Source organism: Cornus florida, unplaced genomic scaffold, assembly GCF_030987335.1.
Source record: "Cornus florida cultivar Cherokee Brave unplaced genomic scaffold, ASM3098733v1 CherokeeBrave_3.0.0_Hap2_Chr01, whole genome shotgun sequence".
NCBI classification, from domain to species: Eukaryota; Viridiplantae; Streptophyta; class Magnoliopsida; order Cornales; family Cornaceae; genus Cornus; species Cornus florida.
The window spans coordinates 15,908,805-15,980,893 of record NW_026775571.1 but is presented as its reverse complement, the minus strand read 5'-3'; the positions used below and the strand labels follow the sequence as shown (position 1 = coordinate 15,980,893).

General features: G+C 34.9%; 2 protein-coding genes across 2 annotated transcripts; one reads left to right on the top strand and one right to left on the bottom strand.

Annotated features, from left to right (window-relative positions):
* Window positions 1-35,469: 35,469 nt before the first annotated feature.
* On the bottom strand, window positions 35,470-45,509 carry LOC132293181 (transcription initiation factor IIA subunit 2-like). Its single transcript, XM_059790543.1, has 4 exons — window positions 45,386-45,509; window positions 44,937-45,084; window positions 44,772-44,822; window positions 35,470-36,065 (listed from the first exon to the last, which is right to left on the bottom strand). The coding sequence occupies exons 2-4, from the start codon at window positions 45,063-45,065 to the stop codon at window positions 35,925-35,927; spliced, it is 321 nt and encodes a 106-aa protein (XP_059646526.1). The 5' UTR covers window positions 45,066-45,084; window positions 45,386-45,509; the 3' UTR covers window positions 35,470-35,924.
* A 25,623-nt stretch (window positions 45,510-71,132) lies between these two features.
* Window positions 71,133-71,741, top strand: LOC132269595 (protein FAR1-RELATED SEQUENCE 5-like). The gene has a single exon (XM_059770841.1). The coding sequence runs from the start codon at window positions 71,133-71,135 to the stop codon at window positions 71,739-71,741; it is 609 nt and encodes a 202-aa protein (XP_059626824.1).
* The last annotated feature ends 348 nt before the right edge of the window (window positions 71,742-72,089 follow it).

Genomic DNA, 72,089 nt, shown 5'->3' with positions numbered 1-72,089 from the left:
CCAGATTCAAAGTTCAGTGTACTTTGTTTCAAACATAATGAATCAGTTCACTTTAGAGTGCATAGTTTACAATGTTTTTCTATGCAAATAGTTGACGTATTTTATCAACTAAGGTTTCCTCGCTAAAAATCCTGGTGCAATCTCTCTAATCCTAACTTGCTTTACTTTTCAGTATTTATTTATATTTATGATTGTGGATGGTTAATTGATCAAATAATTTAATCAATCATAAATTGAGTAATTTTACCTAATAATCAGATCTAGGTCATTAAAGGAGTTAATCACAATTAAAATCAACTAATAACTTCCGCAACCCGCGTTAACACTGTTTTCACATTATACACATACGCATTTGTATTCATATTTTTACGTTTTTTGTTTTTTTAAAATAAAATTTTTAAAATGTGTTTTTAAAAAAATATCAAATTATACTCGTATGTTTTCGTACTCGAATTTTCCCCGTATTTTACTAAGTATGCTAATGAAGACTTTTGTGACATGAATTAAGAGGTTGAAACTAAACTTGGTGCGATTGGCGTAACAAATGTTGTTTTCAACCTTTACATTTTCTAGAGCAGGGTCAAATTGAACTAAACACAACTATCATGTTTTTGTAACATATTCCCTTAGATTATAAAACTCAGGCAATTAAGCCCTCAAACTATCAAATTAGCACATTGCACCCTGAACCAAAATACTGTTTAATTTAGCCTTTTTTAAATGAATACAATGACTATTATGCCTTCACTTCAATTCAAAATTTTCTTTTAATGCCATGTCTCTCTCATACCCACTACCACACCCAACAAAAATTCAAAGCTCTTGCTCATATATTCCAAAACATTACACAACTCCCCACTGTTCCAATTTTTCTTAACTGTAATAGTGATCAAAATTTGAAGGAAAAAAATTTATCAATAATCACCAAGTGTGTTATTAAATGAAGAATAAGGATTAAGGAGAGACACTTAAAGGCTATTTTTGAGGTTTGATGCTCTGTCAAATTGGCTACAAAACCTCTGAAACCTTATTTGTAACTGTACATACATCATGAGATATGCCTTGGCTTGTTCGTCATTGTAACAACAGACCATCAATAAAGAAACACAACCAAACCAACCATAGAAAAAGGAACACCACCACAAGTGAGAGAAAAAGAATGGGAAAATTTGGGATTGACCTTTCTTTGTGAACAGAAGTTGGCATTGGAGATTTTGTCACAAAATCTCATCTAAGTCATCACCAGAACCTCTGTTGCCAGTGTTTGGCCTCTAAAAATGATCCGTTCCAATGGAACCGGATGGGCAAGACATTGTCCTTAAAAGGAGCTCGTTTAAGAGAATGAATCATCCAAGCACCAACATGTCATACAAGAGAAACAACTCAATATTCGATTAAATAAAACAACAATTTAGTTGTTGCTGTTTGTTGGAAATAAACTTAATTCTAGAAATTTAGTAGCAATTAGTATTTTCAAGTATTTAGTATACATGATGCATGTATGCATTTCATGTTAGTGGGGTAATAAATGATCTTGATGAAGAAGGTTATGTAAAACTAAGAGATATGGGAATTAAGCCTCCTAAATACTATGTTAGTGGGAGTTATGTTACTAATGATTATGTTAGTGAGAGTAATGAGAGTTATTGACATTTAAATGTAATTGGTTACATATGTCTAGAATCCTATATAAACTCATGTAGTGGACCTATTTTATATATGAGTAGAGAATAAGATGAAATAATAGAAGTGGAATAAAATAAATTTTCAAGTATTCTTCCATATCCTCTTCTTTTTTTAAATATCGAGTGTTGTGTGTCTAACCCACATATTTCTGATAAGTGCTTAAATATTGCACATTTTAGTACCTAAGTTAGGGTATTTTAGTCCTTACATCTATCTTACTTTCATGTTTTAGTCGTAATTTATGTTTATGTGTTTTTCAGGGTAATAAAGTTCAAACGGGTTTAAATCGATCCATTATCGCAATTTTCAGAGTCAAGCAAAAACAATCGGAAAAAGCTTAGAAAATGGCAAAAAGAGACCGCAACCCATTGTTCATATAGTACGTTTATCCTTCAAAAGCGGTCAATTCTACCTTTTTCCGGGCCTTTGATGATGTTCCCAATGATCAAGAAGCAAACCGATTAGCCCCGGGCCAAAATGGAGTTAAACGGGGCTTAAAAGATATTTCTAGCACTGGGGGATTGATCCCCCACTATTGGCAGAAAGGTGCAAAAAAATACCCCTTGGGGATCGATCCCCAAAGCTAGGGGATCGATCCCCCAGCCCCTGGCAGTATTGCGGGATTTAGCTTTTACTTGGCTACGGATTTTATGGTTAGGGCTTATTTTGTGAACTATGTGCCTCCAATAATGTGGGTATTAAAGGAAAAACAAAGACCAATTGTAGGGGGAGTTTTTATGATTATTTTTATTTAGTTTTTTTCTTTTTTTCTTTTTTTTGGCTGGAAGATATAACGTTCTCTCTAGAGAAAAGGGAGGAGGCTAGGGTTTCAAAAAATTTTACAGGCTCTCTATCTACAATTGAAGGAAGAAGAAAAAGGAGCCAAAAGATGGAGATTGGGCTTGTTGACACCATGATCATCTCCTCCATAAGCTAGTTCTTCACTTAGGGCTTGGATGGGCCCTAAGTTCATGTAACCTAAACCTTTGTATTTCTTTTCTTGGGGAATATTTTAGTTGTAATTAAATGTATGGCCTTGTGATTTATTTATATATACATGCTTAATTTGACAAATTAGGGCTTGTATTGATTAATTCATCCATTGAAATCTCCAAGTTGATTGTATGTCTTTATATGATTAATTAGGGATTTTATTCTTCATTAGATGATTAAACATTAATTCTTTCACTAATTTTATATATAATTTGCATGTCTATGTGTGATTACTTTAGAATTATATTTTTACACTAAATACTTCTTGTAGTTGTGTTTAGTGATGGCCATAGCATGATACTTAGTTGATACAATTGTCAATTAATTTGATGGATAAAGGCTTAATCTTGATGGGTTGTTTTACAAATTAGCTTACTTGTCATTAGTTAATTTTAGTAAAGTAGGCAATTTAAGCTTGATTCTGTTAATCCATACTTCTAATTACAATTAGTATTATCCTCTTGATTAATGTGTGCTCTTATCGGATATATTTGTGAATGTGTATGGTGGGTTATGACGTAGTTTTGAATGGATTCTACACTTTAGTTTAGTTGTCATTAGGTAGATAATTCATTCTTGATGTTGATAATCTATGCTTACAATTGTGATTTGCGATGATAATCTGACCATATGGTTAATTGCATGAGCTTAGTGGTGAATCCTAACCCTAAGACTCTCTTCCTATCTCTTTAATTCTTAGTTTAATTTAGTTAAATTTATTTGCATTGTTATTTCCATTTCCATGTTTTTAATTGAACTCTAGCTTAATCACTTCACCAAACTCTTTTTCTCTCAACTCTCTCTCTCTCTTTCTCTTGTGCAATCTAATTAACTTTAAAGTCAAGTTTTATCTTAACACATGTTCAATCCCTTAGGAACGATCCCTTCTCACTTCATAGTTGTGTTGGGATTTAAATGCCCTGGCATAGCAAATTCCTATTTGCATTATAGTGACATATGTTCCTGACATATCTGAAATATTTATGATTTATACAATTGGTGAATTCAATGTATTATGTTTTAATTCATTATAAAATTGATAGTATCCATTTGATTACAAGAGATATTTATATGTATGTATGTGATGACAATCAATGCATGATATATAAATAGTAATCATAAATGGTTCATAGTCGGTAATTATGGATGGACTCATACTTAATTAAGACTTGAACTGGATCCACGTTAGGTTGAGATATATTGCGAGAGCCATCGTATGCAATTGCTCCCTATCACCGTCATGGCATTTGACTCTTAAGCATGAGAGAAGTATAGACTCTTTTATTAATTAATAATTACTTTGATTTGTTCGGCGGATTCTTCGGGATCCTTAGACACACACTTTGGGTAGTTATGTAATTAATAGTTAGAGTGTTATATTTTTTATATTTGCATCATTACTACTTGTAATTATTTTGTATTGATTATGATTGATCACAAATTAAATTCGAAGGCCTTCGTGTGGTTTTAGACAAAATGATTTATTATATATTTATTTATTTAAATTATTATTTTTGTCAAACAAATGCTTTATTGTGATCGAGTCAGAAATAATCAAAGGTACAAAAATAAATATATTAATTAAGTAGTCGGATTGATTGTTTTATTTATGTGATAACTAATTATGCATAGAGGGGTCAAAATGCAATATTGACTTAGAGGTTATTTATTATTTAATTGGAGTTCAATTAATTTCTTTTAGTGGAGTAGAAATTAATTTATGAATTAATTGAATTGGGTCCATGGACCGGGCCAATTATTAATTCATTGTAGCCAATAAAATAATAGGCCCAATGGATTCTCACTCATAGCCTAACTTGATATTGGAATCCTATTAGATTTGAGACATGTGAATTAGAGATTGAGAAGGATTTATTGTTTCCTTTTCTTTATCTTTATGTTGCTTATAAATATATATGGTCTATGTATATTTTAGGGGTGATTTTTGGAAGAAGGAAAAATGAATATATTTTCTCTCTCTAGAAAATTAGGGTTAGTGTTCTCATCTAATGGAGGCTCCCACAAGCCTAGTTTTCCAAGGTAATTCATGGAGGCTTATGAGTGGTTCTTAAAGGCAAAACAATTACCAAGAAGATGGAGATCTAAGGAGAAGACATCTTGCTAAGGGATCTACAATAAGTTAGAACATTCACTTTAGAGGAAAGATTTAAAGGTTTACTCAGAACTTTGATGTAAGTATTCAATCTGTTAATTGAATGATACATCATATTTTATTTTTGCATAAAACTTGTCTCTATGTGATGAATCAAGATCTGTAAATGAAAATCCCTCAAAAAGTTTTTAAAACTAGCATGTTTCCCAACAGTGGTATCAGAGTATGGTTTGATTCATTACTAGAGTTCATATTTTTATCAAAATTCATCATTTATGGATCCAATTTTGATATGCATATATTTATTTATTGATGTATGAATTAATATATTGATATATATTGATACATGATGATGTATGTATAATTGTGAATGGATGATGATGTGTGTTTGGGCCATGGATGAAGCTTATAGGTTTATTGAATGTAATTTTTTCTTTGGATGAATGTAATTAAGAATTTGATTTAGCCATTTGAAAGTTCAATGATATAAATTAATTTTTTCCATTGTATTTCAAAGTGTAAATATTTTTTTAAAGTCATGTAATATTCATCAAAGGATGTTATGAAGCTTCAAGAAGGTCCAAGAGGGTTAAATTAGGCTTCAAGAATTTTCTGGAATTTTTTAGAATTTTTCTGGAATTTTTTAGGGCCTAATTTAATTTCTAGGAATTTTTAAATAATTTTTCTGGAATTATTGGTGACTTTCCGGTGACCGAAGCTTCGCCGGCGGCAAAGGCAATGCCGGAAAGGAGGATGGTTGTTCTAACGCTTTGCGGTGCATCATCATATGGTGCAACCGCAATTTCTGCCATAGGATCAATCAAAAGGTGAGATATTATTCAATGCACCAGCATGTTCTGGTTGGTCAACGAGCGTGGCAGCGCGTGAGGCGCATGCCACGTGCCTAAACCTATCCCCAGCGCGTGCAAGTGCGTGTGGTTCAGCTACAGCTCCTCTAGGCGCGTGCCAGCGCGTGTGGGGTCCTCCGGGCGCGTTCCAAGCGTCGTTTTGCTTCTCTTAGCGTGTACCAGCTCCCTACAGGTGTTTACAAGTAGTTGGTGGACGCCCGATCAGCAAGAATAGTATTTAAATGTTAAAAGCTGATTCCATTGGCCATTTTATTTGTTTTATCTGTCATTTATTTATTTATGTGATGTATGAAATGCATAGAATAGATAATTGTTAATTATTATTCATGCATTTGATCCATGATATTTATTTAAATGACTTGATTTATATTAATTAAATTATGAAAATTAATTGGATTAGATTACTAATTATTTGAGGGCACATCATGGGAAACGAAAAAAAAAAAATTTTAATTATTTTTAAAAGTGTGCCTCAAATTAAATATTAGTGAATCATTTAAAAGTCCAAATATTTTATAAATTTAATTGGATTAAAATCAAAGTGTTTTGCATGCATTATATCATGTAAATGAATAAATAGAAAACCTTAATTATGTATGATTAAAAATTGAGTGGGAGAGGGGATTTTTATACATTGCCCCATGGCCTTTGTTATTAAAACCATTGTAATTAGATCTTCAAAAATAAGGCCCCACGCATGATTTGAAGAGTCTTAATATTACAAGAATGGTTGTCTCATGAAAATAAAAATATTAAATGTTCATTGTAATTAGATCTTTAAAAATAAGGCCCTACGCATGATTTAAAGAATTTATATTATAATGACAAGATATTTAATGTTTTATTTTTCATTAGAGCTTTACTAATGGTATACATTCAATCTAAAATCAATAGTGTTAGCTCCCCAACGAAGTGGTCTACACTAGGTGATTTTAGAAAGGCTAAACATAAATCGGGAATCATTTCATATGATAGACAAAGCATTGTCTTAAGAGATATGAAAATAATGGGATTTGCCCGCCAATAGCAATAATGAACTTCGCCAACCGAATAAGTTATGGGTGTATTGGTTGTTCGATTTTTCATGCAGTGGTTAAGGGACCCACATATTATTACTTTAATGGAAGTGCTCACCTAATAGCAAATGAATCCCAACAACAGTAATAATGAACTCCACCATTAGGATAAGTTATTGACGTATTGATTGTGTGATTTATTATGCTACAGAGTTGAGGGACCCGCATTAATTAAAAGGGATTGTTCACCAATAATGATAATAATCTTTTGAGATTTATTATATTATGTGGTTGACAAACTCATTTTACTTTTAAATATGCATGATAATATTAATAATTCACCTTGCATATTGTATAATTGCATTTATATTCAGATTATTTATGTCTAATCCATTTTATCTGCTTGCTTACATATTCAATGTTTTTGGATCTCATTTATATTGACTAGATAAGGAACTTAGATATTTTATTCACAACGTAATGGTACAAAATGTATTGAATACTCCTATACCTAATTTCTTTACTTTAAGATACTCAATGAGATGTTTTGGTGAGATTAGATGGAGTTTATGCCTTAGTACTGAGTCGGACTTGATTACCATTGAGACAGTCTAAGGAACTCTAGTAAGAAATGATTGTTTATTATTTAAAAATTAAACTGGAGATCAATAGGGCTGACTTGAATGGTAAGTTTCAAATTGACATGATTATTGCCTTGTTACCACATTCATTCGACTCTTTCAGAGTAGACTAAGTAAGGAATCAATTTGAGTTCACACTCGCTAATATTCTTATAGAATTGGTAACAGATAAAGGGATAATCAGAAATATAGGCATTCCTATCAATCTAATTTATTCTATACCATCTTCTTCTAGGCCTAAGTGGAAGGGCAAAGGAAAGGAGAAGGATGATAATAGGACTAGGCTAACACAAAACAGGGGTATCCAAAAGGTTAAAGGGAATAAGGCAGTGTATGTTGAAGGCAAAGGAAACTGTTTCTTTTGCCGCTAATTAAGACACTAAAGGACGAACCGTCTAAGTAATGGCATGGCATAGGAAAATATATTTAATCATTAAGCCATGTTATGTGGTTGTATCTATTAATTCCTGATGGATAGATTCTGGAGCCACTAAACATGTTTACAATTCGTTGCAAGGATTTCAGGAATCCAGAAGCCTCGATGATATAGATATATATTTGTCTTTTAACCTGATGCCAAGGTTGTAGCTAAGTCAGTGGGAGTATTACATCTGAAATTAGAGAGCATGAGGCTATGAGTATTAGAGAACTATCTTTATGCATAGATGTTAGACGCAATCTAATTCTTATTTCACTTTTGGTTTATAAAATCTGTGTTGTTATTTTCTAAAACTTGTTTTATAAAATTGAATAAATGTGTGATTGCTTCTGGTGCATTAAAAGATGGTTGATATACTATAACCACAATCTCTTAAAATTTGCAGGATGTAGAAACTAATGTTGCATTTTTTAGATTGAATGTTAAGAGAAAATTTGTTATTCCTGACTCATTGTATTTTTAGTGTCTATTTTTGGGTTGTAATCAGTAAAAATGAGATTCAAAGATTGGTCAAAGAAGGTTTATAACCTAGTGAGGCAGAGGAGCCTAAACCAACTTGTGAATCCTATATTGAATAATAGATAATCCTAAGGGCTTTAATCATCCAAATGAAACAGACATAAAGAACAATTGGAGTCGGTACACACAGACACGTGTGGTCTTATGAATATCCAAGCAAGATTACTCATGTTTTGGATAAATTTATCGGATGCGACACAAGTCTTAAATTTTTGGTATATTCCAAAAGTGTCAAGACTGATGTGGAGCACAGATTAGGTAAACTTATCAAAACATTTCGATCTGATCGTATATATGAGTATTTCTTGAGATAGTGCAAAGACTATATGGTCAATGAGGGTGTTGTGTACCAGAATTTTCGCAATTGACGCTAAATGAATTTAGGTGTCAAATAGGAATAACATAATTCCGCTTAACATGGTTAGATCTATAATTTGATATGTTTCATTATCTCTTTCATTTTAGAGTTTAGCATTAATGATATTGATGCGCATTATGAACTGCATTCCATCTTAGTCTGTCTCAAGGATACCGTTTGAGCTGTGTTTTTGACAAAATTTTAGTTTGAATCACATGCACATATGGGGTAGTCTTGCACATGTGCGCTTGATATGGACAAGTGAGTTGGAAGCAGATCATACGCGTGATAGATTTGATAGCTACTCTAAAGGCACTAGAATGGATTATTTTATGATCTCAATGATAAAAGTTGATTGTTTACACTCACTGTTTATCTATAGAACAATCATATTATGAATCACATACCTAGTAGCATAATGTTAGAGAATATGGTATGAATACCAGATGTACTACATATGAACACACTTATTATAGAGATTGAGAATAATATATGAATTCCCGATTGATGCGGCAGCATCATCTAATACACAGATTCTTGCATCGGTACATTATTTTAGTGGGAGGATTATCATCCAATCTGACAGAATCATGTTTTTAGGTGAGACCTTTATGGACATCCCTGTTAAACATGAGTTGGACCCAGTAAGCTACACGGAAGCGTGAACCGATATGGATATAGATCATTTTGGCAAGTTGCTATGAAATCAGAGTTGGAATCTATGTATTCTAATTAAATCTGGGATCTTATAGAACTTTCTAGTAGGGTGATACCTATGGAAGGCAAGTTAATCTACTAAAAGATACCAAAAGATTTCTTAGTAATTAAAACATGAGTGTATAAGGGAATGTCATTATTTTTCCTAATTCTATATATTGATGACATCCTACTCATTTAAAATGACGTAGAAGTTTTGTCATCAATAAAGAGGTAGTTGTTCAATTACTTTTAAATGGAGGATTTTCAAGATGTAAGCTATATTCCTAGGATCAAGTTTTTGCAAGATTGGGTTAAAAGGAAAATAGGCTTATCTTAATAATACTACATTGATAAAATTTTGACCAGGTTTGGTATGCAAAACTCAAAGAATGAGTTCTTGCTTGATTGACATGAATTGCTCTCTCCAGTAGGTAGTTTTACAAGACTGACAGAAGAGATTAAGCAAATGAGACTGGAACTTTATGCTTTGGCATATGTGAGTCTCATATATGCCATGGTCTATACTAAACATGACATCCGCTATATTGTAGGGATAATCAGAAGAAATCAGTCCAATCTTGGACTTGATAACTGGTCTGTTGTGAAAAATATCATTAAGTACCTTAGGAGAACCAATTATCTCATACTCATTTATGGATGTGATGATATGGTACTAGTCAGGTATGCTAGTTCTGATTTTCAATTAGAAGTAGATACTATGAGGTTCATGACTTAGTGTATGTTCACTCAATGGAAGGGAAATCAGTTGGTAGATTATTAAATAGATTTCAACTGCTGACTCAAACCTGAAGGTGGAGTACATTGCAGCCTTAAAGCCAGCAAAGGAAGCCTTTTGGTTTGATCTCACTGATTTAGAGGTTATGGAGTATACTAGACTACCTATCGAATTATATTGCGACAATAGTGCCGACATAGTCCAAACCAATGACCTAAGGTTCCATAGAGGAACAAGGTACATTGAAAGGAAGTATCATATCTTATATGATATTGTCTACCTATAAAATGTACTCATGGCTAAGACATTGTATTGGAACACAACTTTGTTGATCTATTTACAGAGGTGTCATCGATCAATAGTTTTGATCAACACCCGGATAACATTGGAGTTAGATGCAATTTGAATTCACTATGAGGGCAAGTGGGAGCTGTTGGGATTTATATGCCCTGGCATAGCAAATTCCTATTTGCATTATAGTGACATATGTTCCTGACATATCTGAAATATTTATGATTTATACAATTGGTGAATTCAATGTATTATATTTCAATTCATTATAAAATTGATAGTGTCCATTTGATTACAAGAGATATTTATATGTATGTATGTGATGACAATCAATGCATGATATATAAATAGTAATCATAAATGGTTCATAGTCGGTAATTATGGATGGACTCATAATTAATTAAAACTTGAATTGGATCCACGTTAGGTTAAGATATATTGCGAGAACCGTCGTATGCAATTGCTCCCTATCACCGTCATGGCATTTGACTCTTAAGCATGAGAGAAGTATAGACTCTTTTATTAATTAATAATTACTTTGATTTGTTCGGCGAATTCTTCGGAATCCTTAGACCGACACTTTGGATAGTTATGTAATTAATAGTTAGAGAGTTATATTTTTTATATTTGCATCATTACTACTTTTATTTATTGTGTATTGATTATGGTTGATCACAAAGTAAATTCAAAGGCCTTCGTGTGTTTTTAGACAAAATGATTTATTATATATTTATTTATTTAAATTATTATTTTTGTCAAACAAATGTTTTATTGTGATCGAGTCAGAAATAATTAAAGGTACCAAAATAAATATATTCATTAAGTAGTCGGATTGATGGCTTTATTTATCCGATAACTAATTATGCATAGAGGGGTCAAAGTGCAATATTAACTTAGAGGTTATTTATTATTTAATTGGAGTTCAATTAATTTCTTTTAGTGGAGTAGAAATTAATTTATGAATTAATTGAATTGGGTCCATGGACCGGGCCAATTATTAATTCATTGTAGCCAATAAAATAATAGGCCCAATGGATTCTCACTCATAGCCCAACTTGATATTGGAATCGTATTAGATTTGAAATATGTGAATTAGAGATTGAGAAGGATTTATTGTTTCCTTTTCTTTATCTTTATGTTGCCTATAAATATACATGGTCTATGTATATTTTAGGGGTGAATTTTGGAAGAAGGAAAAAGGAATATATTTTCTCTCTCTAGAAAATTAGGGTTAGTGTTCTCATCTAATGGAGGCTCCCACAAGCCTAATTTTCCAAGGTAATTCATCGAGGCTTATGAGTGATTCCTAAAAGCAAAACAATTACCAAGAAGATGGAGATCCAAGTAGGAGGCATCTTGCTAAGGGATTTACAATAAGTGAGAACATTCACTTTAGAGGAAAGATTTAAAGGTTTACTCAAACCTTTGATGTAAGTATTCAATCTGTTAATTGAATGATACATCATATTTTATTTTTACATAAAACTTGTCTCTATGTGATGAATCAAGATGTGTGAATGAAAATCCCTCGAAAAGTTTTTAAAACTAGCACGTTTCCCAACAACTTGACGGTATAAGTGTCTAGCGGTTTATAAATGTAAGCTATGATGCCCGCTTGATACCATTTCCAAAACCAAAGTGTTATGCATTATTTTGTGCACACGCTCGGGTCGCATCAATTTCCAACAAAGTGGTATCAGAGCAATAGCCAACACTGTTTTATATCTATAATGGCATAAAACAACCTAACATGATAATAGAAAGAGAAATTAGGTTAGAGCCAAAAAATTTAGAGGGGGCATAATTTTATAGTGTGATTTTTTTTTCTTCATAATTTTAGTTGGGGCATATTTAAAATTTTATCTAATATGTTTGGGTAAAAAAGTAAAAAGAAAAATTTCAATGGGGATATACGCCCCCCCCCCCCCCCCCAACTAAGCCCTTATACACTAAGTCTCATAAAGAATGAGTAGGAGATAGCAAATTCAAAAGCAGGAGTCCAAAAGCGGCAAAATTTAAGTCACACATAGTTGAAATGAGAGCAAGAGTACGCGCATTAGAGCTAGAGGACATTCGACACATGAGAGCGGCACATGTTGAGAAGGTTTGTGTGACTTAGAAAACCACCCAAATTTTGCTTCACTGTGCTTACGACTTCATCAAAAAGTCTGGCTATGCCTACATCTCAAGCATCGGAGAGGAGGGTCATAGACTCATGGGGAGGACGGGGCTCAAGGGCGGATCCAGCCTTTCTAAATAGGGTGGACTAATTTTGGACTGGGCTAACTTTGGACGGGGCTATATGGTATAAAAAATAAAAAATAAAAATTTGGGGTGGGCTGAAGCCCAGCTTCGCCCACCCTTGGATCTGCCCTTGACGGGGATGGGATGAGTCCCGTGCTTGGGGTGGAGGAGAAAGGATGGGGTTAGAAAGGACAATATGTCAAGAGGAAGAACCCATATTTCATTTGTTATTATCATTATTTTCAATTATATTTTAACGGCTAAAATAAATGTCCATTTGGTTCAAAGATTGTCCAAAATATCTTTCTTTTTATTTATTTATTTTTTCCCTGAATTTTATGGGACAAGAAGATTGGCATTGCTGATAAATGAAATGTCAACAAGTAATTTTGGACTTTTAATATTACAAATATATAGAGACACACAAGTATATATTATTTTTTATGTATAGCATACATGCTACATAAAACCCATATAACAATTGAACCAAAAAAAAAAAAAAAAAAAAAAAAAAAAAAAAAAAAAAAAAAAAACGCCAACCTAAAAACTAAAATTTAACGAATTAATCAAATCTATTTTTTTTATTGAAATAAAAATATATATATAATACAAAAGGAAGCATATAAAAATTAAAAATTCTCTACTCTTTGTAATTAAAGATTTTCTGAGTTTATATTTTCTTCCAGTTTTTTGAGTTTATATTTTTATATTATTATTGTTGTTGTAATATTCATATTCATAGGTATTGTTTTGTGACCAAGTTTTATTTATTTTTATTTGTTTTTTTAAATTTAATTGCAATTTGGATATATTGAATATTATTCTAATATTATTTTCTAATCAAGTTTTATTTATTTATTTGTTTGTCTAGATATAATTGAAATTTGGATATATTAAATTTCATGTATTGTTTTATTGTTTTACAATTTGGATATATTTAATTTCCTCTAATTTCATTCACGTATTGTTTTCTGATTAAGTTTTATTTAATAATATGAATGAAGAATAAAATCTTCATTATTTATCAAAAAAGAACACTAATGAAGTCCAGTGGAAGGAATGACTCTAACATTGTTATTCATCTTGTTAATGTTTTTAGATCAGGTTTTATTTATTTTGTTTATTCAATTGCAATTTGGATATTGATATTCTTTTCTGATATTTTTTATTTTTTATTTAATTTTTGAGTTTCTCCTCTCTTTTTGATATTTGATTATGGCTGAATCTTATTTTATTTTATTTTATACTCTCTCTATCTTTTTTTCTAATTTAAGGGGAAAAAAAAAAAAAAAAAAAAAAAAAAAAACCTTCTTAGGACTGAAAGTCCCTCAATATGATGGCTAGAATAATCCCTCTAGACGGATTGCAAAAAGGAAATTTATCCATGAAAACCATCTTGGCTTCATTGGACTTTTGGAAACCAAAATTAGAGCTCACAATGAGCCCTTTGTTCACAGTGTCCTCTTCCCTCACTAGAACCTTATCACCAATATTGACCACTCTCCACATGGTAGTATTTGGATCCTTTGGAACCCAAATGTCTACACTTTCACCTATACCAAGCTGAGTGATCAGTTCATTCATTGCCATGTAACCCCCTTACAACCCAATGTCAGCCCCTTTTTATCACATTTATCTATGGTGCTAACACCCCTGAAGAAAGGAAACCCCTATAGGAGGCCAACACTGAGCTCTTCACTATTATCTCCACCAACCCTTGGATTCTTCTTGGTGACTTTAATGCCACCAGATGGACGGGGGAGGCTCATGGTGGTTTTGACTAATGGACCCCTATTATGAATGATCTTAATGACTGCCTTTTGGATTCATGCCTTAATGACCTTAGACACTCAGGCCACTTCCATACTCGGTCAAATAAATCCCATGGACATGCTACCATTGCTAAGAAATTGGATAGAGTTGTTAACACCACTTGGCTCTCCACTTTCCCTAGTTCTGACTACACTTTCCAACCCCCGTATGCTCGGATCACTCTCCAATGATCATTAATTTTGGTTTTTCATCTCATGTAAGGAAATGTCATTTTAGGCTCTTCAATTTTTGGTGTGATCACCCTAACTTTATGGACCTAAGTGACAGTACTTGGATTCTTCCTATTACAGGTGTCCCTATGTACAGGGTTATCACAAAGCTGAAATCATCAAAGCTGCATTAAAAAAGCTCAACCACAATGCCTTCAGTGACATATCTAGCAGGGTCAACCAAGCAAAGGCTAAGCTCATACAATGCCAGAACAGCCTTGACAATGATCCTAGCAGTGTACTACTGAGAAATGAGGAGAAATGTCTTATTGAAGAACAGCTCCTTCAACAAAAAACAAAGGTCAACTGGCTTGCTCTTGGGGACCAAAACACAAGCTTCTTCCATAAAAGCATCCAAAACAGGCTTAACAAGAAAAGGATCACCAATGTCACCATGTAGAATGGAAGTACCTTTATTAAACCTGAGGACATTAAGCAATGCTTCTTGTTGGTAGCAATCCTCATTGTTACCCAGGTAAATCCTTACTCTCTCATTTCATTAATAAATCCATCAGTGATGATTTTTTTACTAACCTCTGTTCCATTCCTACTGATGATGAGATCAAAAGATGTTTTTCTTCATTAAATCAAGCAAATCTCCCGGACTTGATGGTTTTAACTCATATTTCTTCAAAAGAACTTGGTCCATTGTTAGAGAGGAGGTTACATGTGCCATCAAGCAATTTTTTCAATCAGGTTGTATCCTTAAGAAAATCAATGCTACCTACCTTGCCCTTATACCCAAAATTCCAAACCCCTCATCTCCATCAAATTATAGGCCCATTTCATGCTGTAATGTCCTTTACAAATGTATTTCCAAGCTCCTTGCTGATAAACTCAAACCCATTCTGCAAGTTGATTTGCATAAAGCTTTTGACTCTCTCCACTGGCAGTTCCTTTTTGATGCACTGGAACTTCTGTACTTTCCCCCTATTTTTATCTCCTGGGTCAAAACCTGTATTACCACTGCTTCTTTCTCAGTTTTGGTCAATGGAAAGCTGTGTGGGTTCATTAAAAGCATCAAAGGCCTCAGACAGGGGGATCCTCTATCCCCCTATCTTTTTGTTATTGCTATGGATGTCTTCTCTTGTATTACAAACAAAATCACATCAACAAATCTCTTGTGTAAATACCATTGGAGGTGCAATGCTACATAAATTTCCTATCTATCCTTTGCAGATGATATCCTAATGTTCTGCAATGGTAACCTTGACTCTGCACAGGTACTCAAATCTACCATCTCTACCTTCACATCCTTCTCTGGTCTAACCCCTAACCTAAACAAAAGTTAAATTTTCCTCAGTGGTGTTTCCCCCTCCACATCGTCTAACATTTGCAACCTTTTCCACTTTCCCCTATGCTCATTACCAGTCAAATATCTTGGAATCCCTCTTATCTCTTCTAGATTGACAGCAAATGACTGACAATCCTTGGTGAACAGCATGCTCTCTAAGGTTACAAATTGGACAGCAAGGGCTCTTTCTTTTGCCAACAGGCTTCAGCTAATCTAAGCAACCCTATATAGTATGCACATCTATTGGACCAACCTCCTAATTCTACCAGCAAAGGTATGTGATCAAATCAACTAAATTCTACAAAAGTTCCTCTGGAATGGCCCTGCCATGAACGAGTTCAGAGCTAAAGTTTAATGGGAGAATATTTACACTCCAAAAAAAGCAGGAGGCCTTGGCATCTATGAAATTAAGCAATGGAAAAATGCCTCCATCCTTAGGCACCTATGGATTCTATGCTCAAATGATTCAACCAGCATTTGGAAGGAATGGACCATGAAGTACCTAATCAAGCACAAGAATATTTGGGATATAAGTATCCCCAATGATTGCTCATGATTTTAGAGAAAGTTAATGCAGAACAGGCATTTGGCACAACCTTTCATCAAGCACAGAATTAACAATGGCAACTCAACAATGGTTTACTTTGATAATTGGCTTCCATGTGGACCACTCTACCAGGTAATTCCTAACTTTAATCTTAGGGTTGGATTATCAACAAATAATGAAAGTTTCTTCAATACTCTCAAACAACCAATGGACATGGCCTAGACACCTATTAAACCTAATTACCCCCCACTTTAACCTCTCCACCTTACCACTCCCAAACCTTCTTTCATCAGACCTCATACAATGGACACCTTCACCATCCAAGCCTTACTCCCTCAAACACACTCTCAAAACCATAATCCAACATATCCCAAATGTCTTCTAGCACAAACTTGTTTGGTTTAAACATGCTATCCCCAAGCACTCTTTCTGTCTTTGGCTGGCAATTCAAAAAAAATTGCTTACACAAGACAAACCATCAACCCTCTACACTATGCAACCAAATGTGTGTCTTGTATGCCTCCAAGCTGCGGAAGATCATGATCATCCCTTCTATAAATGCCCCTACTCAAAGATCATTTGGAATGGTATTCAAGATAAATGCGGTTTTTACATAAATCCAAACTCATGGAAGGATTTTCTCATCTGGGCATCCTCAAATTGGAAAAAAAATTTAAATTCAGTAGGATCATGACTTGGAAGCTGGTATTTTCTCATCTGGGCATCCTCCATGGAAGACCTTGAGCATGGTGATCAACACGGTGAGGCTTAAGCTGTTCTCAATTAAAAAATATGATTGCCCTTATGCTGAAACTATTACAAATGACTGGAACCTTCCATCTTCCTTCTATGAAGCATCCCACTCCAACCCCTTCTGGTCCTTCCCAATGACAACCAACCCACCAAATTCCCAGCCGCAGCCTCCCATTGACACCATTACCGCCACCGGAACCACCTCCTCCCCAACCACTCATCATCCACCATGAATAGTTTGAAGCTTGTGTATTGTTGATAATCATGCCTTGTCTCTGATACAATTAGACACTGGGTAGGGTTCATTATGCTCTCAAGGGCATGTTTGGATAATCTGTTTGTTTCGTTAACTTCTTGTTTTCTTCTGTTGCTGTTTTTTTTTTTTTTAATATATTATTATTACCCTTTTGGGCTTCTTTGGATCACTTTTGTTGTAGCCTTAAGGCTTTGGTCCTATCATGTAAGGCTTGGGGGTATGCCCTATATGTATCTGTAAATCTTTTTCATTTATGTTATTATTCTTATTTACCGAAAAAAAAAAAAAAAAAAAACATTATTGTAGCCACCATGGGTGACAAAAAAGAAAAAGAAAAAGAAAAAAAGTTCATGGTTATTTGATAATGTTTTCCGATCAAGTTTCATTTATTGAATTTTATTTTAGCTTGTAAGACAAGTAAGTTTGATTGATTTTTCTGACTTATGTTGAAGTACATAGATTGATCAGGAAAAAAAAAGTACACAAATTGAATATTATTACAAAAAATAAAATAAAAAATCCATAGTTATTCCATGCATGTCAAGTTTGCTATAATAATTAGTATAAAATAGGGGTGATAAATGGGTGGGTTGGGCCGGGTTTAGGCTGGGTTAAAAATGGGCGGGTTGAACATGGGTCAAGACTCATATTCAAACCATACAGAATGGATTGAAAATGGACGGGTCAAAAATGTATATGGTCAACTCGTTATAACCCGTAGACCCATTAATTATTATTTTAAACTATTTTTTATTTTTTTTTAATGATTATTTTTTTATTATTATTTAATTTTTATTTTTTTGAAAGGTTTTAAAATTTTATTTAATAACAAATAAAAAAACAATCTCTAACTAAGCAATATTTATCAACTAGTTTTTTTTTCTTCCATAATTAGTGTTTGTATAAAAAGATAAAAATATTTACAGGCGCACAGAAGGCATACCCTCAAAAAACGATTGAAAAGATCAATTCAAAAAAATAATAATAATAATAATAAATAAATAAATAAATAAATTTGCTAACTAAGAAGGTCATGGATAGCAACATTGTAGATATTAAGGACTTCAAGTAAAATTTGTCTTGTAGCTTCTTGAGGGTACCTAGATAATTGACCATGTAGCCTTCTATTTCATTCTTGCCAAATGCTCCACAAAGTAGCCACAAAAATTGTATAAATCATCTTGCTGGTCTATTGAGAGAACCAGTTCAACAAATCTTCTAATGTTAAAAATGAAGAAATATCAAAACTCCATCCCATAGTGTCCACAAGCCACTTCCAGAAATTATTTGCAAAGGAACACCCAACAAAAGATGATTCCTGGTATTACTCTACTGTAGACAAAGAGAACACCTTGAAGCTCACTGCACTTTCCTCCTTTGAAGATTTTCCATTGTAGGTAGTCTATCTTGAAACAGAAAAACACCAAAAACAGACTGTTGCCCAAGTATAGACTCTAGGGCGGTGAATAGAGTCTTTGGCAAACAATGGCCAATTTTCGGATATGCAAATTCTATTAAACCCTTCTAACAATTATGCAATTATCAAGATATAAACATGAACAATTAATAGCATAAATGTAAAGGAGATAAGGGAAGAGAGATTGCAAACATTCACACGGCGATTTTAGCGAGGTTCGGAAACTCCTACTCCTCGGCTCAAGACCCCTCTTGAGACTTCCCAATCCACTAAGGCTTCTCCTTACGGGTGAAGAGCAAACATTTACATGAAGCAACACTTTACTTCACCTTGCTAAGAGACAACCTCTCTTAGTCTTCTTTTGGGTGACACCAACCCTTACAAATTGAAGCTAGCTTGCTTCTTCTTTCTTAAGCCACACCAGCTCTTACAAATTGAAGATCAAATTTTTTGCATACAAGTATATCTCTCAAAAATTGATATGCAAATCAAAGCTTACAACTTTCAGCTCACTCTAGAGTATATATGAATATATTGAAGCTCAATACTCTATGAATGATATGGGATGAGAGAGTATGATATAAAATTAAGAACAAACGCTCTTTGGATGCTATATAATGTTTGTCAATGGTAGCAACACTTAATCCAGAAGTCCCCTTGCTCTATTTATAGAATTTCAGCATCTAATTCAAAAATAGAGCTGTTGTACACTCGGTTCAAGGCAAAATAGCCGTTCAGATTCGAATCTGGGCAGGTTCGGTCGACCGAAATGAAACACCCTTGTGTTTCGGTCGTCCGAAATGACTTAAGGTTTGATATCATCCTCTCAGTATCTCTGTTTCAGTAGACCGAAGTGAAACCCTCACTTGTTTTGGTTGACCGAAATGATTTATGGATTTGAACATCACTCTCAGTACTTTTACTTCAGTAGACCGAAGTGAAACCCTTCTCTATTTTGGTAGACCGAAATGGTTCAGGTTGGCCATGATTCCTTATTTCGGTAGACCGAAATAAAATGGTCCTGAATTTCGATAGACCGAAATAGACCTACTACCTCATGAATTGTTCTAAGTTAACAAGTGAGACAGTGCACTACAGGACATCTGCACAGACCTTATTTCCATTGAAAACATTTAAAGTAAATTTCTTTTACTTTAATTTATATGTCCATTTACTTTAAGTTTACAATGTAAATAAGGAAGTACCCCCATTTGGATTAAATAAAAAAATACTAGAAAATTAAAATCCAACTAAATTAAAATGTAGAAATTCAGTTTTAGTACAAATTTGGATTTCCGACAGTTTTGGTAAAAATGAATCCGCATGTAGACCAATGTAGACTTGGTCAAAAATTCTGATAAAATCAGTTTAGGCTAGTTTAAGTATAAGGAGTTATTACCGGAAAAAATTATTTTGAAATAATCATTATTTCAAAAATCCATTTTTCACACTTAGCCAAAAACACAGTTTTTCATAACGCGCATTTTGGGGTCCTCATGTCCGTTACCAACTCATGGTAATGAAGGCTTATAATGCCTTAATTGTTGACCAATATGAATTATATGATTGATGTGCATGGTCTTAGCATTTCTAGCGCAAGTGACGAGTTCTTTCAAAGCTTATGTAAGCTTGAACTAACTCATTCTTTAGCAATGACTTCATGTACAATTATATATGAATGAAGTGCATAGTCTATTGCTAATGGATATAGGAATATATGAATGATGATATGATATGCATGGTCCTATAGAGATGAGCTTCAAATGGATTCATAAATACTTTGACATTGAATCCTAAACACTCACCATCCTATCTACCATTTTCTTCAAGCTTTGTCCATGATCTTTAGGCTTTTAGGTAGACTCGCTTTCTTCCTTTCTTTGAGTTGTTTTCTTGCTCGTTATAGTCTAAGCTATCTTTGGATGGAATTTGCATTTGGTTCTTTGCAACTTCATGTCTTCTTTGTATCCATTGCTTTCTTTGATGTGATCTTGAATAATGGAATACTTGGAATGATCTTTCGTGCTTCATTGAGGTCATCCTTTGAATTTGAATAATCTATAACATTCAATGTAAACATTAGTCCTTAAACACCATTAATGGTTTGTTATCATCAAAACCTCTAGATTGTCCTTGGATGGAATCCTTAAGGTCAATAATCTCCCCCTTTTTGATGATGACAAAACATTGATGTATTCATAAGCAAGTGGAGTAGCATTTGAAAAATGCTCCCCCTATCAAAGTGCATTCAGTGAATATAATGTTATAAAATTGCATGCTTGTACATTCTTCAAGAATTTTAGACATAAACATGCATTTAAGATCATTTTACTTTTCAAGAGATTTCTACAAATCTCCCCCTATCAACATGCTTTCATTAAAAGATATATATCATTCATTTGACATGTAAGCACAATGAGATAATGATATATATATAACATCAAGCATTTGATTCACATCACACATATTTCTCCCCCTCTGTCATCTCAAAAAGGTGGGAGGCCTAGACAACTTCATTTAACATTTATCATTAAGCATAGTGAAGTGATGGCATTAAGAAATGGCAATATAGTGGTAATGACTATAATATGCTTTGGAGTGGAACATATAAGCAATTATATCATAGGATACCAATTTCTTTGATAGCATGAGTTCAATAGATCATAAAGGTTCATGGCATAAACAAAAGTATATATAAGGCATAAACCAAATGATAAAATATAGACTCAATTAGGCAAAAGTATACAAAAGTATACATAGTGAAGAATAACAAGAAAAATGAAGCATGGATTAAAATGAGCCAAAAGGCAAAAACCTTTGTAGAGGAAAATCTAAGTTAAGTGAGTTTCAATCCTAATGTATTTTTCCCATTTGATAATTTCAAGAATGAGGAAAAATTTCATCAAAATTATGAAAGCTTATGAGTGTGAGTATGAGGATCAACAAGTCATTTTCTAGCATGCTTGATAATTTCCAAGATAATTCAATTAAGCATAACAAGTCATGCAATGAACATTTATAAGAGAATATTAATAATCTCCCCCTATGAGTGTGCTTCCATTTATATCATATATCAAGTATTGGAGATATGCTAGATAATGTAATAAAACAAAGATATATGAAATGAGCCATTGATGCCAAGGATCTTCTTTTAATAAACATATGATTGAATGATCAAAATCACATGTGGCATGTAAAGCATAAGGCATATGCAAGTAATGCCACTACTCAAGTTATGTGCAATAAATTTCCAATTATGCAAAAGCATATTTTCTTGGACATGTATGATTAGAAATAATTGGCTACATAATTGTCCATGTGAATGAGCTCAATATTTCTCTTTGCACATATTTCTTTAAGGAATGAAGTCAAGAGATCTCATGAAGTGTATAGAATGAGGCATTGAAACTAAAATATCTTCTTTAAGAGATGTGGTGAGAGGTTGGCTACATGACTCTTCATGTGGATGAACTTAATAGCTCTTTTAGACACATTCTTTAAGGAATTGATCAAGAAATATCATATAAAGTTCTAGAATGCTAGAAATGGATATATAAAATAAATTAGCACTTGTGATATCTCATTAGTCATTTAGGCTAGCACAAAATGTTCTTTGAATGATATATTCCAAGACTAAAGTGTCAAATAGATATATGAAATTTGATTTTCATGACACGTGAGGTGTTTCACCCCTTAGAAGAATTCAAGTTCACTCATCATGCTAATTTCAATTCATTTTGCATGCTAATGGGAAGCTTCTTTACACAAATCATAAATGTTGATTTAAGGATAGTATATAAGTGTAATCAACATATTTTTATTAATGGTTTTGCAAACACAATGAGAGAGATACATATAAACTTTGTCAAAAACCATTACTCATGAGAAAATCACTTGTGCCTTTCAAGATGAGTTCTAGGAGCTTACTTTATAAGTGCAAAAGGCAATCGATAATTTTAAACATGTTGTTCAAAATTTTTGCATTTCAAGTCTGGGTGATTTTTCTTCAGAAGACTTTTTAGATATGAAGCCAATAAGTCATACATTTGATAAAAATCATTTCATGCAAAAACATGTAACATTTTTATTGCTTTAATTCAAAGTCATATGTACACAAAAACATATATACAAGGCATTTTATTGATTGAACTCTTGAGAACACATTCTAGCTTAATAACCAATAATGATCCACAATGCATATTATGATATAGACTTTAAAACCCTTCAAGTAGTTATGTTGCACACACATCGGTCGACCGATTCTTTTGGCCCTTCTATTTCGGTTGTCCGAAATAACTAGAGGTTTGGTTTTCATGAATTCATTTCGGTAGGCCGAAATAAATTGGAGTTCTATTTCGGTAGGCCGAAATAACTTGGAGCTTAGTTCCAAAACTCTCTGTTTATATTGGTCGACTGTTTCAAGTGGTTATTCCATTTTGGTCGACCGAAGTTATGTTTCGGTAGACCGGTTTGTGCAGGAATTGCAAAACCAGTAAATATCTTCATTAAAATAGGACTTGACTTTCCAGATTTGATCCAATTATTTTCAAGTTCAAATAGTTTCATTTTATGTGCTAGTGATACCAAGAATGCAGATGAATCATTTTAAGAACACAGAGGCACATGAATGACTTTCTAGATATAGCTACTTTAAAACAAATCTAAATGAAGCAACTTTGGATTTTCCTTGATGTCATGCAATTTCGAAATGCCTTTCACAAATGTAGTCTTCATTAACAATAAATGCATGCTAGCATGGTCAAGTCACATAATCCAAGATAAGCTACTTTAACATAGACATTTTTACAGCAAGTAGCATTCATGTTAAGATCACCGATCACATTGATTATGCTATAAAAATAATCATGTATTCCTTTTGTCTAGCACAATTAAGTCATGTTCAAGCTTATCAACTAAAGGCACATTTGTGATGAAGGAAAGGGATATTTACCGAAGTAATTGATTGCACTAGCTTTGGCATGGTTTTTCAATATATTGCACCCTTCATCCTTTTGATGTTAAGAAGAATTCATGACTTGATTTCTCTTCAAGTGCTTTCGCCATCCGTATTTATGTATCCACTTGTTCTTAAGTGAAATGGATTTTGTATCTACAAAGCATACTCAAGTGGTGGTCTTTGGTACCCCATTCTTTTAGGGTCCTTGTGAGTTAGCACACAATGATAAGGTTCCATTTGGAAACCAATTCAATATAAAGCATAAACGTGGTACTCACCTTAATTAACATGCTTCAAATTAAATTATCAATTTAAGTGTCTCTAGCATGCTAATTCATTTGTCAATCAAATAAGTGGATATGCTTATGATTACATTTAACTCGATGAATCCATATTAAATGAATAATAATTGAGTGGAAGGCATAATTTCATATATGGATCATAAAGTGATTCTATGTGGATTATCCATGATGAAATTCAAGAATTGATAAAGAGGAACATGATTCTTCCTAAGTAGGTAAACATGAATAAAGTTCTCATTTTAGAAATCCTTAAGGATTCAACAATTAGAAGGAAGATGCATTTCTTTCCAAATCAAAATTTCATTTTCAAAGAGTGTTTGCTCATTAGAAGGTTAGTTCCTTCTCAAAACTTACACTTTTTAGGGAAATTTTCTCTCCTTCTAAGTGTAGTTCTTTAAATGCAATTTCAAATAATTCATTTAAATATAATGCATGTAAAAGATAATGTTTCAATCAAAGAAAAGTATGCACTAAAAAATTTTCATATTTGAGTACTTGAATCAAAATAATACAATAATTCCACAATCTATAGATATAGTCAATCATCATCTTTTGGGAATTAAGGTTTTCTATGATCTAGAGCATTTCATTTAAGCATACTTCATACATAATGATCTAAGACATGAAGATACATTTCATATAGCTTTTTATTTGAGATCAGAAATATATCAAGGAAGTAAATGATAAAACAATTTATAGCATGGAAAGATCCTTTAGAGTTTTATTGATTACCTTGACCTTGGAGTTGCTTAAGGTGTAATGCTTCCTTTGTAATCCTTTAATGAAGAGGATGCTATCAAGCAATCCTACAAGACAAATTCAAGTATTCTTCTTTTGGTACCTAAATTTTCTTGGGTCCGTAAGAGTTAGATAATGGAACATAAGTTCCTTTTGGAACCCAAATCTTCTTTGTTCTAGCCTTCTTTCTAAAAGGACAACTATAAATTTTATGTCCCAACTTTTTACAATAATTGCATGTAAAAGATTTCCTCACAAACGAATGTTTTCCTTTTGTGAACTTTGCTAAAGTATCATTTTGATCATTAATGATTTTCTTCAAAGACTCATTTTCGGACATAAGATCAATTGATGATGATTCTTTAGAAAATACACATTCATTTTCCTTTTTCAAGGACTCATTCTCAATTTGAATCTTTTCAAGTTTTTGCACTAGATCATGATTTTCCTTTTTAAGAGATGTGCACTTCAAAACTATTTTTCCTAGCACATGATGCAATTCTTTAAAAGAGTCAAGTAATTCATTGTGTGCATCAACTAGTTCATTATAGGAAACATCTTCATCACATAATGGATCATGGTGAGAGTTTACCTCATTTTTGTCGGCCATGAGACAAAGAGTAACATCTTCATGATAATCAACCATATCTTTGATGTCACTTGCTTCTTTGCTAGAACCTTGGAGAGTTTTACTCTTCTTTTGAATTGCTTCATTTTCTTCACTATAAAAAGATAAGTAAGTTATAGCAAGATCATTCACATGATTAGTAATGTTAGAAGAAGTAAAATGCCTCTCACTAATCGATTCATTTTCATTTATGCTAGAAGATACATTTTTACCAATAAGCATATGCATATTTGAATCCTTACTATAAATTGATCCAACATAGGCTAATTCAAGTGAGTTCCAAATTTCTTTAGCCGTTTTACAAAAGATTATCTTGTTGAACTCATTTTTGCTCAATGCACAATAAAGATAGCATATGGCTAAAACATTACATTCAATTAATCTATGATCATTTTCAGCCCATTCCCCTTTTAATTTAGGAATTTCATTTCCTTCAATAACTTTAGTTGGGATATGATCACCATTCTCTATAACTTTCCATACATCAATATCAATACTCTCTAGAAATACCCTCATTTTAATTTTCCAATAAATATAATCATTTCCATCAAAACAAGGAGGCATATAAATCGATTGTCCTACTAATTGCGTGATACAACCATTGTTGGCCATGATCGTACTCTAAGATGGTTAAGTCCTTTTAATTAGAGTTAGGCTCGATACCAATTGTTGCCCAAGTATAGACTCTAGGGGGGGTGAATAGAGTCTTTGGCAAACAATGGCCAATTTTCGGATATGCAAATTCTATTAAACCCTTCTAACAATTATGCAATTATCAAGATATAAACATGAACAATTAATAGCATAAATATAAAGGAGATAAGGGAAGAGAGATTGCAAACATTCACACGACGATTTTAGCGAGGTTCGGAAACTCCTACTCCTCGGCTCAAGACCCCTCTTGAGACTTCCCAATCCACTATGGCTTCTCCTTACAAGTGGAGAGCAAACCTTTACATGAAGCAACACCTTACTTCACCTTGCTAAGAGACAACCTCTCTTAGTCTTCTTTTGGGTCACACCAACCCTTACAAATTGAAGCTAGCTTGCTTCTTCTTTCTTAGGCCACACCAGCCCTTACAAATTGAAGATCAAATTTATTGCATACAAGTATATCTCTCAAAGATTGATATGCAAATCAAAGCTCACAACTTTTAGCTCACTCTAGAGTATATATGAATATATTAAAGCTCAATACTCTATGAATGATATGGGATGAGAAAGTATGATATAAAATAAAAAATAAAAGCTCTTTGGATGCTATATAATGTTTGTCAATGGTAGCAACACTTAATCCAGAAGTCCCCTTGCTCTATTTATAGAATTTCAGCATCTAATTCAAAAATAGAGCTGTTGTGCACTCGGTTCAAGGCAAAATAGCCGTTCATATTCGAATCTGCACAGGTTCAGTCGACCGAAATGAAACACCCTTGTGTTTTGGTCGTCCGAAATGACTTAAGATTGGATATCATCCTCTCAGTATCTCTGTTTCGGTAGACCGAAGTGAAACCCTTACTTGTTTCAGTCGACCGAAATGATTTATGGATTTGAAAATCACTCTCAATACTTTTACTTCGGTAGACCGAAGTGAAACCCTTCTCTGTTTCGGTAGACCGAAATGGTTCAGGTTGGCCATGGTTCCTTATTTCGGTAGACCGAAATAGAATGGTCCTGAATTTCGATAGACCGAAATAGAGCTGCTGCCTCATGAATTGTTCTAAGTTAACAGGTGAGACAGTGCACTACAAGACATCTGCACAAACCTTATTTCCATTGAAAACATTTAATTTAATTTAATTTATTACTTTAATTTATATGTCTTTTACTTTAATTTATATGTCCATTTACTTTAAGTTTACAATGTAAAGAAGGAAGTACCCCCATTTAGATTCAATAAAAAATACTAGAAAATTGAAATCCAACTAAATCAAAATGTAGAAATTCAGTTTTAGTACAAATTTGGATTTCCGAAAGTTTTGGTAAAAATGAATCCGTATGTAGACCAATGTAACTTGGTCAAAAATTTTGATAAAATCAGTTTAGGCTAGTTTAAGTATAAGGAGTTATTACAGGGAAAAATTATTTTGAAATAATCATTATTTCAAAAATCCATTTTTCACACTTAGCCAAAAACACAGTTTTTCATAACGCGCATTTTGGGGTCCTAATGTCCGTTACCAACTCATGGTAATGAAGGCTCTCATGCCTTAATTGTTGACCAATATGAATTATATAATTGATGTGCATGGTCTTAGCATTTCTAGCACAAGTGACGAGCTTGAACTAACTCATTCTTTAGCAATGACTTCATATACAATTATATATGAATGAAGTGCATAGTCTATTGCTAATGGATATAGGAGCATATGAATGATGATATGATATGCATGGTCCTATAGAGATGAGTTTCAAATGGATTCATAAATACTTTGATATTGAATCCTAAACACTCACCATTCTATCTACCATTTTCTTCAAGCTTTGTCCATGATCTTTAAGCTTTTAGGTAGACTCTCTTTCTTCCTTTCTTTGAGTTGCTTTCTTGCTCATTATAGTCCAAGCTATCTTTGGATGGACTTTGCATTTGGTTCTTTGCAACTTCATGTCTTCTTTGTATCCATTACTTTCTTTGATGTGATCTTGAATAATGGAATACTTGGAATGATCTTTCGTGCTTCATTGAGGTCATCCTTTGAATGTGAATAATCTATAACACTCAATGTAAACCTTAGTCCTTAAACACCATTAATGGTTTGTTATCATCAAAACCTCTAGATTTTCCTTGGATGGAATCCTTAAGGTCAACATAGACCATCTAGGTCGAGCTTTGCCCCAACAAACCTTAAGCCAGTCCACCTTTGGATGATTTATTCTGCATATTTTCCTAGCTGATTTAAAAGAACAAGGACCTCCATCCCAAGTAATTCTATCTTCTCTATCAGGAATATTCAAAGTTTGAACATAGTCTTTGATTGGCCTGAACATGTTGTCTTGTAAAAGCTCCAAATTCCATTCTCCATTGTTCATAAGATTAAATAAAGGAGTATTCCAAGAAAAACCCAGCCTTCTAATAATTCTATAACCAAATCTCTGTAACAAGGTTTGACCTTCACACCAAGGATCTGTCAAAAGATTAAAACTTTGCCCAGTACCAATAAAAAAGTTGATATTGAGATGTATGAAACCAAATATCAAATTCTTCCAAAGAATAGAATGAGAAAAATTTGGGATTGCATTCCAATATGTAGAAGTAGAGGAGTACTTATTTTTTAACCATGGAACCCAAATTATGTCTGAACTTTTGTGACGACCCTAGTTTTTCAAGCCAGTGTGTCCTATTATGAACCGAAGTTTGACTCGATAACGAATCTAAATGCGGAAGCGAAAACATAAACCAAGTCTCTAGAGATGCAATGCATCTCTAAGATGCCAAAGTGACCTTCCACGTGGCTACGGAACTCAACGAGAACAACGCGGATGAAAAATATCAGAAAAAGACTAAATAAGCCCTTTAGGGCAAAATGATCTTTTTACATGGAAACAACGTCTCTGGAAATGTACATCATTCCTAAGACACAAGCGTGACTTCCCATGAAGTCACGGAACCCAAAAGAAAGCAAAGTGGAAGAAATTTAAAAAGAGAAACTGGACAAGTTTAGCCCTAAGGGCAAAATAGTAATTTCTAGCAAGATTTGGGTGCTACCGAGCACGCCATTGAATAAACGACGAAAAATTAATTAAGTTAGACTAAAAAATTACTTAATTTGAAGTCCAGATGAAGAAGATAAACTAAAAACAAAATCGGAGTCAATGTGGCCAAGAAAGGGGGTACCAAGGCACCCTATACGCGCGCGGAGGCCCACTGCGCGCACGCGAGGAGGTGCGCAGTGCGCGTGGCTGAAGTGTGCAGGTGACACCTGCTTGACAGCAGGTGCTGACAGTAACTTTTTTTCAAATTTTGCTAGAACAGAGAGCTTTTTGGACCATTAAATGATTTTTTTTTTTTTTTTTTTTTTTTTGTAAAAACATAAAGAAGAAACCCCCTTTAAAATCAAGTTTTCTACCCGACCATCTCAAAAGAAAATTTTTAAATGTGATGTGAAATGCCCAGAATGCCCCTGGATCAGTTTAGGTTAAAAACGATGAAAATACAACTTTGCACCAAGTGTTCATTTGACCCTAAATGGTGTTGTATGCTAAAACAATCATGCATGCAAATGTAAATAGTGATTTTAAGTGTGCATGAATGACCCATGGGTCCCATACAAGCCCGATGTAAAATTTGACATATCAAAGCTCAAAAATGCCTAAAATGGACTTTTAAATGAAAATTTGAAACTTAAAATTATAAAATGATTTCAAAAGACCGTTTGACTCTTGGCCACACTTCATACATAAATAAAGGGACCCTAAAAATGTGCCTTAGCACATTTCCCACAGCCCATGCAAATGTAATTAAGCTAAAGCATGTTATTTTTCCATTTTTCAATAAAATCACTTGGAAATAAAAGTACTTATAATATAAAATAAAAGTACTTGGCCTATGGCCTCATTACATACATTTCAAATACATCCAAAAAAGTGCATTTACGTACACATTACATATTTAGAACCACATATACAAGTTTTGACATTTTAAATCAAAAATAGCATTTCATGCTAACAATTGCATGAATTAAATACTTCAAGTCTACGAAACATCCAAGGCATAGTAAGAATTTCAAATCATGATTTCATGTACCTGAAACAAGTCGCATTCAGCGGGGTAAGTAACTTGTATTACTCGTAGGGAATGAGTATGCATAGACCTAATGTTTTACATTATTATCACATTAATGTGAAACAATATATAAGGTTCATGCAACCTAACGTCTATGTTAAAAGTGAGACTCGGGGATCATCCTAAGCTACTTTAAAACATTCCTAACATAAACCACAATATTTATGCAAGTAAACAACATAGGAGCATATGATGTAACGCAACAAGACATAAGTATTCAAAGTATCAACTTGGAACCTAAAATGCGAAAACAACTAAAACGGTTCATGCCACCTAACGTCTATGTTCTAAATGAGTCTAAGGAATCATCCTAGGCTATATTAGAATGATTAAAACACAAATTACAATTTTAATGCAATTTAACTAACATTGGAACTTCCAATATAATGCAACAAAATATAGATTGTCAAAGTCATCCATTTGAAACCTAAAGTGCATAAACAATTAAATATTACAATTTAGTAAAAGTAGAACTTCTAATACAACGTATCGAGACATAGATTATCAAAGTTAACAACTTGAAATCTAAAATGCGAAAACAACAAGTTATAACAATTTAGTGCTATTAACTTGTAATGAAAAACGAAATCAACAAGTGTTGATGCTACCTAACGTCTATGTTGTAAGGTATACTAAGATATCATTTCGAACTACACTAGCAATTGAAATGAAAAGCAAGGCATGCAAGTATACTAAGCACATATATACTATACCAAATTGAAATAATCAAACACCACATCACAAGTTATAAATAATATATAACTAACAACTTGGAATTGAATGTGAAATCAAGAAGTAGCCGAAAGACAAGGACATACGGTCTCAATGACCAAGCAAGTGATCTCGAGTTACTAGCCCTCAAGGTGCTACCTAGTGTGCACTAAATCCAGAATAAAATCAAGATGTTGGTGTTTTTGGTTTACTAGCCCTTAGGGTACCACCCTGTGCGCACTATATGTTGTAGGGGGAGCTCTCATCCCCCGTACTAGATCCATGCCCTAACTGTAACATGTTCTAATGTCCGCACGTGCTTTCCTAAAATTAACAAGTTGTGCATCAAGGCATATTACATATACTTAATACACTTAGTCAACTACCATGCCCAAACAAGTCATGTAAAACACACAATATATGTCATATGTCTTCAAACTACAATGGCATACGACATATCAAATATATAATGTGTATATAAACAAGTTAAATTATAACTTTAACTCATAGAATACTATAATGTAATCATATAACAAGTTCCAAATTTATAAATTAAGTAAGAAAACAACATCAATACCTAATTACCTCAATGGAGCATATAAATGGAATTTAATTAAATCAAATGATTAAATTCCCAAGATTATAAAGTAACTCCAAAAATTCTAAAAATAATATAAGTTAAAGGTCATGGCAACGCCTATTTTAATATCAAGTCACAAGCTAATTCTACCTTAGTTACAACTAGGTAAACTAAACTTTATACAAGAAAATAATTAAATAAAAGTTTCAAAACCTATTCAAATATTCTCAATTTAATATATGTGATAGAACATACCAAGCACATCAACAATATCAAGTTAAAAATTCAATTACGTGAATAGAACCCTTGAAATAAAATTTCTCTAGATTTAAAACAACTCCAAATATTCCCAAATTTATATATGTTAAAGAACATACCAAGGGCTAATTTAATATCACATTATAAGTTGATTCCATGCTAGCTACAACCATTTGAATTAAATTTTCATACAAGAGAAAAATTAAATAAAAGTTTCAATACTTATTCAAATATTCCCAATTTAATATATGTTAATGAACATATCAAGGCTTAATTTAATAGAATGCCACAATTTAATTCCAAACTATATACAACCATGTGAATTAAATCTTATGCAAAGAAAATAATTAAATTAAATTATAGATTATAAGCAAAGGTATGCATACAAGTTGTATAAGTATTAAAAACATACAATTCATCAAGAATTGAATCCTATAACATCCCCTACCTTCATTTGAGATGAAAAACTCAAAAGCCACCTAAAGAAAACCGCTCTGAATTCAACGATACTTCGGGGTTATGTCGGGGACAACGAAGGAAGCAACTATCACCCTTTAGGCATCACCAAAATCCAAACTTGAACTCGAAATCTGAACTCAAAAATGGTCAAAACCGGATTCTAATAGAGGGGAAACGAAGATCTCGCCAAACCCGACAATAAAGTATTAATTATCGAGGCAAAAATCAAAGAGGAAAATGGTTGATTTGGGAAAAGAGGGTGGCAGCCATGGAAGAGCTGAAGAACCAAGTCTGCAGCAGTGGAGAAGAAGAGGAAATGAAATGATTTAATTTTTTAAACCCCCTATTTATAGAAAATCTCAAAAAGTGCCCCGAACGGGTCCCACTAGGTCCCAAAAAGTGAAATTTACGCAGACGTGCTTAAACGGCGAAACATTGTGAACGAAAAAGGACCAAAATGAGAAAAAATGAATAATAAAAGAAACAGTATCAAAAACTGAATCCCGAGTAAAGACATATGCCTCGAACAAGTTCAGCGGCAACTAGGGCCGAAAACCCAAAAACTGGGAAAAACGACCAGAAGGAAATTTTAAGAGTACACGACTTGATGAAAAGTGAAAATGAATCCCGTATGAGAATTCAGACTCAAAACGAGATATTTTGTAATAACTTTCGTTAATTACATAATGGCCCCTATAAAAAGGGATAACTGTAAAACTGACCCAAAATGAAAATATCTTCCAAAAGATATTTTCTTAAAAACCCCTTATCAAAATATCTCCAAAATATATTTATGAAAAACACCCCAAGAAACAAAAATGTTTCTGAAGAATCCTTTCATCCACACCACTACGGGAAAAAGAAACAACCAGCGAGCTTTTCTCAAAAGTAAAGCTATGTGTTTCGAGGAAATCAACTGAAATGAAAACTCATGAAGTCAAAAATCAACTTCAAATACAAAAAGTGAGGTTATGCCAAAAAAGTGACAAACTGGGAAAAGGACGAAAAGTGATAGTGTTAAAAAAAATATATATGGAAATGACGCAGTCCTCACAATGAAGTTGTCAATCCAAAGGAAGGAGTTTCGAAAATCATTCCCGAGCACTCGAGATGCCACCAAGTGACGAGAAACCGAACTTGGAAAAGAAAAATCAACAAAAAAATATATATATATCCGTAAAATTTGAGAAAAAGAAAAGGAAAGAAAATGACCAAGTCATTACAACTTTGCAAGTAATTCCAAGTCAAAACACACTAGGAAGTTTTCTGCAAATCAATCAATTTTCTAATACCCATCCCTCCCTCCTTTTTAGGCCTACATATCAAATCTCAACTCATAAGATGTAATTTCTTCAAATTCTCTCTGCTGCCCAAAGAAAATCTCTACACAGCTTTTGAATATGATTTAGAACATCAACAGGCAATGGAAGAAATACATTGCACCAGTATAAACAAATAGGGGTAGTAATTGTCTTGATAAGCTCTGCCTTCCCTGTAACTGACAGCAAGTTATTACACCAAACAATGAGCTTTTTTAAAATTTTGTCCATAAGCACAGTACAACGATCTTTCTTTAAACTTGTGGAGCACAAAGGTATACCTAAATATTTCAAAGGAAACATCTCTTCTTTGCATTGCAGCAGATTAAGTATAGCTCTTCTTCTTATATCAGCCTTAGAAAATATAACACTGGTCTTCTGATAATTGATCTGCAAACTAGAAGCCTCACTAAAAATTTTAAATATACCTTGCTGGGATCTAGCATTTGATATAGAGGCTTTGCATGTAATCAACAGATCATCTGCAAAGAAAGTATGACATGTGGTAGAGCCAGCTTTCAAGCAGTATTTGATAGTTTGATCCTTCCATTAGCAACTTCAGTGTTAATAAATTGAGTAAGTTGATTTGTCACCGGAGTGAAAAGGAGAGGAGAAAGAGGGCATCCTTGACGCAGCCCCTTTGTAGGTTGAATGAATCCTACAAGAGAAGTGAAGGAACGAGAAGAAATTTCTAGAAAGAGAAACTTAGAGAGGAGGGATTGATGAAAGACATTTTTAGAGAGATGATCGTGCGTGAGAGAATTTTAGAGAAAGAAAAATGAGTTAAGTGCAATATAGAACAGATGTGTACTGTGTGTTTATTATGTGATGGGTAAAATATGGGTTGTATCCATATTCAACCCATCTTGACCCTCAAATTAAGTAGTTAAAATGAGTTGTAACCAATTTTACCACCCCTACAAATAGTGTATATAGTCCAATTAAGTTTGCAAACGATAGCCTAACGACAGTTTGCAGTTAAGGACTAAAAAGACTTGTATGCAATGAAAGAAATTTCTCTCCCCCCTACTACTGCTACTATATATCTCAAACCTTAAATTCCTCCTCAAATCACCATAACCCTAACTTCAATTTCATCAAATATACATAATCGAATCAATGGAAAATTCTTGGGGGTTCATATCATGCAAGAAGCTGGATGAAAATTTCATCATTCCAAAGCACCGTCTCTCTGTTTCTCTTAAAATATGTTTTGATTTTGATCTAGATAGCTCTTCATAATATGCTGTAGAGATTTTTAAAGCCCTTAAATGGTCTTTTAACACATTTGTTCTAGATTAATGCCTTAAAATATGAAGTAATGGTATAACAATAAAGTATATGTTAAAATCTATAACAAATGTGATCAAACACGACTTAAGTGAACTAAAAATCACAACACGCAGGCATGTGATTTTCAACACAGTTAAAACACTATTGTAGAGTTATGTGGTTTAGTGGTATTCACTCTGAAATGTAGAGATTCCAACTTTCTCAAATGTGATAATTTTTTTGTCAGCAAAAGAAATATAAATAGGCTCCTAAAATATTTTTTTCACAAAATATTTTAATTTTTTAGGTAAAATATTTTTTTTATTTGCACTTTTGATATTTGGCAAAGATCTAGATCGAAGTCAAGTTCATTGGGGGACGTATAAAATAACTTACCAAAAATTAATGGATAAATTACTTTTATAAAATTTTAATATATTTTTCCTTCATAAATATTTTACAACAATCAAATACTAAAAAATAAAAAAATATTTTTTAAAAAATATTTTACATCCAAACAAACGGAGATAATGTAAAATTTTTGTAGCAAGGAGAATTGAAGCTGCAACATTGTATTACAGACTACAAGGTGCTCAGTTTTTTTAATTCAAGTACTACAGTGATGATCCCATATATTCACAAACAGAATTCCAAAATGAAATCACTTGAAGGAAGATCCTATTCCATCATTGCTACAAATCTTTTCCAACAAGTTTTTTTAACTAAACAAGCCGCATTCAAAATGTTCAAGCTATAATCCAAGACATCTAACTTATTTAAAATACGATACACAAGACGAAATAACCATCCAATATACGCGGCGTGGTTAAATGACATCCAGAAATTATAGTCACGCAGTTTGATTTGGTTTTTACGAGTGTTTAATCCTCATAATCTCATGCCTGCAACTACAACTGACAACTGACAGGAGAAGGTACTTCCTTCTCTTCTTTTCCAACATCCCCTCTACCACCACCGGAATGAAATAAAACCCTTTATGTGGCATCTCATTGTATGAGGAGCTTCGAGTCACATGCCACTATCTTCACCCGACCAACGTTCTCCTGGCTTTCCTCGTTCTTAAATACAGCATCTTGTAAGATGAAGGTCCAAACGTTGTCGCAGAATCTGTATGTGTGCAGATGTCCCTGTAGGAGGGGAGAAAAAACTCAGTTTAAGATCAATATGGTCCCAGATATTAAGGAATACAAAAGCAGACTAGGGATGTGGAAGAAATCAGGTAATAGAATAACTCAAATATGACAGGTAGCGGATAACTGCATGCATGGAACTACTACAAACAAAGAACAGCTGAGAATCCTAATCAGTCAGAGCAATTTTCAAGGCACACGTACTCATATTGTCTCAAGCTCTCAAGTAATTCAATCACAGAAGTGAAATTGCAAACTGATGAGATTTTACAATCCTATTACAATAACTGAGATGAAAAACTCCGACTTAAAGATTATGCAAAGATGCATGTCAACACATGATGGTAATTGAAGTCTATCGGATTTATTGAGGCAACCATCGGAGGAAAAATGGTATTTTAATTTCCAATGAAGTAATAAATTTGTATGTATACAGACACATATGACGATAGTGGTGATTAAAGACATTACACTCCTATTGCAAAAACTATGAGAAATTCCAGGTTACAAATTCCACAAAAATATATGCCGTGGCATAATGATAATTTAAGGTCTTACTCTACCATTTATTGAGGCAACATGACATTGTAAGTTCCAATGAGGCATTATAGTGTTAAGTGCCAAGAGAGTGCAATTTTTATTTTTTGTTTCAGTTTTTTTTTTTTTTAAAGTTAGTGTTAAGATAGTTGCCTCTGGTCCAAGGGTAGAATGGTAATCTTAAAAGACAAGGGTACAAAGGTAATTTGATATACAAATATGCACTCACCAAATTAGGGTTTATTAATACATGTTTTGATTTAGAAAATTCCTTTTTGATATGCATTACAAGGTGTTGGAACTTCTTTATTGCTGTGTTTGGGAGCATGGAATCGGTGTCTTGGATTTGGGATTGAAGGAAGTTTAGTTCAAAATTGTACTAAATTTTCTCCAATTCTAAATCCAAGGCGCCGATTTGGTGCCGCCAAGCATAGCATATTTGAATTTTCAAAGTATAGCTGCGCATTGTGCTTCAGCGGATCGACATATCAAGAAGGCTACTGAATGTATGTAGATCCATCGAATGGAAACTCAATCAATTGAACCATTCAAAGTAGAAGTTTCATTCGTGAATAAAATACTATAACCTTAATCTCTCCACTATATTTTGTCTATGAATACCACATTACTGCAGAAAATTCAGACGCACAAAGTATACAATAAATAGAAATAAAATACAGAGAAATATATTGTTTGAGGTTATTTTTTAGCGCATAAAATTTTGTTTTTCATCATCAATCATTCAGCATATAGAGTGTGGAGTTTTATGCACGTGTTGACGATCTATTATTGCGGATCTCAATTAGAGTTCAACACGATCAACCTATTCGTCTGAAATTGGTTTGGTCGACTAGTCTGGAGATCAAAGAGCTAATGAAGAAGCAGATTGTGGGCGGAATCTGTTGACAGAGCAGATGCCTGGGGGCAGTGTGAGTTTGGTGAATTAGTCCGTGTCAAGAGAGGTAACTAGAAATTTTGGGGATTTGAACTGTTAACCTAGTGTAATAACTTCATATAGTGGATTTAATATGAGTGGACATGGTTCCGGGGTTTTTCCCTTCCCAGTTTTCATGTAAAAATCTTGGTATCTATTGTGCATGCTTTTTTATTGATTTACTTAACATATGATTGATGTGATCTGTTTATGCATGACTGGTTCGCATACTTTCAGTTTATTGTTTTGATTTAAGTTTAAGTTATTGATCAAATAGTTTAATTTTTCAAAAGTGATTTACGTAATATATGATTGATGTGATCTGTTCATGCATGACTGATTCACATATTTTCAGTTTATTGTTTTGATTTAAGTTTCAGTTATTGGTCAAATAGTTTAATTTTTTAAAAGTAGTTAGTACACAAATCATGTCCCCCCTTTAGGTTTAGATCAAGGACCGTGTGCCAACTCTCTATTAGAGCATAGAGTTTCAGTCCTTGTACTCTCCTAGAAACAATGTGTGTCGATCAATCGCCAATCCACTGAACAGAAGAAAACTAGAGTTGAGATCCAGACAACCTTGATCAATGTCTACATCTATTGAAATGGATTCCAAAAGGTTTTTTTTTTTTTATCAATCAGAAGTTGGAAAGACAGGGCATTAGAATTCAGTAGGCCTCGATCGATACCTCTATTGATTGACTGGAACCCAGGAGGCTCAACCAATACCTTGACCTATCAAAACAACTGAAATTTGTTTCTTAATTTAAGGACCCCTTTCCTACCAACTTTCAACCTCCCATAAATATATATCTTCCACTCCTTACTAACTCTCTTTCATACCAACTTTGCGTCTTCAACACACTCTCTCCCTAAAACCATCCAAACCCTTTTTCTAGTTTCTTGTGCCCTATACTTTCAAATGGCTTTTGCAGTTTTGCTCTTTGGATACTTGCCTTGGTTGTGCCCATGGCCGGTAGGGAACTCAATTATATCCCAAGAGAGCTCAGACGAACAGAGAAGATACATCATCACAACCACATTTACAGTGATGGGAAAACCTATAACTGGATGCATCGGCGATGCAAAACAAAAACTACACTTGTTGTCCAAGGGGCTTGAATTGAGGAAAGAGACCGAATAACTGACCAAGAGGCTGCCATAGATAGTTGGACAAGTGTTAGAAACAATGACATTAGGGAAATAACAAACTTTCGAGATTCAAAGCTCAAAACAACACCGGTTGAAGCTTCAAAAGAAAATTCCCAATCTATAATTTGTGGGGAGGGGGACATGCATCCTGTGCAAGCCCAAATCAAAGGGAGTGTGGTTGAATTTGAAGATGAAGAGGAGGAAATATTGAAACCAATTTATGATTAGTTTAACTATTAAGAAGAGGATGTGGATGTTTGGTCAGTACAAGGGAAATCTCCAATAGTGTGACAAGTCATGAGAACATGCAAATATAGAGGAAGGTGTCTCAAAATTTTCCAAAACCGAATATATCATGGTGGAAATGTACGCTCAAGGTAAAGAAAAATACATATTTCCAAAAACCAAGTATCATGGTGGAAAGGTAAGCAACGCTATCCTTGATGGTGGTAGCAGTGAGTTATTCGTACAAAGGTTTATAGATAACTTGAGATTGCCAATCGAGATGCATCCTAATCTCTACAAAGTGGCATGGTCTCACAAAAAGGAAATGACGCACCTATTACTTCCCATTGTTTAGTCAAATTTACTATGGGTGATAATTAATATGATCAGGTTTGTCATGATGCCATACCTATAAAGCAGGGTCATATAAATTTGGGAGAATGTGGTGTATGATAAAGATATGGGCCACATGGCCTTAGAGTAACACATATTCAAAAGAAGTGTTAAGATACCTACTCATTCAAATGCGACTGATCGCACTTCGGGGACTAAAGTTAAACAAAGAGAACAGAAACAAGATAGGAAAGCAAGTATAACCTTCTAGAGCACATGTATACTCCCCAAGAATAATAAATGGGAATATCAAATTGATGTATCAAAATCTGCTGATGAAGGACTGGAACATAATAAATGAAAAAGAAGGGAGACATTAAAGCTATTCATATAAGGTGTATGCTACCCAAACTTATCTCAAAACAATAAAAAAAAAAAAAGGTTTTAACACCTCTTAAAAGTCCCAGAGTTTCATAGAAATATTGACATAGTTCATTCAAATAATATGTAGATGTTTGCTTGAATGTCTTCTTTAATATGTTAAATTTAATTTAATAATAACATACTGTGCAATTATTTTTTATTTGATCCCTTGCTGAAATCTTTTAGCAATTTATATACATTGTTGTATTTATGTTTTATAACCGTTACCAAACTAGATTTACCAAGGAAATCCAGGTTTTTAGTCTTTACTAATGAAGCTTTTTCTAATTATCAAATTATGGTAAGTTTGTTAACATTTAACAATTTTTTTGCAAATTATTAATGACAAATGATATTACTTACTATTCTCAACTATGCAATTACAATTTTGTTCATCATATTTAGTTATCGATTAAATGCATTGTCATATTTGGCTTTATGAATACTGAGAAAATCTTATTGAAACACAAACATGTTCAAAGAAAGAAAGTCCAAAGGTTGAGAAGTTATGCTCTCCCTGCAGCAAAATCCAGGCTTCACAACTAGAGTGGAATATCATATCATTAACAAGATTACTCTTAAGCCCCAGTTCTCAATTCTTCACTTAGACGACATGCTTGATATGCTGATTGGCTCTATTGCATTCTCAGGAGTAGAATTTGGGATGAGATGTTGCAATGATGGAAGACATGGTGCAAGTAGCTCATCATTAGGAGCATTAACTAGAATATTGGGATTTCGTGATTTACTCATAACATCAAACATAATGTGGTAGAACAATATTTCATTTAAACGATTTTTGATTGTTTACTATCTCGTTTCATCATCTCTCTTTTAAATGATGACAACTTTTCTTTTCCTTATTATTTTTTCCTTTTCTGTCAGGGAGAACTAGGGGTAGAATATTTTGAATTAGGCGTACCTAATATTATCTTAAGAGAATTTTGGTGTTACTGATATGTTGAATGAAATTTATCTGCTGGCTTCTGCTATCCTTTTGAAAAGATGGCACGTGTTACAGACCTTGGATGTTAGTGTAACAATGTCGTAATGGGATTGTATCGGACTGTAATGACTGCAGCATACACTAGTGGATTCCCATCTTAATCATGATCCGTAAAGGGTATGGGACCAGTTCTGACACATTATATAACATCATGCCTGACTTTGAAAACCATGGCTATGCTACACATGTCGGGTGGAATTTAGTACTGATATGGTAGCCCCATGCCTATATAACTGTCATGAGTCTGAAAATATAAAAGGAAAAGAAAAACATAACAAAAAAAAAGGTAAAATAAAAGATAGATAGTTGTACTAGCAAGCCAGGAGATCTATTATTAGATAAAAGAGGCTTAAACTCAGGAAAAAGAGAATCGGATGCATTAACCTTCTTTTCTTGATTTATATGGAAATTATATAAGATGGAAGTGTTACATAAGAAAATCAACTTACTCTTTTAAAGGTTGAGATGTAGCAGAAATAGAAACAGTCACTCGTTTTTTAGCTTGTAAAGCAGCTAACAAAACCTTATAACCCCAACTATTTAAGTCCTATTAATTCTCTAATCAAAATAGAAACAATGTTAATCAGAAGATGAATTAATTATGAACAATAATTTAACCTGGAGAGTAACCGTCCCTGGTCTATACCCTAATGGGATGAATTTGGGAGCAGTTAAATAAAATTGTCCCTGGTCTATACCCTAATGGGATGAATTTGGGAGCAGTTAAATAAAATAGGGGTATGTTTGGAAGTAGGTGCTGAACCGATTTTAGGTTTGGACAGAGTCAGGAATTAAAGAAACCTGTCCTGCTAAAATTTTGTTATACCTCGACCCAACCAGTCAAAGGCAAAGATGGATACTGAAAGAGTCCCAATCTCCTAGACAAACTTGGGAAATGGATACCCATCCCAAATCGGACTCTTGCAATCCCTATAAATAACATAGATAGCCGACCCCAAGTAATTGGGAAAAAGGCTTGATTGTTGTTGTTGTAGGAATAAAGATACAAAACATATTGATATAAAAATAACAGAACATGTATTAAAAAAGACATTAAAGAAACGTAACGGAATCTACATCTATACCAAAAAAGATGTAATCCCCTATAAATACAACTTATATAAATACTAAATATGTCCACCCACAAAACCTACTAAATGTTTGAAATTAGTTATTTAATTTTTACACTATGGAACCCAAATCCCACCACTACTTTATAAGTGAGGTGTGAATGGTTTGAATAAGGGACTTCCTTTTGGTCACAAAGGAGGCACCTAATAAAGATAAGTGTTTCATACAATAAACACACAAAAATAACAGAGAAGGTTACACGAGTTGCATAACTAAATGGCATAATACACTCATTATTTGTCAAACTTACTGTTTTGTAAATACAACAACAAACAAAGCCTTTACCAACTATTTGTTGCATAACATTTTTTTTTTTGTTGTTGATAAGATAGATTTGATTAACGGCACAAACAAAAAAGGGGGTGCGCACCCCAAATTACATTTTTAGACCGCCAACAAAATCTAACAATAAATCCAAAGAGCTACAATTACGCCTATTAACCCAAGCAAATAAAGAGAACTTGTTGCACAACTAAAAGGCTTATTAACAGAGGAAGTAGTACTACACGAGTTGCATAACTAAAAGACAAAGCCATTTCCAACTACTTGGGGTCGGCTTAATGAATCTTATTTTTTCATTCTGCTCTATTTAAGGCCATAGTTTTTTTTTATTATTATTATTTATTTTTGATCAGTAAAAGATTTCATAAAAAGGTGCAGGGAAGTGCTCTCAAAAGAATACGCAAGGCGCCAAAGGCGACAACTAAAGCTTTAAGCCATCCACAAAAGGTGTGTTGTGATTGGTTGTGGTGTGTAATGGTTAAGAAATGTAAGGAAAAGTAAAAGCAAAGAAATGAAAAGGTGTGTTGTGATTGGTTGTGGTGTGTTAGCACTTTAAATGTATTGTTGCTTCAAAGACGTCTGAAGTCGGCAACAGTGCTTATATATATATATATATCGAGTGATAACCTGAGTAAAATGTGGCATGAAGAAAGCTCAGTGTGATGAGCTGAGTAAAGAGAGAGTGAAGAATAGAGAGAAGAGAGAAAAATAGAGTAAGTTATTGAGGGCCAAGAGTGAGTGTATTGCTTTTAGAAGAAGGCGTGTCTTCTTCTAGTGGGTGACACCTCTTGGTAATCCGTTGAGGGTTGTAATCTTCTCTATTCTCTAATAAAAGTTAGTGTCTTGCTTCCATCTAAATTTTCTTTTGTTGCCATTGCATATTTGTTGTGTGTGATCTTGGGCAGATTAATTCCTAACAAGTACTCCCTGTGTCTCACGAAAAATGTCCCTTTTCGGAAATCTAACTTTTTAAAAGTGTAGTTTTTTATTTTTTTATTATAGTGATAGGAATGAATTTCCAAATACACCCTTCTATGATGGGTCCACGTGCTTTTACAACTTCAAGGTAAGGAGGGTAAATTAAAAATATTATTAAAAAAAGTACATTAGATTTTGAATTGGGACAATTATAATGGGACAGCTAAAAATGGAGAGGTGGACACTTTTGTGGGACGGAGGGAGTAAGTATCAAAGCTGATACAAAAAGGATTAATTCATAACAAATGAAATCTCATTTTAAATGTCTTGTTAGCTCATCCATAACTATGGCAAAATAAGTATGGGCTTAATGCTGACCCTTAATATAAGTACAGTAATTCACTTTTTTCTCCTACAGTCGTTCTAACTATAGTCACACAACCATTGTAAATGTCCTCTATTGTGTCAATAAATCCCTTTGTGACTCCTTTCTGTTTTGCAAATAGTGGTTAAAATAATTTTGTAAGCATCCAAATAAGGGCTCCACATGGGCAAAGCACACAAATATTGAAAAGCGTGTGATGTGCAACATCAATATGGAAAACTTTAGAGCTAAGCATAGCTTCTAACCAGGTTGAACAAGTGTAAATTTGAGTTCAATCCAATGGTTAATACTACCAACGGAGAAAAAGAATCAGATTGGTAATTTTCAATTGGCAACAATAAAAATCGAACCCCTGATACATCCCTCTTTTAAATGCCATCGCAATACTTTAACCAGCATGCTCAAAAGTTACTGTACTTTAACCACATGATCAAAGCTGATATGGATGCAACTAAAACCTAATCAAAAGTATGATAATCTTATGTAACAATAACATTACAGGTGGACAAATTGACACGTCTACAACCGTAACCCAAGGTTTTGATATAGAGTTAGGACAAGGTCCGTGATCTAAGGGGCGAATAGGTTAACTAATTTTTGAAATTTAACTGAATTAACAACTTTTCAAAAATTAAACTACCAAACTACTAGGCAATTCACTCAGTCCATCCGATACCTACACACATAAGCAATTAATATATCATGTAAAAGAAATAAATTAGAGGCACAATAGACTTGTCAAAAAAAGAGAAGTAGAAGTACAATAGACACATTTTTTTACACGAAAATCCCGAGACCTAATGTAAACATATAAATCCACTATAAGAAAGAGATATACACTAAGTTAGCAGTTCAAAACCCACTCAAGTTTTATGCACACAGTACGCTCCATCAACAAATCTGCTCCTCACAAGATCTGTTTCTTTACAAGTACTTTGACCTTTGGTCAAATCATCTAACCAATTATTCTATAAGATTTCTCCTTGATTGATATACAATCAATGTATGTGCAACAATTGTTGATGATCAATACCGTATATACATACTCACCAGATTAGATGAACGATGAAGATCAAATAAACTAAAAACTCTAGCAAAGGATTGCTAGAAAACACTATGTTTGCTCCAAGTACGCTTGAAGACAATATATGATGCATGCCAAGGTTTTTTGAACAAAGATATATTTATAGAGAAAATGAAGTCCTACAGCCTTTACGGTTGAGAGTTTTAATCAAAAAAGAAAATTTTGTTTCCATACGATTTGATCAAAAACCATAAAACCCTAATTGATGAATGAATGAACCCTAACCTGTGACTAGTGAATTCTGTTCCCAAGTGATAATAAAAATAGGCAAAACTTACTGAATGAACCATTACCTTAATGGACACCTTGCTCCTAACTTGGGTTTCCAGAGCTTCAGTCATCGACTGAAATCCATACAACAATTTAAACAATAAGAAAATAAATAAATCATATGACAAAATAATGCATATATAGAAAGAGAAATTTTTAATGCGATGTTTAAGGAGCTTTCGGTGTACCTTGTCGAACTGAACAAGAACTTGGATGGCGAGCTCAGGACTGAGAACTCCATTTGAAACCATCTCGTCCAAAGTTTCGGTCAGGCACATCCCGATCGTCGATCTACGGTATAACTCGAACGTTGCCATTCTTCTTCCTTATCAAGATCTGACAGGCTCATACGAATCAGAACTTAAATGGCACAAAATACAAATTAAATCAAACCAAAACCACCATGAATTTATAAATAGTGAACAAATTTAAAATAAATACACATACACATATATATGCATATAAATATATATACATACACAAATTAGTATGCAAGATATATTGCAATAAAACGTTGAATCACAACTATGAATTCTCAAGAAATTGTACGAATTTATAAACATATATGTATATGTATATATAGAGATTAATTCAAGTCGAAATACAATTGATGTTAGGAGAAGAAATAGTGACCAACATTATCTCGTGTTCTTGAGCTGGAGAGAGCAGAGCTGAAGAGAGGGAGAAAGATTGGGGGTTTTTATACCCTAATTTTTGTAGCTCTGCCGTTATATAGGCGTGCGTTAGAATATGGAAAAGATGAATGGACAGAATTGCCCTACATCTTTTCTGAAACTATTCCGCAGAGTTTTCAACTTATGCTTGCCTGCTAAATAATATCACGAGGGCACTGATGGAATTCAGTTGGGCCTGGGCCTGTTTAATTTTTTCTTTCCTTTTTAGCATAACAAACTCGAACCCTCAATCTCTTTTTTGTGAGAGAAGAGATCATTCTGATCCATTGGGCTATAACCCAATGCTGCCTGGGCCTAGTTTATGAAAACCTATTTACGAATTAGACTTGCGATTGTTTCATCATAACTTGGATGTTATAGATTCGAAATCAAAATAGTCTCTGCATTTACATCAGCTTTGATTCATGTGGTTAAATTATAGTGACTTTTGAGCAAGCTGGTTAAAGACAGGGCCGGCCCTGGGCCTAGGTCCTCTAATTTGAGTTCAAAAATTTGTATTACGAGGGTTTTAAATTTTTGGGCCTCACATTTGTTTAAGGCCTCAAAAAATATTGCGCTTTTTAGGGCCGGCCCTAGTTAAAGTATTGCGATGGCATTTAAAAGAGGGATGTATCGTTCGATTTATTTTGTTGCCAATTAAAAATTACCAATCTACCTCCCAAAGTGTATGATGAGTAATGAGGAAATCAACAAAAGAGGCGGAACAAACGGATAAGATGAAAAGGTGATAAGGTGATAAAATTCGAAAAGTTGTTTTGATCTGATTATATGAAATTCAAATTATCGACAAAACCTCTCCTTAAAGATTGCAACATACACTCAGCTCAACTAGCTATAAAAACAAACTCCCATCAATCAATAAGCTAAGGGCAATATTGAACTCCACTTCATAATTGCCTAATTTATTTTCTTCTATAAACTGACTTAGCCATCGAAGGTTGTTTGGCAGGCACCACACCGGTGTCAAGAGAAAACGTTATCGTTTCAAATCGTTGCAAACTAATGTGCATCAGTTAGCGCCGTCTGTGGGAACTTGGGATAGTTCTCTTTAAAAAGGATCATGGTCTTACGATCCGGATTTGAGTGCAGTGAGGGAACATCGTTGCAGGCCTCTGGTGAGGAGGAAATGCAGGGGGAACCCTTCACATCCCAAATGACCTAGACCGTGTCGCAACATTGGAACAGCAAGTTCAAACCCTGAATCAAGGAATGAATGAGCTGATCCGGCAAAATGCTATGATCCTACAACGTTTTGTTCCCCCAAACCCCCCCTCTAGGGCAAGATCATCACCATAACGAAATCCCACCTCAAAATCATCCCAGCCTAAATGCTGAGGAGGGAAATCATGAGGTGCAAGGCAACGAGCCTTCCCATGAGGAGGCTCTTGCAGAGCATAGCCAAATTGCTGATTAGCATAGGGAGGCGGGTCACCCATCTCCCCCACATAGTTCTAGGCCATTGACCTCGACCTACGTTTGTGAACGGACTGAAGAGGTCACCCACATTGACCTATAGATCCAGAACCTCAATGCCAAGATAGAAGATGTGATGCAAACTATTAAGGGAAAAGGCTCTACTACCACCATAGACGACCTTGTTCAAAAAACAAATTTGCCATTTAGCCCGACTATCATGAAATGTCAATTGCCTAACAAGTTTAAGATGCCAACACTTGAGAGCTTTGATGGGACCCATGATCCTCTTGATCACCTGAAGACTTTCCAGGCACTTATGCATCTCCAAGCTGTACCAAACCAGATAATGTGTCGGGCCTTTCCTACCACTCTCAAAGGGTCGGCACGAGTGTGGTTTAATAAATTAAAACCAGGTTCGATCGAGACATTTGCAGAGTTGAGCAAGGGATTTGTAAGTCGTTTCATTACAGGTCAAAGGCACAGGAGGCCAGCCACTCACTTGCTCACCGTAAAACAACAGAATGGAGAACCATTGCGAGAGTATATCAACCGGTTCAACATCGAAATGCTGCAGGTGGATGAATCAGATGACAAAGTAACACTCACCGCCTTCATGAGAGGACTGCATACATTTCCTTTTTTCCTTATCAAAGGAACCTCCAACCAGTATAGCAGAATTATTGGTTAGAGCCAGGAAACACATGAATCCGGAGGATGCAATGAGTTCGCGAAAGGGGAAAGAAGGAGAAGATAAGAAAGCATGTAATGACCCGGATTTTTCGGATAAATTTTTTCCGTTGTCTTTTCCCTTATGAGTTTGGTTTCTTGTCGATTAGTGTCGTCTCGAGTGCTCTGGAGTGATTTCCGAGACTCTTTTCTTTGGATTGACAACTTCCTTTGAGGACCGAGTCATTTGCGCATTTTTTCGTTTTACGACACTATTCACTTTTTGTCTTTTTCCCTATTTCGTCTTTTCCTCGTTTGTCACTCTGTTTGCGTAACCACACTTCTTGTGTTCGGAGTTGGTTTCTGACTTCACGTATCTTCATTCTCAGTGGTTTCCATAAAATACGTATCCTTACTTTCGTGAGAAAGTACTCTGGTTGCTCCCGGTACCCATAGGGGCATAAATGCAAAGTTCTTTTTTTCTTTTCTTGGGGTGTTTTTCACAAATATCTTTTGAAGATATTTTATTTCAGGGGTATCTAAGAAAATATCTTTTGAAAAATATTTTCATTCTAGGGCAGTTTCGCAGTTTTCACTTTTTGGAGGGGTTATTGTGCAATTAATGAAAGTTATTACTAAATGCCTTGTTTTGAGCCTGGATCCTCGTATGGGATTCATTTTCACATTTCGTCAAGTCGTGAACTCTTAGAATTTCCTCCTGGACGATATTTTCCAGTTTCAGGGTTTCTGGCCCTAGTTTGCGCCAAACTTGTTTTGGGCATAACTCTCTGCTCGGGACTCAGTTTTCAACGCCGTTTCTTCCATTGTTCATAGTTTTTCCTTTGAAATCTTTTTTGTTCATAGAGTTTTGCCGTTTGAGCTCATCTGCTCAGATTTCACTTTTTCGGACCCAGCGGGCCCGTTTGGGACACTTTTTGAGTTTTTCTATAAATAGGGGGCCTTTAAGTGAAAAATCAGATTTTTGCTCTCTCTCTCCTCTCTCTTGGCCGGATCTAGAGGCAGCCATGGCTGCCATCTTCTCTCTCTTCTTTTGAGCTTCTTCCCTTCAATGAAATACCTTAATGCCTTAGTGTTTATTGTTCCCCTCGGCGAGGCCTTCGATTCCAACCAATTGGAATCTCGTTTTGGCCATTTCTTGAGTTCGGATTTGAATTCAAGTTGTGTTTTTGATGGGGCTTCCTTGGGATTCATGTTCGTAGTGTTGTCCGGATTCGGAGCCAATTTATTTTGGTGGGGATTTGAGATTTTATCTCAAATGGAGGTAGGGAATGTTTTAGGATTTTATATGTGTTGTATTGTGTGTTTTCCATGTTTATACAACCTATATGCATGCCTTGTATCAAATCTAAGAAATTTGAAATATTTAATTCTTTGTATAAGATTTAATTTTCATGATGATGAGAAATTTGGATTTGAATTGTGGCATGGTAGAAACTCTTGTTTTAATATGTTGGTTAACATATATTAAATTGGGATTAATTAAATAAGAATTGCTCTTTTTAATTAATATTTATCTTTTGTGAAAGATTAAAGTTCATGGCCGTACCTTGCATGAAATTGAGTTGTAATATGCTTTTAAATTAAGTCATGGCATGTTCTTTAACATACCTTAATTTGAGAGCATTTGGTTGAGTTTGAAAATTTAGAGACTTTAATTAAGAGAATTAATTAAAATCTAATTTTGTGGTTTCATGGACCAAATTAATTTTTTGTGTAAATATATATAATGACCATGATATGTCTATTAGCATATATTAAATTGGGGCCAATTGGAAATGATTTGAAATCTAGAGAGTTTAATTATTTTGATATAATTAGATTCTATCTTGTTTATCCATGGATCTAATCATGTTTTAGAAGTTGTTTCTATTTTTAAGAGCATGGATTTAGACTTGTGAAGTATTCACTTGATTGTGTTATATGCATTGAAAGGCATTATTGTTAAATTTATATTCATGAGAGTATGTTTCTAATATGAATATATTGTTGGCTTGTGATTTCGTAGCATTATGGATATGAAATGCTTATTATGCACAATTGAGAGCTATATTGCTAACTTGTTACTATATAGTAGTAATATATATAAGTTATGAACTTATTTGGCTTATTTTAGAATCTCGGAACATTGTTGAGTTGGGATGGCTAGGATTTGGCTCTAGTATAGGGACGTGAGTCCTCTAAGTCATTGAGATAGTGCGCACTTAGGGTGGTCTTCCCTGCGGGTTAGTGCCTGGAATAACCATTGAGGTCTCGGCAGAATTCCGAGCGTGATGTTCAAGTCTTCCACTAATCGTTTTCGCATTCAATTCCAAGTTGACAATCATGTTTACCTTGTTGACTTGTGGTTTTGGCTATTGGCGATTTGATGTTGTTAAGTACATCTATACTAAATTGATATATTTAGTTGATTTCACACTTTTAGATTTCTAGTTGATAACCTAGAGAATCTATGTCTTGATGTGTGGTATTAGATATTCTAATTATGTTAAATTGTTATATTTAGTTGATGTTGCATTTTAGACTTCAAGTTGATAACCTTGAGAATCTATATATTGTTGCTTTGTGTAAACATACTCCTATGTTGTTGCTTTGTGTAAGCATATTCCTATGTTGTTGCTTTGTGTAAGCATGCCCCTATGTTGCTAAAATTGCATGAATGAGGTTATTGATGCTAGAAATGATCTTAGGTAGCTAGGATGCTCCTTGAGTCTCACCTTTGACATAGACGTTAGGTGGAATGAACCACAATAATTAAATCATGCAAACTTGTAAAACGTAGGTCGATGCATGCTCATTTCCTACGAGTAGCTTTATGTTACTCACCCCTATAATACTGGGGCATATTTCAAGTACAAGAATCAAATTTGAGGTTCTCATTATGCTTGGATGGTTTGTGGACTTGGAGACTTTCATTTTTGTGAAGGTTAGCTCGGAATGCCAATTGTAGTCTTATATGCCAACATGTGTACATTTAACTCCATATATGTAATGTGTACATGAGTACACTCTTGACAATGTATTTAACATGTATGAGATGAGGCCGGAGGCCAATGACATGTAATTTGTATCCTATGTAATTTTTTACTTCATGGAGTATTATGAAAGTATTGAAAAATATTGAGTTTTTGCTTCACCATGTTTGTATTGGGTGTGAGAATTCCATTTTGATTCTTCCATTAGCATTCATTAATCATGTATGAAGTATGGACAAGAGCCAAACGACATTTTGAAACCATCTCATGATTTTAAATTCCAAGTTTCGTTCTAAACTTCGTTTTTGGCATTTTGGCCGTTGGGGGGTCATATTTTGTATCGGCCATATTTTTGAGCCATGGACAATTGTAGCACATCTTATTAGGTAAGTTACGTTTGCGTGCATGGTCATTTCCGGGTAAAGCTTCTTCTTTGGTGAAATGAGCCTCCTACGGACTCATTTTTCACTTTTGTTGCATATTCTGACCTAAGGGTATTTTGAGAATTTTCTTTGGGAAATAAATTTCATTCTTCACATGGTTGAATAGAAAATGTGATTTTAGAGGGGGTTTCTTCTTGGCGTTTTTCCGGAAAATGTCGTCTTGGCATCGGAAACCATTTCCGAAGTTCAGCTCTTAGTTTTTAAATTTAGCAGCTTTTTGGACCTCCACAACTAGATTTCATGGAGGGGCATTTTGGGCATTTTAAAGTGCGTATTTTTTTATTTTTCTCACGAGTCACATAGAAAACTCGATTTTGGGGGGGTTTCTTCTTTGTGTTTTTCCAGAAAATGTCATCTTGGCCCTCAAATTTTCATTTTTCCTAGAAAAACCCCTGCTGCCAGGGTTTCTTGCTGCCCATTCTACCGCCTTCACATCTAAATGGTTACGAGGGGTTTCGTAACTGGTTAGATGAGTGTGGGCAGTGTATATGTTGTGATTTTTGGCCTCTTAACCAGTTAGGAAGGTCTCCTAACCGGTTAGATGTTCTTGGGTTGGCACTTTTTGACCGTTTTGCCCCTTCTTCTTCTGTTAGCCATATGTTCTTCATCTGGACTCCGAATCAAGTGATTCTTGAGTCTAAATTCATTGATTTTTCGTTGTCTTTCCAATGGTGTGCTTGGTGGTACCCACTTTTAAGCTGAAAATGATGATTTTTCCCCTAGGTTCATTGTTGTTCGTTTTTAAAACGTTGCTTCCGCATTTTATTCCTTTGGGTTCCATAACCTCGTTGAGGGTCATAATGGTGTCTTAGAGCCATGTTGTATCTCTAGAGACCATTCTTTTGTCTTTTGCTTCAGCACTTCGGATCCGTTATCGTGTCATCTTTCGATTCATCACTGACTTACCGGGTTGAAAAACTTGGGCCGTCACAAGTGGTATCAGAGCTCCTAGGTTCGAAAACCTTAGGACGATGGGTTTTGGGTGCATATCATGCTTTTATTGCCATGCTCTATGTGTTTATATGCTTTATGATAACATATTTTGGTTGATAACATGTTTATGTGTTTACGTGCTATATGTTGTATGCCGTTTGTTTAGCATTATTTTATGCTAATGTAAAGAGCATAACATGTAACGTATGCTAGATTAGAATTGTATATGCATAATTGTGTTGCATACTTAGCATGACACGGGATTGGTCATTGAAGCACGAGTTGAGGTTGATGGTGATTATAGTCAAAGTCTCGTGGTGATGTAGGTTGTTGTCGACCTAGCATTAGTTTTGAGGTAGGTAGATGGTCACCTTTTGTTTAGGCTCTTGTGAGATGAGTCACTTGGCGTTACCGTAGTGGTGGATTTGTTGGTTTTGGGCCATGATGAGGTTATGGACCTCTTAGGATCTTTGATTGTCCAGGAAGATTCCTCTGGAACTTGCATTTTTCGTGGGCAGGTATGTTTGTGGGCGGGTACGTTTGTGGGCGGGTGCATGGCACTGTCATGCTACCGTGCTGGCTAGCAACAAAAGCAGTTCGGATGGAATCAGTGTTGGTTTTGTTTTGATAGGCGTTATCTTTTGATCGGTGATGATGATGGTTGTTTTGGGGATCAGTCATGGTGATTGATTTAGTTGTTATTGGTATGGCTGTAGTTACCATTTTCCTTGAAGAGTTCTTGCGTGATGACGCTTTTGGGATCAAGTCGATTGATTGATGTTACGGGTAGTGAGAGCACTGTATTGTTAGTGTCACTTGTAGTGTCACCTCTAGATTCGGAGTTAGATTGTTAGAGTCTTACTGTTGTGGTAAGGGCTCACGTTTGTTTGGAGACAGGTTGTTATCGCATTGGTTTTGGAGTCAGTTTATGGCTAGGAATTGTCCTTCCTTTTACCTAGACACTCTAGGACACATTGTCTATAGGGTTCATTGTTGCATCATTTTGTCTTATGCAGTTTCGTTTACTACCATGTTAGTAGTATGATTTATGATATTGTGATGCATGAGAAAGTGGAGGTCTATCCACATTTGCCTTCTTGTTGTGTGGCATTAGCATGCCTTCTTTATATGCTTAGAGATGCCATGTTGTTACTAAACTTTTGTAACATGCTTTTGTGCTTACGTGGAGACGTGTTGCATGTACTTTTGATTTTTATCTACGTGAGTAGATTTTCTTTCTGGTAGTTGCATTCCTTGTCATATGCATGACTTCCAGGTTTGGTTTTCCCATTCGTTTCCCTCGGTCGCACGTAGTGTGTATGCAGGTTTCCACAAGGGTTTTGTGTTGGCTCGTGTTAGGGACTTCACAAGGAGTGAGTCTCTTCTTTTCATTGTGTTGTGCACTGTTTTGGGGTTGGTTGGTCAATGAGAATCATCGTCGTTGTCTTGAGTCCTTGGTGAGGATTTGATGGATTTTGGTCGACTTACTTCCATGTAGGGGGTGAAGTCTTTGACCATGTTGTCTTTCGTTCCAGAGATGGAGTCGTGGTGCTGATTGGTATGAGATCATTTTGTGGGGACTTGTGTCCATACCATTGAGGATTCGTTTGATTCGAGAGGTGAGCTCGATGCTCTTTCGAGAACGTCTTTTGGAGACTTGTCTCAGTTTTGAAAATCTTGATGTTGTTGACTCTTAGGAGGAGTTTGGAGGATTGCTGTTAGATATGGCTTGTTGTGGAGTTTCTCGTCCTAGTTATGACTAGGCATAGTTTTGAGGAATCGTAGTTTTGATGATTGGTTGTGGATCAAAAATTGAGGAATTTTGATTTAGCTTGGTGTTGCCAAGCATGGTTTTGAGAGATTCATCTTGTGACCTTGGTTGTTGGCATTTTGATGTATGTGCCACTTGGTGGATTTGTATTTTGAGGATTTAGTTATCCATGATAGGGATGCGGATCTGATGTTTGATTACGGTGTAGTCTTGTAGTTGATCTGTTTCAGGGAGATATGAAGGACTTTCGATGAAATGTCTTATTGTGAGGTTCGTTTTGATTTCTGTAGGCGTTAATTTGCTTATCAGGTTTTGGATTTCTGATTAATGTTGTTAATAGGGGTATTTTGAGACATTGGAGATGTTGGTTTTGCTGTATTGAGGATTTGGGGCCTTAAGCATAGCGGTACCTATAGCATTGTTGTCAGAGTTTTGGGATTGGCTAGGATGGTCTGGCCAGACATCTTTGGACCATATCTCAACTCTCACAAAATGTTGGTCTCCGTAGTGCTTTTGGCAATGATCATTTTTGACATTGATGTCATTTGTATCGAGAGGTTTCTTGGGTAGACCTAGTGGGGGACAGGTTATGAATTAGTGCCTTATACTGTCATGCTACCGTACAAGTTGTGTGTTGTGGGCGAGTACTAGTTGCCGTCGATACTACCTTATTGACGAGTAAGTGTGGGCGGGCACTAAATACTGTCATTGCTACCACACATTCGAGTACGTCGTGGGCGACGTCTGGTCGCTATTCGTACTGCCAAGTTGTGTTTGTTCTGTACCCTGATTTGATATGTGGTTATCTTGGAGTTCTTTTGGTGGTTATTTTTGGTTCCTTATAATGGTTTGTCAGGAGGGACCCTTACGGTTGTTGTTTTCCGTTCTTTTGTCTGACCTTGGGTTCTCTGTGTGAGTTCAGACTTGTCGTGTGGCCATGTGGTCACTTTTCCCTTGAGGGGTTGTCTTGTCATGAGCACACGGGTGCATTGACAATGGTTTGTGTGTTCCTTTCAGCTTCGAGGTCGCTGGTGTAGCGCGTTGTGAGGGATACTCGGAGATTTACTCTGTAGTTATCCTGGTTTTGCTTTCTGTTTCGCTGGGCTGGATTTCGGGGACGAAATCCCTTTAAGGTGGGAAGGTTGTAATAATCTGGATTTTTCGGATAAATTTTTTCCATTGTCTTTTCCCTTATGAGTTTGGTTTCTTGTCGATTAGTGTCGTCTCGAGTGCTCTGGAGTGATTTCCGAGACTCTTTTCTTTGGATTGACAACTTCCTTTGAGGACCGAGTCATTTCCGCATTTTTTCGTTTTACGACACTATTCACTTTTTGTCTTTTTCCCTATTTCGTCTTTTCCTCGTTTGTCACTCTGTTTGTGTAACCACATTTCTTGTGTTCGGAGTTGGTTTCTAACTTCACGTATCTTTATTCTCAGTGGTTTCCATAAGATACGTATCCTTACTTTCGTGAGAAAGTACTCTGGTTGCTCCTGGTGCCCATAGGGGCATAAATGCAAAGTTCTTTTTTCTTTTCTTGGGGTGTTTTTCATAAATATCTTTTGAAGATATTTTATTTCAGGAGTATCTAAGAAAATATCTTTTGGAAAATATTTTCATTCTAGGGCAGTTTCGCAGTTTTCACTTTTTGGAGGGGTTATTGTGCAATTAATGAAAGTTATTGCTAAATGCGTTGTTTTGAGCCTGGATCCTCGTATGGGATTCATTTTCACGTTTCGTCAAGTCGTGAACTCTTAGAATTTCCTCCTGGACGATGTTTTCCAGTTTCAGGGTTTCTGGCCCTAGTTTGCGCCAAACTTGTTTTGGGCATAACTCTCTGCTCGGGACTCAGTTTTCAACGCCGTTTCTTCCATTGTTCATATTTTCTCCTTTGGAATCTTTTTCGTTCATAGAGTTTTGCCGTTTGAGCTCGTCTGCTCAGATTTCACTTTTTCGGACCCAGCGGGGCCTCTTCGGGACACTTTTTGAGTTTTTCTATAAATAGGGGGCCTTTAAGTGAAAAATCAGATTTTTGCTCTCCCTCTTCTCTCTCTTGGCCGGATCTAGAGGCAGCCATGGCTGCCATCTTCTCTCTTTTCTTTTGAGCTTCTTCCCTTCAATGAAATACCTTAATGCCTTAGTGTTTATAGTTCCCCTCGGTGAGGCCTTCGATTCCAACCGATTGGAATCTCGTCTTGGCCATTTCTTTAGTTCGGGTTAGAAGTCAAGTTGTGTTTTTGATGGGGCTTCCTTGGGATTCATGTTTGTGGTGTTGTCCCCGACTAAACCTAGGAATTTCGTCGGATTCGGAGCCAATTTATTTTAGTGGGGATTTGAGATTTCATCTCAAATAGAGGTAGGGAATGTTTTAGGATTTTGTATGTGTTGTATTGTGTGTTTTCCATGTTTATACAACCTATATGCATGTCTTGTATCAAATCTAAGAAATTTAAAATATTTAATTCTTTGTATAAGATTTAATTTTCATGATGATGAGAAATTTGGATTTGAATTGTGGCATGGTAGAAACTCTTGTTTTAATATGTTGGTTAACATATATTAAATTGGGATTAATTAAATAAGAATTGCTTTTTGTAATTAATATTTATCTTTTGTGAAAGATTAAAGTTCATGGCCGTACCTTGCATGAAATTGAGTTGTAATATACTTTTAAATTAAGTCATGGCATGTTCTTTAACATACCTTAATTTGAGAGCATATGGTTGAGTTTGAAAATTTAGAGACTTTAATTAAGAGAATTAATTAAAATCTAATTTTGTGGTTTCATGGGCCTAATTAACCTTTTGTGTGAATATATGTAATGACCATGATATGTCTATTAGCATATATTAAATTGGAGCCAATTGGAAATGATTTGAAATCTAGAGAGTTTAATTATTTTGATGTAATTAGATTCTATCTTGTTTATCCATGGATCTAATCATGTTTTAGAAGTTGTTTCTATTTTTAAGAGCATGGATTTAGACTTGTGAAGTATTCACTTGATTGTGTTATATGCATTGAAAGGCATTATTGTTAAATTTATATTCATGAGAGTATGTTTCTAATATGAATATATTGTTGGCTTGTGATTTCGTAGCATTATGGATATGAAATGCTTATTATGCACAATTGAGAACTATATTGCTAACTTGTTACTATGTAGTAATAATATGTATAAGTTATGAACTTATTTGGCTTATTTTGAAATCTTGGAACATTGTTGAGTTGGGATGGCTAGTGTTTGGCTCTAGTATGGGGACGTGAGTCCTCTTAGTCATTGAGATAGTGCGCACATAGGGTGGTCTTCCCTGCGGGTTAGTGCCCGGAATAACCATTAAGGTATCGGCAGAATTCCGAGCGTGATGTCTAAGTCTTCCACTAATCGTTTTCGCATTCAATTCCAAGTTGACAATCATGTTTACCTTGTTGACTTGTGGTTTTGGCTATTGGCAATTTGATGTTGTTAAGTACATCCATACTAAATTGATATATTTAGTTGATTTCACACTTTTAGATTTCTAGTTGATAACCTAGAGAATCTATGTCTTGATGTGTGGTATTAGATATTCTAATTATGCTAAATTGTTATATTTAGTTGATGTTGCATTTTAGACTTCAAGTTGATAACCTTGAGAATCTATATGTTGTTACTTTGTGTAAGCATGCTCCTATGTTGTTGCTTTGTATAAGCATGCTCCTATGTTGTTGCTTTATGTAAGCATGACCCTATGTTGCTAAAATTGCATGAATGAGGTGATTGATGCTAGAAATGATCTTAGGTAGCTAGGATGCTCCTTGAGTCTCACCTTTGACATAGACGTTAGGTGGAATGAACCACAATAATTAAATCATGCAAACTTGTAAAACGTAGGTCGATGCATGCTCATTTTCTAGAAGTAGCTTTATGTTACTCACTCCTATGATACTGGGGCATATTTCAGGTACAAGAATCAAAGTTGAGGTTCTCATTATGCTTGGATGGTTTGTGGACTTGGAGACTTCCATTTTTGTGAAGGTTGGCTCAGAATGCCAATTGTAGTCTTATATGTCAACATATGTACATTTGACTCCATATATGTAATGTGTACATGAGTACACTCTTTACAATGTATTTGACATGTATGAGATGAGGCCGGAGGCCAATGATTTATAATTTGTATCCTATGTAATTTTTGACTTCATGGAGTATTATGAATGTATTGAAAAATATTGAGTTTTTGCTTTACCATGTTTGCATTGGGTGTGGGAATTCCATTTTGATTCTTCCATTAGCATTCATTAATCATGCATGAAGTATGGCCAAGGGCCAAACGGCATTTTGAAACTATCTCATGATTTTAAATTCCAAGTTTTCATTCCAAACTTCGTTTTTGGCATTTTGGCCGTTGGGGGGTCATATTTTGTATAGGCCATATTTTTGAGCCATGGATAATTGTAGCACATCTTATTAGGTAAGTTACGTTTGCGTACATGGTCGTTTCCGGGCAAAACTTCTTCTTTGGTGAAATGAGCCTCCTACAGATTCCTTTTTTACTTTTGTTGCATATTCTGACCTAAGGGTATTTTGGGTATTTCCTTTGGGAAATAAATTCCATTCTTCACATGGTTGGATAGAAAATATTATTTTAGGGGGGGTTTCTTCTTGGCCTTTTTCCAGAAAATGTCGTCTTGGCATCGGAAACCATTTCCGAAGTTCAGCTCTCAGTTTTTAAATTTAGCAGCTTTTTGGATCTCCATGACCAGATTTCATGGAGGGGCATTTTGGAAATTTTAGAGTGCATATTTTTCGATTTTCCTTTTTAGTCATGTAGAAAACTCAATTTTGAGGGGGGTTTCTTCTTTGTGTTTTTCCAGAAAATGTCATCTTGTCTCTCAAATTTCCATTTTTCCCGGAAAAACCCCTGCTGCCAGGGTTTCTTGCTGCCCATTCTGCCGCCTTCACATCTAAACGGTTACGAAGGGTTTCGTAACCAGTTAGATGAGTATGGGCAGTGTATATGTCATGATTTTTGGCCTCCTAACTGGTTAGGAAGGTCTCCTAACTGGTTAGATGTTCTTGGGTTGGCACTTTTTGACCGTTTTGCCCCCTTCTTCTTCAGTTAGCCATATCTTCTTCATCCGGACTCCAAATCAAGTGATTCTTGAGTCTAAATTCATTAATTTTTCATTGGCTTTCCAATGGTGTGCTCGGTGGCATCCACTTTTAAGCTGTAAATGACTATTTTGCCCCTAGGTTCATTATTGTTCATTTTTGAAACGTTGCTTCCGCATTTTATTCTTTTGGGTTCCGTGACCTCGTTAAGGGTCAAAATGGTGTCTTAGAGCCATGTTGTATCTCTAGAGACCATTGTTTTGTCTTTTGCTTCTGCACTTCGGATCCGTTATCGGGTCATCTTTCGGTTCATCACTGACGCACCGGGTTGAAAAACTTGGGCTATCACAAAGTAGATAAAAAGAGATCATAGCCTGGTGCTAAGGATGAGAAGGAGACCAAATTCAAAAAGTCTTCAATTAATCAAAGTGAAAGGACATCTCGTTATAGGAGCTCAGATAAGTACACCAACTACACCCCGCTCACTATGTCTATAGATCAGGTTTTAATGCAGATTCAAGATGATCCCTCCCTAAAGTGGCCATCAAAGCTGAAATCTGATCCCTCAAAAAGGCCTCGGGACAAATATTACAGGTTCCACAGAGATCATGGACATATCACAGAGCATTGTATCGACTTAAAATATCAGATTAATAATTTGATTCGAAGGGATCACCTACGAAGGTTCATGGCAGGAGATGATAGACGAGGTACTAATCCCGCACAAGGAAGGCGAGACAATCGTCCTCCAAAATAACAACTAGTAGGTGAGATCAGAGTCATATCCAGAGGGTATGCAGGAGGAGGTGAAACAGCCACGGCCCGAAAAATATACGTAAGAAGAGCAAGAGTTGAGGTGAATGAGGTAGGAATGTTCAACTCTCCGTTAAAAACACTAAGGTATGATGACACTACCATTATATTTTCAGAGGCCGATGCCAAAGGGATCCAGCAACCCCACGATGATCCTCTGGTTGTCTCCATGGTCGTAGCTAACTACACCGTAAGGCGTATACTTATTGATAATGAGAGTTCTGCTGATATAATATTTTCCCATGTATTCGACCAAATGATGATAGGCCGGGAAAGGTTACGACCCATGAATTCTCCTCTCGTAGGGTTTTCATGAGATAAGGTATATCCATTGGGAGCAGTTACCCTTCCAGTAACTGCAGGAACTAGCCCAAAGCAGGTCACTTTTATGGTTGATTTTATAGTGGTGGATTACCCTTTGACGTATAATGTTATCCTTGGGAGGACAACCCTAAACTCTATTAGAGCCATTACCTCAACTTACCACCTCCTTATGCGTTTCCCAATAAAGCATGGGGTGGGTGAGTTAAGGGGTGACCAAGTCACAGCTCATAAATGCTATCTCACTTCTCTCAGAAAAAAAATGTCCCAAGAAACTCTGATAATTGAAGGGTTAGAGGACCAAGAGGAGGTAGAAAAGCAGAAAGTTCGACGAGCCGAACCGATAGAAGACCTACTGGGGGTGAGCTTGGATGATGAGGCTAAGAAGAAAGTGAGCATAAGATCTTTGCTTCAACAAGGCATAAAGGGTGAACTCATTCAATTTCTCAAGCAAAACCAGAATGTGTTTACTTGGACTCACGAGGATATGCCCGGCATAAGTCTGGCCATAATATAACATCATTTGAATGTTCATCCCAACTTTAAACCCATCAGACAGAAAAGAATGACATTCACCTCTGAATGAAACCAGGCTATATCAGAAGAGGTGGAGAAACTCTTGAGAGCTCACTTTATTCAGGAGGTACATTATCCTGACTGGTTGTCAAATGTGGTCCTCGTAAATAAAGCCAATGGGAAATGGAGATTATGCGTAAACTTTACAGACTTGAACAAGGCCTGCCCAAAAGATAACTTTCCTCTCCCACGTATTGATATGCTGGTGGAGGGAATTGCGGGACATGAATTACTGAGCTTCATGGATGCATACTCCAGATACAACTAGATTCTAATGTACCTACCGGACATAGAAAAAACCTCATTTATTACTGATTGGGGTTTGTATTGTTATAAGGTTATGCCATTTGGGCTAAAAAACGCATGAGCAACATACCAAAGGTTAGTCAACATGATGTTCAAGCAGCAAATCGGACGGAACATGGAAGTTTGCGTGGACGACATGCTAGTAAAAAGTTGGAAGACTGAAGATCACCTAGCAGACCTGCGGGAAACCTTCGAAGTGTTAAAGAAACTTAAGATGAAACTCAACCCCAGCAAGTGTGCTTTCAGAGTTGCCTCAGGGAAATTCTTTAGGTATATGGTGAGTAGAAGAGGAATAGAGGCTAATCCAAAAAAGATCCAAGCTATTCTGGATATAAGGTCACCCAAATCCACGAAGGATCTCCAGCGACTCACAGGGAAGATTGCTGCCCTAAGTAGGCTAATTTCTCAAGCAACTGAAAGATGTTTACCTTTCTTCCGTACCCTCAAAAAAACATTTGAATGGACACCAGAATGTAAGCAGGTATTTCTACAATTAAAGGAATACCTTTCCTCACCACCACTTCTGTCAAGAGTAATACTAGGAGAAGGCTTGTATTTATACTTGGTTGTCTCCTCATCAGCAGTAAGTTCAGCTCTAATCCAAGATGAGGATGGGGTTTAGAAGCCGGTGTATTACACAAGTCAGGCACTCAGGGGTGCCGAGGAAAGATATCCGAAAATGGAGAAATTAGCATTTTCCTTAGTCGTGATAGCTAGGAAACTCAGGCATTATTTCCAAGCTCACAAGATAGTGGTACTAACAAACCAACCTCTGAGGTAGGTTTTCCACAAGCCAGAGACTTCAGGTCGACTTATAAAGTGGTCAATAGAACTTGGGGAGTTTGATATCCAGTATAGACCCCAGACTGCAATAAAAGCTTAGGTGATATCAGATTTTGTTGTTGAATTCACACCTTCCCAAGAAGACCAGATCAACATTTCCCCAGAAGCAAACCCTCAAATTCAAACAGACAAAAAGCTACTTGGACTTTGTTTGTTGATAGATTATTAAATGCACATGCTAATGGAGCAGGGTTGATCATCACCTCCCCAGCAGGAGAAAACATTGCCTAGGCCCTTCGATTTGGCTTCAAAGCAATAAACAACGAAGCAAAATATGAGGCCCTCATAGCTGGGTTAAAACTAGCAGAAGTCTTAGGGGTGGAGCAGCTCATAGCATACACAGATTCTCAGTTGATAGTAAGGCAAGTCCAAGCTAAATACGAAGCCAAAGATGAGAAAATGAAGGCCTACCTAAAAAAGGTAGAAGAATTAAAAAATCATTTTACGAGATTTTTAGTCCATCAGATCCCACGGGAAAAAAATGCGAATGCAAATGCTCTAACTAGATTGGCTACCGCGTTAGATCTAGAAGTGAGAAGGGCAATACCATTAGAGTACCCGGATAAGCCGAGTATACTTCAAGAAGTTCAAAAGGAGGTACAATAGTTGGTGCTCAACATAGGATGGGCAGAGCCTATCATAAAATACATTAAAGAGGGAGAACTTCCTGAAGATAGAAATGAGGCCCGAAAAGTTAAAATTCGAGCAGCAAGGTACACCCTCATCAAAGGGGTGCTATACAAGAGGGGTTTTTCTTTACCCTACCTCCGTTACGTCTCAGCTGAGGAGGCGAGATACATTCTAAAGGAGATACATGAAGGAGATTGTGGTAATCACGCTGAGGGCAAGTCTTTAGCAAACAAAGCTATCCAACAAGGGTATTATTGGCCGCTATACAAAAGGATGCTATGGATTATGTGAAAAAATGTGATAAATGTTAACAATTTGCCAATATTCCAAAACAACCACCTAAAGAGATGACTCCCATGATGGGTCTGTGGCCTTTTACATAAACAGGAATGGATATTCATTGCCCATGGGAAAGGGCCAGGTCCAGTATGTTATACTGGTTATCGACTACTTCACCAAGTGGATAGAAGTTGAGCCACTAGCAAGTATTGTTGAGACGAACATAAAAATTTTTGCTTGGAGTCTAATCATTTGTAGGTTTGGAATCCCAAGAGTGTTTGTCACTGATAATGGAAAGCAATTTAATTGCACAAAGTTTAAGGATTTTTGTGCTCAACTGGGGATAAAGAACCACTACTCATCACCTGGACACCCTCAAGCAAATGGTTAGGCTGAGTTGGTGACCAGATCGATACTTCAGATAATAAAGAAGAAGCTTAAGGATAAGAAGGGAACATGGCCTGAAGAATTGCCCAGTGTGTTATGGGCTTATCGTACAACTGCAAGAACCCCCTCAGGGGAAACCCTATTCCTACGGGCCTTTAGAAGTGAAACAGTTATTCCTGCTAAAGTCAGTGTAACCAGTTTTAGGACTGAGCATTACGAGTCACGAGCAAATGAGAGAGAATTATCATTGAGCTTAGACCTAATTGAAAAAAGAAAGGAACAAGCTTAGATTCGAACGTCAACTTATCAACAAATGGTGTCTAGATACTATAATGCCAAGGTCAAGCCAAGAAGATTTCAACCTGAAGACTTGGTACTTCGCAAAGTCACCCTAACAACCAAAACCCGAGGAGAAGGGAAGTTGTCCGCTAATTGGTAAGGACCTTACAAGGTTTTTAGTACCAATTGACCGGGGGCATACTGGCTTGAAACTTTAGGAGGGCGTCAGATGGAGCACCCTTGAAATGCTGAACATTTAAGGAGGTACAACCAGTAAAAAATTTGTGTGGCTAATTTTATTTTTTAACAAGAAGAGCTAGCTTGATAGCATGGCTTTATCTTCTAGTAATGTTATGTTCTCTCTAAATTATTTCACTTTCCAATAAAAAGGGACAGCATGTCTTCTTCTGATGATGTTCTTTAATATGATGGTTTAATTATGATCTCATACCTTTTTTAGACTCTTTTACTATTGCTAATACAATAAGCACAAAATATTTAGTAAAAGGCAAAGTCAAGCTACTTTACCCCCTTATTAAAGGAGGAGCTGAGTGAAGCTCGTAAAACTCATTCCCTTATTAAAGGGTGAGCTGAGTGAAGCTCGTAAAACTCATTCCCTTATTAAAAGGCGAGCTGGGTGAAGCTCGTAAAACTCATTATGTATATGTGTATATATGATGCCTACTTTAATATTTTTTTTTATTTAAAAAAAGGCCAAAATATGCAAGTTCAAACAACACCATTTTATGATAAAAGAAATGCAGATCTACTACTAGAAGAACGACTAAACTCACTGGAAGAATGACGAAATCCAACTAAAAATTACCCAGTAAAATGAGAAGTTCCAAACTAAAAAAAAATAAAAAATAAAAAATAAAAAAAGGAAAGGAAAAGAAATAGGAGATTAAGCTAGTCATCAGCCTCGCTATTGCTCTCTAACTGAATTGAAGAAAAGTTCAAATCTGGAAATCAGAAATGGCTTGAGCTCAAAAAGCTTCAAAACCGTCTATATACATCATAGTCTGGGCCACTTTAAAGTTTTGGGAAGCCTTATACTCATCACCGACTGACGACCTAGCCAATGCCATCTCTCTGGTAAGTCCCTCCACTTGAGATTTGAGTCCTTTAGCCTTAACTCGCTCTTCTTGAAAGGCAGCTTCAGCTTTGACCTGTGCATCTTTTTCTACATTAAGCTCCACAATAACCAAATCAAGTTGACCTTGGCGCTTGGTAAAAAGAAAAGCCATCTCCTCACAGAATAATTTTTCTACCTCCACAGCTCGAGATGATAAGCAAACAGTATACGTGATGCACTACAAGAATGCAGGTTACAAGTTAGAAGAAAAGGAGGAAAGAGAAAAAAAAATGGACACAAGTAAATTAAGTGATCAAAGTGATCAGGAGCTAACCTTGCCAAGATCATGCAGTAATGTTTTTGCCACCTTAGACGAAGGATGAGAACTCAATTGAGTCAAATCTTCTTTCACTAAAAAATTCTTTGTTCGTTCAAATGAAAAACCTGGCCGTCCAGAACTGATATACCGAAAGTGAAAGGCTCCACAACAGGATGAGACACACCAGCTTGTATAGTAGCATGCCGAATATTAGCATTGACTGAACCCACATATTGAGGTAAAGGCTGAGAAGGCGGATGAGAGACGTCAAACACTGGTATGTTCCCACTAGTCATAGTTCTAGACTCACGCTTCCTTTTAGGAGGAGTGGTAAGAGGGAGATCATTTGATTCCCGAGCTTGATCAAGAATTTTCTTGCTAAATTTCTTTAACAAACCTATAAAAAAAAAATTAAAAAAAAAAAAGAAGAAGAAGCTAATGCACTATTTATTAAAACATTAACAGAGTTAAGGTCCAATCCCTATTACACACTGCATTGTTTCTTGCAATTCACCGTAAAGGTCACTATTAGTTCTAGTTAATAATTATGTATTAACAAGATTAACTCCTAAATATGTGTTTTGGAAGTCATAATCAAATAAGATACTTTTTTTACATATTTAATCCATATTATGACCTGACAGTAAAGGCTATCACGCACACACATAGCTAATTCTAAATATGTGTTTTGGAAAGTTAATTCCTAAATATGTGTTTGGAAAGTTAATTCCTAAATATTTGTTGGAAAAGTTAATTCTATTTTGAACTTTCCTCTCTCACACACACACATATATATAATAAAAATAATAATGATAAAAGGCAAAATAAAATTCTAGGCATTTACCGTCTTTCTAGAATTAATAAAATTAAAATTTTCGTAAATAAATAATACACACACACACACACACACACACACACACACACACACACACATATATATATATATATATATATATATATATATAGTATTACCGTCTTATATATATATATAGTATGTACCGTCTTTTATATAGGATGACTCATGGGGAAAAAATTCCCAATCGTCACTAGAAACATAAAAGAAACGGTTTTTCCATTTTTTGTCATTGGATGGATTTCCGGTAATGAGCTCATTCTTCTTATCCTGGATTAAAAAATACCACCAATCACCCATCCTCTCAGGCAAGTACCAATGGAGGAATTGGGCGACTGTTAGCTAGCCGTTACCACAAGTTCGCCAAAGAACCATGCAACCAAATATTACTCTCCAGGCGTTTCGTGTAAGTTGAGTGGGGGCAAGGTTAAGATGGTTAAGAATCTCTCTAATAATGGTAGGAATTAGGAACCGTAGACCAGAAAAAAGAGCAAACTCATAAAAGCATATTTCGCCTGAAACAAGAGTACAAGCTCTCTCATTAGGAGTCAAAAGCCGCAGAAAAACAGTCTTAGGAATAGAATATTTCATCCTGAAGCGCTCTAAGTCTGCCAAAGTAATTGAACACTACATGTCTTGCACTTTCTCTACGAGTCTTTTGCATGGTGGAGACGAGCCGTACTCGGATCCTTCTTCATCGCTGGTTTCTTCATGCAAATTAACCACCTCATGTGAAGACATGGTAGGATCGTAAGAAGGATTTACAAAAAAGCAAAGTATGTCAAAAATTTCACTCACCGACTGGTACAAGCACAAGCTCGTGAACTCTTCAAACAAAGAATTTGGAGGACCAAAACGATAACACTATAGGAGACGAGAAAAAGAAAGAAAGGTGGATGATTTGAAGAATCCAAGAGAAAGTTCCATTACACTTATTAGGTTCCAGGAATTTTTTCAGTACTGGAGGTAGCTAAAACCCTTTCTCTACTACGCTTTATAAAGATACAAATTGAAATTGGAATCAGGAATACGTAATAGATACAAATTGAAATTGGAATCAGGAATACGTAATAGATACAAATTGAAATTGGGTCTCATGATGCTCCAAGAATTCTAATTGTTTTAGAATTAAATGCCTTGCCCAGGAATTCTATTTATGTTAGAATACACTAGACACATATCAGGAGTATTTCTGTTTATTGTTAAAATTATTAGTTAATTTATTTATTTTTCACTTAACAAATCCTACACATTACTCTAGAGTGGAACCAAATCTATAGGGCTTAGTTAAAACACTTACAACAGGGGTGTGATTGATTGGAGTATATCAAATACTTTGATGTAATATATATATATATATATATAAGAGGGAAAAGGAAGTTGGGGCCAAAGCAGGTTCTCAACCACTAAAATGGGCGAGCCATTGGGCGAGTAATGACTTGCCTAAACATCTAGCGCGCAGAGAATAGAGCATCAGTTAATCCCTAGCAATAACAAAACTATATTTTCTTTGTTTGTTAAGGCAAGAATAAAAGCTTTAGTGCTTTTTCTTTGCTGTCACCAGTAATTTGATGGAAGAAATTAGAACACCTTACTTTAGATGATAAGGTCATTACTTGCTTTTAAATCCTTCTACATAAACGTTATCACTTATCAAAGTGGGCGAACAAAGGTGTGTTTAGTTAAAAGTACCATTAATTACTTGCTAACATGCACACCTTGTTCAAAAGTTATCTCAACTATGGGAAATTTGTGTATGTATGAATATTATAAAGTTCAGATGAAGATTTACATATATATATATATATATATATGAAAATAGTGAGAATTTATATGACGATCCTAACTCTCGACAAGCAAGAATTCAGGAATGGGGGGGCAACTGATGAAGAAATCAACAAAAGAGGCAGAACAAACAGATAAGATAATGAGGTGATAAGGTGAAAAAATTCAAAAAGTTGTTTTGATCTGATTATATGAAATTCAAATTATCGACAAAACCTTTCCTTAAAGATTACAACAAACAGTCAGCTGAGCTAGCTATAAAAATAGACTCCTATCAATCAATAAGGTATGGGCAATATTGAACTCCATTTCATTCCTAATTTATTTTCTTCTCTAAACTGACTTAGCCATCGGAGGTTGTTTGGCAGGCACCACACTGGTATCAAGAGGAAACGTTGTCATTTCAGATCGTTGCAGACTAATATTCATTAGTGAGGGTTCGAGTCTCTAAATAAGTAAAGTGAATGTGTGAGTGATGTGTATAAATTTCTTACCAATGACTAAAAATAAATAAATAAAATTGAAAATTACCAATCTGATTATTTTTCTCGGCTGGTAGTAGGGGTGCACACGGTTCAGTTTGAACCGGTTTGAGAGTTTTTGGAACTAAACCAATTTTAACGTTTCAGAAAATCTATAATCAAACTAAATCATTTTACCAAAGGAACCGAATCAAACCAAACCGTGAAACACCGATTCAGTTCGGTTCGCTTCCACGTTTTTTTTTTTTTTTTTGCTATAGAAATATTCATATTTCAAAATTCAAATGCACAATAATTAACCAAGTTAACCAACACATTTAGAACTGCTAATACATTCACATCTATAATATAAAGTTAGGCGAATTGCAAAAAAAAACCCTCGACTTTCACCTGTTTGCGAAAAAACCCCTTTATGAATATCTTTAGCAATTAACCTCCCTCAACATCATAAGGGGGTCATTTTAACTAACCTCTGGTAGAATGATTGTGTGAGGAAATTTTTTAGACAAAATTAGCCTTAACGTGAAACATCCGTTCGAGTGATTGTGTGAGAAACTTTTCAGACGAAATTATTCTTAAAATCAAAACAATACATTATTTACTAAAGTACCCACCACTCACACTTTTTTTTTTTTTTTTTTTTTTTTTTGTTGTTAACGGCATAAAACACTAAAATGAGGCCTCTGATTTTAAAACAAAGCCTTTGATTTTTTCTTCGGAAATGTTTCTTGCATTTGGAATCTATATAGTAATATAGTAGTTATTTATCAAATGTCAACTTAAATTGATCTTGGTGAAAAAAAAAAAAAAAACCTTATTTATTGAATCCTACTTACAAAACATTCAGATACATCCTCAAATTTTTTCTTCTTCAATACATCCATAATTGACAAACATTTGTCCCCTAAAAAATTTACTTCCACTGTTATTAACCATAACTGACAATAAGACATATGTCCAAGCATCCATTAACATAAATGAATCCAATAACTAAAAAAAATACACATAAAAATTATATATGACTGACAAACATGTGTCCAAAAAATGTCTATCATCAAAGTGATAATCAAAGTGATAATTGTTGGTCACCTGCAAAAGGCAAAAAAAAGACCTAAATGAAGTTTTTCAACTATCTTTCTTTCATTTTGGAAGATTATTGTCATTTGAGTCTTTAATTAAAGTTTTTAACTATCCGTTTGAGTGCTAGAAAAAATAATAATAAAAAAGAGTAAGTGGTGGGTATGTTAGTAATAATGTATTGTTTTGATTTGAAGGGTAATTTTGTCAAAAAAAATTCTCACACAATCACTCAAATGGAAGGGTAATTTTGTCCAAAAATTTTCCTCACACGATCACTTAAACGGATGTTAGTTAAAATGCCCCCTCATGATAGTTAAGAGGAGTTAATAGCTAAAAATATTCATAAGGGGGTTTTGCAAACGGGTGAAAGTCGAGGGATTTTTTTTGCTATTCACCCTATAAAGTTAATACATTCAAATTTGTTAATATATTTGGTACTTATAATTCTTTCTTTTCTGTCACTTATGGAATTACTATTGATAGCCTAATACGTTTAGAACTAGTAATTCAACAATAAGTACCACAATTCAATAAACTAACAACGTTCAGGCATTATCGATTATATTATATTATATGTATAATTTAATATATATATATATATATATATATATATATATATAGATAAAACTTAATGGTTCAATTTGGTTCAATTCAGACTTATGACCACACTATATTTTTACGATTCTACAAATTTAGAACCGTTATTAAACCAGACTGTCGATCCGATTTGAAATTTTAATTTTACTGAATTTTTGTGCAACCGTAGTTGGTAGTGTTAACCGGACCAGGATCACCTCTAGTTGCACAGTGGTCCATTTGCTTCATTTTGGGTCAATGAACAGTGTTTACCATGTTTGATTAGAAAATATATTTTCCTAGTACAGAATTTTTGTGTGTATAATATGTGTGTGTGTGTGTGTGTGTGTATACTGTTCACCTATACACCCTTTTGTTCCCTCCCTTATTTCTTCTTCCTCTTCCCTCCCTCATTTCAGCAATCCATTTGAAATAGAAATAAAATCCCGCTAGTAGCCTTCTTCTCCCCCAAAATATGAATGAAGCCATTTTAGAAATTTATTTCTTTCCAAATAAAAGTCGAAAGTAGGGATTGTTATGTGAATCAACCCAAAATTTGGATGCTACAAATTGTTTGGAAATAGAAGCAGCGCTGCTGTCAATCCCAATAAAATTGCAAATTCTGATTTCCTTCCGAAATGAAGCAGCAGTGTATTTCCAAAGCTAAGCAGGAGTGTATTTCCAAATCGAAGCAGGAGATCGCCTTATTTCCAACCCTAAGCAGGTACGATTCATAATTTTGAGATTTGATTTTGAAGGAAATCGTCTTATTTCCATAAGAACTAAATGGCAGAAACAAATATAATTAGTAAGAATATATAGGCACATTTTTTTGTAAGAACCCAGAAATAGAAAATTATTGGTAAATTTGAATTGATCATTTTTTTATTGTGCAGTTATTAGGGGTTTTATTGTTTGTTTATGAAGATAAAAAATGAGAGGATTTGTAGGGAACATGAATGACCGGAAAAAAGTGTTTCAGAGTGTTGCAATGTTAAGAAAATATTTGGTCGCTGGGCTTGCATCACAACGTTTTCCTAAGTTGTATCCCAACTTTCTCCTAATAAGTATCCCAAATTCTTCCTCATCTACATTCTAATATTTTTATAAAGTGAGTCACAACATTTTCCTAAGGTATATCCTAACATTTTCATAATATAAATCTCAAAGTATTTGTAAAGTGTATCCCAATATTTTCCTAATGTGCATCCCAAAGTTTTCGTAATATACATCCTAACTTTTTCAAAAGGTGCATCCCAAACTTTCCCTAAGGTAAGTCCCAACTATTTCGTAAGATGAATCCCAACTGTTTGCTAACGTAAATCCCAAATTTTGTGTAATATTAATCCCAACATTTTCATAAAATATATGTGAAATTAGCATTAGTTGGTTGAACATATATGTATTGTTGTGGCATAGAGGATTTGTATCCTCGTTGGTCTGGGATATACTTGATTGATACATGCAAAGAAATGAATGAGATATATGTTAAATTTAATTGGTCATAAATGTGAAAAGGTTTTTTATTTGATTGGTTATACATGTGAAAAGTTTTTGTATTTAAACCGTTGAGATGGAACATACTTGGGATGTAGATGTAGAAGTAAAAATTTTTTTTGTTAATTCAATATTTTGTGCATATGTGAGAAAATGTTTTGTATTTGAGCCATTTAGATGGAAGGTAAAGTAAATAATATTTAAGACATAACAAACGGACGAAACGTTCCTGTTGTAGAACCGGAAGTGATTAAATGGAAACCAATGTATAAAATGGAGTTTGATAGTAAGGAAGAGGCATATGATTTTTACAATGCATATAGTGGTCAAATTGGTTTTAGCATCCGGAAGCAGTATGGTAATAAAGTTAATGGAAGAATTACATCATGGGCGTTAGTTTGTAGCAAGGAAGGTGTGAATGGGACTGACAAACGAGATGTATTTAGAAAGACTCTCCGGGCTGAAACACAAACCAATTGCAGTGCACAAATGGTTCTTAGATATGACAAGGTAAAAGCAAAGTACGTAGTTTCTAAATTTGTAGAAAGTCACAACCATCCATTCATAATTGTTGAATGCAGCCCCATGATGCCGTCCCAGCGACGAATTTCCTTAGTCCATGCCATTGATATTGAGTTGGCTTCGGATTCAGGAGTTCCGGCTTGTAATGCATATGAGTTGATGGGAAGGCAATCTGGTGGCAAAGAATTAGTTGGGTACTTGAAAGTGGAAAATTATCTAAGGATGCAAAGACAAAATGAGCTTCTTTATGGAGATTCGGCATGGCTTGTGGATTATTTTGAGACGCGTGCTTGTGAAGATCATTCCCTCTTCTATTCGTTGCAACTGGATACTGAGCAAATGATTGTGAACATATTCTAGTCAGATTATAAAATAATCATTGATTATGGCCATTTTGGAGATGTTATCAGTTTCAACACAACGTACAAAGTGGTACACGGCAACAGACCATTTGCACTTTTCTTGGGTATAAATCATCACCAGGAGACCACTGTGTTTGGAGCAACCTTAATGTATGATGACACAGCGGATTCCTTTGTCTGTTTATTTGAAACATTCTTGAAAGCGATGGGCGGAAAAGCGCCAAAGACGATTATTATAGATAAAGACGCTACAATGGTGAAGGCATTAAAGCAAGTGAATAACTTTCATGCATCTCCATTCTTGTCACTTGGTATGCTGAAACAATCGTATTATTTCAGTGGTATT

Coding starts and splice junctions, on each gene's coding strand:
- LOC132293181 (XM_059790543.1), bottom strand. CDS start 45,065: ATGGCAACGTTCGAGTTATACCGTAGATCGACGATCGGGATGTGCCTG. Junction 44,823..44,936: donor TTCTTGTTCAGTTCGACAAG/GTACACCGAAAG, acceptor TATGGATTTCAG/TCGATGACTGAAGCTCTGGA. Junction 36,066..44,771: donor GGAGCAAGGTGTCCATTAAG/GTAATGGTTCAT, acceptor CCCCTCCTACAG/GGACATCTGCACACATACAG.
- LOC132269595 (XM_059770841.1), top strand. CDS start 71,133: ATGGAGTTTGATAGTAAGGAAGAGGCATATGATTTTTACAATGCATAT.